The 60,292-nt window shown below is 39.8% G+C and overlaps 2 protein-coding genes and 1 long non-coding RNA gene across 8 annotated transcripts; 2 read left to right on the plus strand and 1 right to left on the minus strand.

Annotated features, from left to right (window-relative positions):
* Positions 1-12,246: 12,246 nt before the first annotated feature.
* PTTG1 (PTTG1 regulator of sister chromatid separation, securin) lies at positions 12,247-19,664 on the minus strand. Of its 4 annotated transcripts, none has more exons than XM_081308196.1 (6): positions 19,566-19,664; positions 19,117-19,218; positions 18,545-18,723; positions 17,103-17,196; positions 13,090-13,248; positions 12,247-12,380 (listed from the first exon to the last, which is right to left on the minus strand). In XM_081308196.1, exons 2-6 carry the CDS (start codon positions 19,205-19,207, stop codon positions 12,301-12,303), a joined length of 603 nt encoding a protein of 200 aa, XP_081164322.1. In that variant the 5' UTR covers positions 19,208-19,218; positions 19,566-19,664; the 3' UTR covers positions 12,247-12,300. The 4 variants fall into 4 exon arrangements, with proteins under 4 accessions (XP_081164322.1, XP_081164325.1, XP_081164323.1 ...); XM_081308199.1 differs by having other exon boundaries at positions 19,117-19,252; positions 19,566-19,651; XM_081308197.1 differs by lacking the exon at positions 19,566-19,664 and adding an exon at positions 19,454-19,551.
* A 1,300-nt stretch (positions 19,665-20,964) lies between these two features.
* SLU7 (SLU7 homolog, splicing factor) lies at positions 20,965-37,574 on the plus strand. Of its 2 annotated transcripts, none has more exons than XM_081307842.1 (16): positions 20,965-21,080; positions 23,581-23,756; positions 24,208-24,361; positions 24,952-25,032; positions 25,293-25,457; positions 26,640-26,708; positions 29,411-29,458; positions 29,860-29,991; positions 30,262-30,359; positions 30,516-30,583; positions 30,818-30,957; positions 31,561-31,722; positions 33,928-34,032; positions 34,293-34,364; positions 34,477-34,593; positions 35,240-37,574. In XM_081307842.1, exons 2-16 carry the CDS (start codon positions 23,587-23,589, stop codon positions 35,417-35,419), a joined length of 1,761 nt encoding a protein of 586 aa, XP_081163968.1. In that variant the 5' UTR covers positions 20,965-21,080; positions 23,581-23,586; the 3' UTR covers positions 35,420-37,574. The 2 variants fall into 2 exon arrangements, with proteins under 2 accessions (XP_081163968.1, XP_081163969.1); XM_081307843.1 differs by having other exon boundaries at positions 21,002-21,080; positions 23,576-23,756.
* Positions 37,575-37,725: 151 nt separating this feature from the next.
* Positions 37,726-47,856, plus strand: LOC308650131. Of its 2 annotated transcripts, XR_014022260.1 has the most exons (4): positions 37,726-38,129; positions 38,991-39,068; positions 41,117-42,572; positions 46,523-47,856. It is a non-coding gene; the product is annotated as an uncharacterized lncRNA (long non-coding RNA). The 2 variants fall into 2 exon arrangements; XR_014022259.1 differs by having other exon boundaries at positions 41,117-47,856.
* Positions 47,857-60,292: the final 12,436 nt, after the last annotated feature.

Below are 60,292 nucleotides of genomic sequence, written 5' to 3' on the forward strand. Positions count from 1 at the left end.
TTTCAATGTCACCCTCTTATTATGTCAAGTGACAAGTTTTCCATTTATACATTAAAGTTTCCATTTAAATATATGCATTTAGGTTAAAGAAAAATCGAGTCAATTTAAAGAAAACTATTAAATGCATTACCACTGACTCTAATGCAAAGTAACCTTAAGAACAATTTCAATTAAAATAAACGACTGACTTTCATAATCACTTTGAAAGTAAAGGACTCAAAACTAAAACTTTAAAAGCACATGACTGTACTCATGGTGGGTACATGTGACTAGAAATCCATCACACTAACTGGGGTCAGCTCTACGCTCTGCGACTTCCTCTCTTCATTGCCTTCCCCATTCCTCCACCACACAGGGGACCTCAACAGTGGCCTAAGGGAGACCCATGCAAGGAAGGGGAACAGCCTCTCCTCACAGGATTGTCGCTGTGAGCAGTTGCAGGCGAGGAAGAGGTGTGCCGCCCCCTGGTGGACAGTCTGGAAAACCAGCGCCAACGCGTGAGGCTCACTCCTTAGGGCGCACTTTTCTTCCAGCAAACGCATAAGCCTGAGTGTACGATGCCTGTGAATTTCACTTCAGGATAGTAAAGGGGATGTTGGAGGCGTTAAGAGGGATAATTCCTTAGGCCTACGGTGTCGAGTAGAGTTTCGTCGAGCAAAGAACAAAACCAAGCAAAACAGAACGTGACTCTCAAAATCAGGCAGCTCCCAGAAGCAGAGAAGTTTCCAAGAACTCGGACCCACACCTTGATCACACTAATCAGACAACATTTATTTAAAAAGGGGGGTGGGGGACACAGAAAGCAACTGATCGGCTACTGTCCGTCCATCAATCAGCCAATCAGTTACAACTTAGTTGATTGTAATTACTTATAGGGCCTCCGTGGCCAACCCGATCTGGCTATTGGGATTAAACTCGTTTGGTCTGTTGGGTTTACAACAAGTTCCCAGTCCAAATCCATGGTCTCCTTCAAATTTTTATTTAACACAGAATGAAAGCCGGATTGTATCTGATAAAGCTGAGGACAGCTGTCCTGGAGCAGTAATTACTGCTCTGATTTATTTACAGGCAGGGCAGGGCAGGGCAGGGCAGGGCATGCCCCTGAGGGGACCATTTCATCCTTCCAAGGGTACCATCTAGCTGGATGCTGTGGAAGTTATCCATCCAATTACAGCTGGAGTTTCCCATTGTTAAAATGAGTGTCCACGCATACCCACACCCCATGGTGTGACTCTGAGGTTCCACGAGATAATGCATGTGAAGTGCACTTAGCACAGATCTGGCAAGAAATAAAGCTCTATAAATGTCAAGCAGTGGTGGTGGCAGCAGCGATGATTTCCCTTCCACCAATCCCGCCACCCCAGTTTTAGGTAAAGAGGTCTCGGAAGTATGATTTGACTGATTAAAAAAAAAAAAAAAAACAGAGTTCGGATTGTAGGGCAAAACTTAGCTCACCCATCAAGCTGATAAAGTGCTACATACATAGATCTCACTCACCACCCATCTCAGCTAAGAGAACAGGTCCAGATTAGCCAAAGCAAGTTACTAGCAAGGCAGGAGGCGCCCTCTAGCGGCAAGGATGCATTATCTCAGGAAGAAAGGTAGGTGGTGTCAGGGAAAAGCAGAGGACGAATCAAGCATGGAACTGAGGCAGAAGGTAGTATTGCCTGAAAGATACAAGCAGTAATTTACTGTCTATTGGTGGACCTTCGAAGATTCCTTTAAAAAAAAAAAAAAAATATATATATATATATATATATATATATATATATATATATATATATTCTTTTTGTTGTTGATGGGCCTTTATTTTGTTTATTTATTTATATGCGGTGCTGAAAATGGAACCCAGTGCCTCACACATGCTAGGCAAGCTCTCTACCACTGAGCCACAACCCCAGCCCCTATAAATTCCTTTTTTATCTGACTCTTCTTGACAGGAAGTGACCTATTCCAGGTCAGGTCCTAAATCAGGGGTGAGGCTTGGAATTGAGCCTACAAAGGTGTTGACTGCAAAACTAGAGCTCTGCTGAGTGGCAACACCCCACCCAAAAAAATAGGAGCTGTGACATGCCATTTTATATCCTTCATAGCACTTAGCACAGACTGCATATAACATATAATAGATATCCAATAATTTGATGGAATAATAACATTTATGAAATGATCACTGTTTCTAGCACTATGAATATCTCATTTCATTGGTTGCTCACAATAACTGTAAACAGAAATAATCTTATTGGTAATCTAGTTTACCAATAAGGAAATTCAGTGTCAGAGAGGGTAAGTAACTTGCCTAAGATCACAGAGCCAGGATTTGAATCCAAACATACTAACCCCAGAGCCTGGGCTCTCATTTTACCAGACTAGTAGTTCCCAAATGGCTTGGTTTCAGGATTCCATAACATACTTAAAAAGTAAAAGATGACAAAAAGCTTTTGTTTCTAAGGATACTATCTATCAATATTTACAGTCATTGGTAGAAATTACAACTGAGGACATTTTTAAATATTTACCAATTAATTTAAACATTACCATAATAAGCCTATTAATGTTAATTGTTAACACAATTAAATATTTTATGAAAGATAACAATTTTCTCAAATAAAACCGAGAAAACTGACATTGCCTTGCATTTTTGCAAAACTTTAATATCTGGCTGACAAGAAGACAGCTGGATTCACATAGCTGCTTCTGCATTCCATCTGCTGCGATATTACACTTCCAATAGCTTCTGGAAAATACCACAGTACACTTTGAAAGAATGAGAGTTAAATGGGCAAATCACATCTTAGTACTATTACTGAAATGAATTTGACCTCCATGACATTCTGTCAAAGGGACAAATGGACAAAGAGCTCGGTCCTCCAGGGAGTTCATGCCACCTCATTGACTCCACCAACTCCAGTCCATACTCTGCTTTCCCCCTGGGTTCTTTCTATTTTCCTGGCCACTCCCTGTCTCCTAAGGCAACCCTCTTCTCTGTGCTATGGATAGAGCCACCAGGGGGCGATGATGGACCTCGAAGTGGACTCCTTCCAGCATAATGAGGGGCTCTGTCTTGATCCTAGATGCCTCTTGCTCCTTATGACCAAGGAGCCAAATACTCATTGCTGTTAATTCACATGGAGGGAAAAGAACTTGTGAAAAATCTTCACCCAATTGCCTGTAGACTAAGAATCTCAATTATCAGAGAAAGTACTCTCATATAGATTTTTTTAATATTTATTTTTTAGTTGTAGTAGGACACAATACTATTTATTTATTTATTTTTATGGTGCTGAGGATCGAACCCCCGGCCTCGCACATGCTAGGCAAGCACCCTACTGCTGAGCCACAACTCTGCCCTCATATAGATTTAATTAAAACATATAAATGAGTCATTAATAGCAGTATCCTAAAAGACATCCTGTTGCTGGGAGTAGAGGTGGATGCCTGTAATCCCAGCAACTCAGGAGTTTAGGTGGGAGGATCGCAAGCTTGAGGCCAGCCTCAGCAACTTAGTAAACCACTGTGTCAAAATTAAAAAGGGTTTGGTATCTAGCTCAGTGGTTAAGCAGGGTTTGATTCTGGTACCAAAAAGTAAAAGTGAAAGACAGCATATTTCATACCTAGAGGAAGCAAGCATGGCTACCCTGGCTGCCATCTCTCCCCTGGTCACCAACCCTTACCTCCCCATGAGCAGCCATGAAGGGAAGCCCTGCTCACTCCCCACCCCCAGGGAGAGGGTAGGGTAGAAACTCCCTGCATCCTCCTTGCTGCTTCCAGACCACACCCCCAGGTTCAGAATCTTAGGTCCTCAGACAGTCATTGCTTTGCTGCATACACCTGTGTCAATGTCTTCTGTCCTTGAACATTTTAGCCTAGGACTCCACCATCCTAACAAAACTCCTGTGTGTGCAAGCCAAGGAAAGAGGCCTCAGAAGGAATCAACCCTACTGACACCTTGGTGTTCAAGTCTAGCCTCCAGACACGTGAGAAAATAAATATCAGTTGTTTCAACAACCTCTGGTTTTTGGTTGGTTTGAAACTGGCCTTGAACTCCTAATCTTCCCTTCTCCTTCACACAGGAGTACCTGGGATTACAGTAAGGCAACACTGTACCCAGACACTTTAGGTAGCTCACTATGGCAGCCCTAGTGCAATCATACACCATCATGTCTGGATTAGTCTTTAATTTCAGGAATACATCCCTCCCATCAAATTCAGCATCCCTGGGTTTGAGTACATGTGTGATTTTATGTTCCCTTTTTCCAGGTATATCTTTTCCTGTCCCTCTTTTCATGACCATCCCTTCTTCATCTCACCAACCACACTCATCCCTCTACCCTAACGACGAGGCAGGGCTGAAACACAAGCTGTTGTATGGCTGGTGTTACATGCCAAGTTCTCAACTAGGAATACAGAACAGTGTACTCAATTTAGTCTCTCTGGGAAGATGAAGATGCTTCTTAATCAAATGCTCTGCCCCTGCCTTCCACCTCTGAGTTGGTCTCCTACAGTGTTCCTAATGCAAGAAGCTAGGAGTCAGTGGTGGCCTGGGCTCCAAGCAGCAGGCCAATGGCCACCAGCTTCCACCTCTAGGGGCTGCAACCGGAGGTGAAAGGTGCTACGTGCGATTGCCATGGAAACCCCTCCCACTCCTCAGGCACCAGACGAAGGTGGGGCCTGCTGTCTGTTCCACTGGGGGCTCGGAAAGTGGTTCATCAGTCCTGGCTCCTCCTGTAGGAAAAAAGCCTCTTCACAAGGGACTATAGGCACATATCCTCCTGAGAGCCCTGCACACAAGGACAAAGGCAGGACACTCTGCTCTCTTCTTCCTGCTATGATTCAATCCCACAAACTGATCATTTGTCTATTCTAGGTAAGACTCTGGACTTGGGAACTACAAAAATACACAGGACCTTGGCAAGTGCTCACTGTAGCTGGAAAGGAGAAACAGATCTGCCGTCTGATTTTTCCTATCATTGGAGCACACGTGACCATGTCCCCAAAGCCACTGGGCACAGCATATTCAAAAGTTAGTTCTGGGCTCACAGAGATGCTGGCTCTGTGAGCATCAACCAGGAAAGAGGCCTGAGAGGAGGTAGTCAACTTTGGCGGTGTCTGCGGAGAAAAGCTGTGTCTACAGTGGGACACACCAAAAAGCCACAAGAAGCTCTCAATGAACAAATGAAGGATGGGATCTTCAAGAAGGGGGAATGGCACCTCACCTCAGATGGGCATCTGCTTAGCTGCAGGCCCACCAATGGAGCTAAGCAAGGTGAGGCAGAAGACTTCTGGAGGAACACCCTGGGAGCCTGAGAATATGGCATGTGTCCTTTTGAGTCTTCTTACCACACTACTGGAAGAGAGGAGGATCACTGTTAGATAGGGACTTACCTACCCTGGTATCCACTCCCAGCCCAGAGATTTCTCAAATTGGACACCTGCTAGTGTAGCCCAGGCACCCCATCTGAAGATCTCCATGTGGTGTTCCTGAGAAACCTTCATCTATTAGGGTTCTCCAGGCCCTCAGAGGATAAAAGAACCCCAGGGGTTAGTAATGGAAGAGCGCAGGCCATGGACAACATCTAGGCAATAACAGAGGACCCATCTGGGAAAGACTAGAGAATAGAGACAAGGCTGCCCTTCTCAGGAGGGGTGGGGGTATTCAACCTAGGCCACACGGAGACCTCCCTGTGGGTGGAGGCCACCAGCATGGTACAGAGCTAACAACTAGTACCCTGTCACAAGTGGCTGTCCTCCTGGACATGGAACTTATTAAGGACCCATGAAGATCCCCACACCCAAAGGGGAGCAGGGAGGCCAGAGACCAGAATATGTGCGTGTGCTCTGGCCCAGCTTTCGCTTGTGCTGAGCAAGAGGGAGGAGCAGGAAGTGAGTCTGAGCCTCAGGGCTGAAAAGTAGGACAAAGGCCTACATTTAAAACCAAATTTACTTTCAATAGAAAGTAACCTGAAGGCTACAAAATCTGTTGGGATGCTGTTAAGCATCACCCACCGCCCAGCAGTCAGCTCAACAAAGTGCATTGAAAAAAGAAAACCAGGTTGTGTTTCCATCACGAGCTGAGCCTTCCCAGGAGACGGGTTATATGTGGGCTGAGCTGGGCTCAGAGGAAATGGGAAGCAGCCTCCTGTGCTTGCGCTCTGACCCCCTCTCCATGGAAGCCTCGAAGAAGGAAGACACCCTGGTACTGCGTGATGTGAACAGTGGGCACACTGCTGTCTTTGGAGCTCTAGGAAAATGGGTTCCCAGAGACCAATGCCATATCCACTCATTTCAGCAAATCCCTGAGCACCTGCCATGTGTCAGGCGTGAGACTACAACAATGAACAGTGACCTTACCAGTTTCCAGTGTGGCAGAAAAGAAAGCCAAACGGGCAGACAACTCATCATGGTGAGTATAGCCTGCCCTCCAGACCCTCGGGCTCATCTGATTGAAAATATTCAGAGGCTAAAAATTACATCCATACTGAACATATTCAGGCATTTCTCCTTGAAATTATTTCCTAAATATAGCACAACTACTTACATAACATTGACACTGTATTATGTATTGTTAAGTAATGTAGAGATGACTTGAAATACGCAGGAGGATGGCACAGGTTAGATACTATGCCATTTTGCATAAGGGATTGAGTGAGCATTCTCAGATTTTGGTACCAATGGGGCATTCTGGAATTAATTCCCTACAGATACCAAAGGACAACTGTATTAGAAAAATATGTGTCTGGATAGTGTAGTCTAATTGGCTAATAGAACAAATGAGGGGGGCACCTAACCCAATCTTGGCAGTCGGGAAAGACTTCCATTAGAACCACTTCAGTGGAGAGTTAATGGACAAGTGTGAGCCAGTCAAATGGGAGAGAGCACATCATCTTCAGAGGGGCTGCCAGGAGGCATGGAGCACTGCACTGAACAGCTGAGACTTCATCCCAACACAAAGGGGCATCATTCAAAAGTGAATGAAGTGGAGGCTGACTATTTAATGGACATGGGTTTCTTTAGGGGGGAATTAGAGTGGTGACGTTTGCATGCACTAAAGGTACTAAAAGCCACTGAACTGCATACTTCAAAATGGCAAATTCTATACTATGTGAATTTTTACTGAACTTTAAAAAAAAAATGACAACTAGAAAGAACTTTTCATTCCAACCAAGATGGAGTAAGGGACCAGATTTATCCTCCTGCCTGAAACAACCCAAAAACAGGACAAAGTATTTGAAACCAAGCTTCTAAGAGAGTGGATATCAGGAGGAATAAAAGAGGTGAACCCAAAGACTGTCCCAGTTTGCTTTGAGGGTTTCCAGGCTGCAGAGCGTGGGAGCAGAACCCAGGCAGAGCCCAGCGGACTTTCCCAAGTTGAAGAGAAAAAAACAGAGGAGACCAAGGGGAGCCAGAGGCAGCTGGAGTTTACAGAGCAGAGCACTGGGGAAAAGACTGGAAAATTTGCAGAGTGTGTCCATCTAGTCTTCAGAAGAACACTGATCAACATTTGGCATGTGAGAAAATGAGCCAAAAGGATCGGGGAGAACACCTGGAGCTCTCATAAGGCCACAGACAGTGTCTGTTCCACCAGCCAGATTGTATAAAGCCTCATAATTCACGGAGCAGTGCTTAGAGTCCCAAGAGTCTTATACCCAAGTAGTAGGGACAAATTAGCCACAGGCTAAAAGCTCCATTGGTGTGGCTAACAAGCCTTACAGGCAAGACTCAAATCAAATTGCTTCCAAGTAACTTAACCATACTCCAGGACAAAGTTTAGACATATTTGCAGAAATGTGAATATATCCAGCACAGAAAAAAAAAAACAGTAAAATTCATGCAAGTACGAAAACCACCTATGATAAAAAAAGAAAACCCAATCCAGAACTGAGCCAGATGTTAAGCTGAGCAGACAAGGACATTAAAAGATTTTGAAAACATGTGTTAAATATTAAGTAGAGACATGGAAAATATAAGACAGACCCAAGCCAAAATTCTACAGTTGAAAACAACCTCTGAAATTTAAGTGACACCATCACATTTGCTCAATTGGAAAGCTCATTGGGCTGCCATCTGGAGGGTGGGTTGGGGGGTATCTATTAAAGTATGTTAATATTCTGACAGCACAGGTAAGAAATGATAGTCTGAAACAGTCACAGTAGAGCTGGGCAGAATCAGGCCTTTTTGAAACATTTGAGAAGTGGCAGTGCAGGTCAGGTGTGCGGTGAGCCAAAGACGACCAGAAGGTGAGACCCAGGTGAGGAAAGCAAGCTTGCCCTCTACTCGAGATGCAGAGGGCACCAACTGCCTCACATGGAATCAGAGATGGGCAAGACAGCCCGAGCAATAAATGCAACTGGGGAGGCCACCCTGTGAAGCCACCCATGTATCCCATGGGGTGCCAGACACAGGGAGGGGCCACGCACTCAAGTACTGGAGGCTGTTGCAGCTGACTTCTGCAGAGAATAAGCATGGAAGAGGTGACAGTTGAGTGCCAGACAGGGCCAGAAGAGTTCAGAGTTTACCCAGGGCACAATGTGAATGGACTAGCAGGCTTTGAAGAGGGGACCAACAATTGTTTTTACATATAAAAAAAAATTGGGGGTGGGTGGGTACTAGGGATTAAACTCGGGGCACTCAACCACTGAGCCACATCCCCAGCCCTATTTTGTATTTTATTTAGAGACAGGGCCTCACTGAGTTGCTTAGCACCTCACCATTGCTGAAGCTGGCTTTGAACTTGTGATCCTCCTGCCTCAGCCTCCCGAGCTGCTGGGACTACATGCCTGTGCCTGGCTTAAAATATCATTCTTGTTAATGGAGAAAGCATGGGCAGGAAGGGGAATGGCAGAAGCAAATGACCAGCTAGAAGGTTTTGGTCATTCAAGATGACAGTTTGCATGTGACAAATGGACAGAAGCAGACCCATCAGACCAGGTTTTTATTCATTTTGCCAAAGTGGACACTGAACTCAGGAACTCTCTACCACTAATCTACATTCCCACTCTTTATTGAGACAGGGTCTAAGTTGCCCAGGCTGGCCTTGAACTCGTGATCCTTCTCCCTCAGCATCCCAAGAAGCTGGGATTATAGGCATGAACTACCACACCAGCCCCAGTCCTGGTTTTAGAATGGATGTGAAAAAAGATGGACAAGGATAGGAAGAAGTGACAAGGATACTCCCATGTTTGTGACAGGAGTAAATGCCATTTATTGAAGTACAGAAAGCTCACACAGGGCAGATATGGGAGGGAAGAATGAAGAATTCCAGTTTAGATATAATTGATGAGATCACAAGTAAGCAACTACAGAGGAGGACATGGTGTCAGGGGAGAGACCTGGGTTAGATACAGGAATGTGATGTCATCAGCACATAGGTGGTATTTTGAGCCACAATAGACATGATCACACAGGGAGTTTGCAGAGTCAAGATGACAAGACTGAGCTCCTATAATTTGACATTTGAGTGAGGTGGGAATGTCCATAGCTAGAGAAGTATGTGGAGGCAAGGAAGAATTTTTAGTGAAGGAGATAAAGCAAGGAGGTGGCAACCCAGAGTACCTGTGAAGGGACTGACCTGTGAGAGGAGGGACGCTCTGATGCAAGGTGCAGATCTGCAGGATAAATAGTAGTGAGACATTCCTCTTAACAACGATACCCTCTATTAGGGAGGATAGCAAGGAGGCAGCGGTGGTGGGCAGAAGTTTAAACAATAAGAGTAGGAAAAAGTTTTCTTATTGCTAACAGATGCCAGAATTTAAGACAGCAAAAATCCCAAGATAAAAATTACCAGTATTCATGGAGCATCTGCTTAAAGTTCTCAAAGTCTCAACACACAGTAAATGTATTGTAGTCTGACTAGCAGAGGAAAAGATCAAATCGCCCCATGCTCAGTGTTGACCCAGAGGACAGCAATTTATCATTTCAGGACTAACTAGTTCTCTTGCTCCCAGCCTTTGGTTCCTTCCATTCCCAAGAGATAATTTTCAGAAGGTTCTGTTTGAACATGAAAGCCATTCAAAATTACTTTGCTTTTCACAGTGACTCTGATACCTGAGGATATTAGATCTAATAATTCCCACTGAAACCCAGTGTCCTAGGAGTCTTACTATATTCTCTTCTCTTAGTTCTCCTTTCTACTAATTCCAGAAATGTAGACTGGTTCAGTTGTGTTTAGAGGGTAGACAGTTTTAAAGTCAGGATCAGTGGCTGCAGGTGTTCCTAGCATTTCATGCCTAATACCTTTCAGCTTCTTCCAATAACAATGGCAATGAAAGGCTTGGAAAGTTTCCCATTCTAACCTGACTGTTGCTGCTACAAAGGTTCCAGGGGAAAGGCTCCCCACATGGCTAAGCATCAAGCAGATTCAAGTAATTCCATGATGGAAGCAAGGGAAGCTAGCTGAGGCTAGGTCCAAAAAGAGAACAGAAAGATTGCTTCAGTTCCCCTTCAGGGCCCTTTGAAGTAGGGTCTGTAGGATAGAAGGCCCATACCCCACCTCAGAGACGCCAGCATTCTGCCACCAGCTCTGCCAGGGTTGAAAACCAACTACTATTGCCAGATCTGCTTTGCCAAGACCTTCCACAATCACAGGTAAGAGAAACAACTGGAAGTTTAAATGGTGGAAATGATACATTTCAAAACTATCAAGTACCTCCTACCCAAAAAGCAAATAAAAATCCACAGACAACCATTTACAACCTCTATTTTGATTCCATAACCAGAGTGAGAATCAAAATGAAACAGGGAAAATCTGGGCAAACCCCTAGCTGCACTTTCATCAACTTCACAGGTCAAGTCACTGAGCAGTACACCCCATTAGATTTACCGTAGATAATACCTCTGGGGTATCGTAACCTTGGCAATGATGGTTTAAGCCGTTTCAGAATCTTGGGAGGCCTCTTGTGTCTCAAACCCACTGGAACCACAGACCTTCTCTTGGGCCTGCACAGGTGTCCAGCAGGCAACCTTGGACATGAAAGGACTTAAAGTTCCACCTGGATCATACTCATGCTGCCATTTTTGAATATTGGTCTTATGAAGAGCAATCAGGTTGGACTGCTGGTGCACAGGTCAATTCCTTCACTTTCCCCATCTCCAGTCACCTTCTCCCCCACCACAGGCCACCCTGTGACACTGCTGGTTATGATACTGCTAGTGGCAAGTTCTGCTCCTTCACTAACATTGAAGTATAACATTAGAGAAGCACGTAATAGGAAGGACTCTGAAGGAAATAACATTTCAATCTCTCCATTGGCCACATCCCATAAAGACCCGTAATTCCTATCTTCCAGGAGGCAGATTTGAGACTTGGGGTTCCCACCTCATGAAAAACATTTGTAGTTCCATGTGGTGGCACACACTAGTAATCCCAGTGACTCAGGAGGCTGAGGCAGAAGGATCGTAAGTTTGAGACTGACCTGAACAGCTTAGTGATACCGTGTATGGAAGCAGAAAAATTAAATGGGCTAGGGATATAGCTCAGAAGTAAGCATCCCTGGGTTCAATCCCTAGTACCAAAAAACAAAACAAACTCTTTGGCAAAACTGATTCAGTGTTTAGCATACCATGTGGAAGAGCAGCAAAACAGGGCTCATTCGTTAACAAAAATATCAGCTCTATCATGTTCTAGCTCTTCTCACCTTTGGCAAATCAGTGATCTAAGCCTCACTATCCTCATCTGAAAAAAATATCAAACATTAAACAATACTTATCAAATACTTAATTTCCAAAGAAGATAAACAGCTGAATACAGTTTCTTACAGGTACAGAGCAGATTTACTATGGGTAACTTATCTGTAGTGATCTTTAAAGAATCCAAGATCCCAAGGAGGTTGAAGTGTATAAAGGTTTTCAAAGTCTGATTACTGAATACTGGGTATTAAAGTCATTAGAAACTAAATAGAAAAAAAAAAAAGAAAGAAAGAAACTAAATAGAACCAGCAATAAAGAATGCCTAGCAATAAATACCTAATGAGCTGGAAGTGGCTCTTCTAATTAAGAGATCTAATAACGTCACTAGTTAATGGCCACAAAAAAAGCAATAAAGTACACATTGAAGGGTATATTCGTCAGGGAAAATAGTGGCAGCTTCTAAAATAAGCTGTTAAAACAAACCATAGGGTTTTAAGGTAAGATTTTACAAATCAGACAAATCTTCCTTGTCAGATTATAGACTCTGGTCTGTTAAACACTTCAGCCTAGTTCTTAGTTCTTGTATTGCTTTAAGTAAATTCCAATACCAATCACAAAATTAGAGCCTGTTAAACAAATGCTTTATTAACACAAACAAACTACAAAGCACTAAGAAATTTAAATATCCATGTCATAACAAACGGGTGGCAATTCCACATCCAGGGTTGACAGAATGCTTGAAGGGGACTGCAGCGGATCTACAAAAGAGGAAGTTCTCATTAAATTTCTGTAAACCTTGAGTTGTCCAAATCAACAGACTAGCTGTCACTTTTAGTCATGAACTCATGTTTTTTGTCTAATGAATCCCTACCCGCAACCCCACCTCACACACACTTCTTAATATGCAGCTATGGTCCCAGAATTGACCTTTATCAGGATATGTCTTAGAAGTACCTGAATCTCAATTCTTCTTAGAGTAAGAGCTAGCAGCCTAACAAATGATAAAACAGGACAAGCTATCTCATAGGGACAAATAGGAAGCACAGTGAGGATGGCTTCTGACCACACAAACTAAGACCTCAAACCTTGGGCAGTAACAAAATAGTGTCATTCTACGCTAGAGCACAGTGGGTCTCAATCCTCTATTAGTGTGGATGTCACTGGAGTTCTCTCCATACAAGTTTTGTATACACTTCGACTTACGGCCCAAGAAGCTACACGTTAAATTGAATACTTTTGCAATATCTAAGACTGATTATATTTCAGAATCACTTCACTTGGCCAAGGCATTGGGGACTAAAATACAAAATATCAACTGAGAAGAGTTTTCAGGTTTCTGCAATTTTCACCTTAAAGCATAGAAATTACCCATAGGCTGCCCTTCTGCATAACTCTTGTCCCCACAGTAATGGATGTTGTTATGAAACAGGCCGTTTTCAGCCTTCAAGAGGGCACCTTTTCACTTACCAGATGCCCATGGTGACGACGGCATCTTCACAGGCGAAGGGGGGCCCAGCTGCAACAGCTTTTCAAGTCCTCTCTCCTCGTCAAGGATCATGAGAGGCACTCCACTCAAGGGGAGGTGAGCAATCTGATGCTCCTCAGGCAGGTCAAAACTCTCAAAATCTGTCAGAGGGAAAGCATCTTCTCATCAGGACAGCAGATCTCAGTGGTCAGCAAAATGCTGGAGGTCAGAGAACCTTTCAGAGGATCCACGAGGTCGAAACTACCTAACAAGGTTAATCACCTTTTCCACTGTTGACATCTGCATGGTCGGTATTAAAGCAATGGTGGATAGACCTGCTGGTGCCTTAGCACATATCAAGGCATTGGCAATGAACTACATTAGTAGTCACTACACTCTTCACCATTATTCAGTTGTAATTAAAAAAAAAAGTCACTTCACCATAGAGATTAACAAGTATAATCTTATTCACTCTCAACTCTTAAAAAGAGATCTTAAGATTCCGTGTGACAGAATGAAAAATGTGTCATGAAATATTTGTCATACACCAAGGAATGATTTCCTCCCCTGCCTGGTACTGGGGATTGAACTCGGGGATACTCTACCCCTAAGCTACATCCCTAGGCCTTTTCATCTTAAGACATTATCTCACCAAATTGCCCAGGCTGGCCCCAAACTTTTGATCCTCCTTCCTCAGCCTCCCCATCGCTGCAATTACAGGTGTGTGCCACCACACCCAGCTGAGGATTATCTCCAATAAAGGAATTTGTGTGATTATTTGAGTTGCAAGATAAACTAGAAGACCTTCTCTGGAAATATTTTCACTTCAAAGAACAAAGGAACAACTATGGTCATTCAAACTTGGGTATCTGTCACACACTTTCTCAAAGGAATGAAGAATATCTATCACACTTCAAAGAAAATAGTCTGTGCCAATAACAAAATTCAAGAGCATCAAGAAAAAATTGACAACTGTGGAAAACTTATTTGCAATAGTTTGCAAAATAAGTTTTTCACACTGTCATGCTATCATTAGCTAAACTTTTCTGATGAGAGCAACAGTGATTATTAATGGGTTTTTGATGTTAAATGATGAAACATTTAACATTAGATAAACATTAGATATTTACCTCTCAATGAACCAATATTTCTAAGTGATCAATGCATAATAAATGCAAAGACAGAAAATATAGGGCTACACCAAAGTAATGTATTATCAGAATACACAATGTTTACTGGTAATGGTCTCAGTTGTAATTAAAAATTAAAATGTAAGACTCTACATTGCAATTATATGTTCAGATACAGCCACTTGTTTTAGAGAGGAACATAAGAAAACCATTGACATTCATCTGATAAGACTTATACTCCCCCTTTCCTAACTCTACATCTGCATGAGGCCTGATGTTCTTAATTTGCCTTAGCTAAAACAGATGTAACAGATTAAAGAATTTGACAAGAATTCAATTGTCTTATTAAGTCCAATTAAGCAAATTTTCAAAAATATAAACCATACTATTCTTATCACTAGATCTGTTTGGAAACTTGTCTTATGTTAATTTATGAGTTTATTATTTAATAAATTAATATTCTTAGAATGTCTTAGTTTTAATTTCTAATATAAGAAATATAAACAGGATACATAAGCAGAAAATTTTGGGGATTTTCAATTTCTAAAACCTTAAAAGTGTCCTGAGACCAAAAAAGAACCACATATTAGGTAACTTTCTGTCCTATAACCCAAGTGCCTTACTTCTTAAGAATTATCTAAAACAATCAATTTCTCTTGACAGCAAGAGAAGTTTGATTGAAATAGTGTTTTGAGTTTTCCTTTTCATAGAGGTTAAGTGTTCTCCCAAAAGATCAGAAAGTGGTTGTTCTCGGGCTGGGGATGTGGCTCAAGCGGTAGCGCGCTCGCCTGGCATGCGTGCGGCCCGGGTTCGATCCTCAGCACCACATACCAACAAAGATGTTGTGTCCGCCGATAACTAAAAAATAAATATTAAAAATTCTCTCTCTCTCTCTCTCTCCCCCCCCCACTAAAAAAAAAAAAAAAAAAAGGAAAGAAAGTGGTTGTTCTCATCTTTGTACTTCGCTGTGAAAGGGCTCTGAAAACCTAGGTCCTTGGGAATTCATCTGCTCTTTTTCAAGGCTGATAAAACCCAGATGTCAAAAAGATATTGAGTGATACAACTACAATTTAAAACCACAGAATTATAAAGAAAACCATAAATAGACAAAAGACTCCAGAGGAAAACCAGGTACAGTGGCGCATGCCTGTAATTCCAGCAGCCCGGGAGGCTGAGGCAGGAGGACTGAGTTCAAAGCCAGCCTCAGCAAAAGTGAGGCACTAAGCAAATCAGTGAGACCCCGTCTCTAAATAAAATACTAAATAGGGGACTGGGGTTATAGCCCAGTGGTAGAGCATTTGCCTAGCATGTGGGAGGCACTAGGTTTGATCCTCAGCACATTAATAAAAGCTTTAAAAGACATTAAAAAAAAAAATAGGGCTGAGGATGTGGCTGAGTGTCCAATTCAATTCCAGGTAGCCCTCCCCCCTTTCCCCCAAAAAAAAGACTACAGAGGAAATAAGTCTGCAGTATTACAGGGTTAATTTTATCCCCAAAGAGCTCTTTTTAAAATAAGTAAATCAGTAAGAAAGTCACATAACCAAAGGATAATGAATGCAAACAGAAAATTCCAAAAACTGTCAAAAATATGCAGGACTACTTGGCAATATCTTTCCTCAAATACAGCTTGCTATGGTCCTCCTTCCTGGTCTATACATATAAAATCTACCTCATTTTCCTTAATGGCTAAATGGCAATCATTAGCATGAATATACTACATTTTATCAAAACTTAATCCCCCCTGCCCAACTCAGCAAACATTCTCAAAGTTAACCCTCGAGATGGGCAAAAATCACAACATAATTCCAAGAATACTAACTGCACAATTGTCTCTTATATAAAAAGCCGTAACAATCTGAATGTGTTAGTAAAATATTACTAAAAGCCATTTGGTTAAAGGGGCTAGAAATCTGGATCAGAAATCTCTGTGGCCTTCACCAGGTACAATAGGGAACACCTGAAATACCAAAGACTTGTGTGGTCTGAGGCAGAAGAATAACAAGGCTAGCCTCAGCAAATTATTAGACTGTCTCAAAGTAAAAATAATTTGAAAAAGGACTGGAGAGGTAGCTCAGTGGTAAAGCACCCATAGGCTCAATGCCCAGTTTAAAAAAAAAAAAAAAAAATTCTATAAGACCCTGCCAGACCTGCCCCCATGCTTCACTTACCTTTCATTCCCCAGAAGACATCAGTCCTTTTCCCTACCTTGGCTCTTTGCACACTTGATCTACAACACTTTCTTGTTCACTCAGTGAGATTATCTGGTCAACGACTGCCTTTCCCGCTGAACTATGGGTTCCCTCGTGGCAGGGCCCCATGTACCAAGCTAACCACTGCATCCAAACCCTAATAATGTTTGACACATAGAAACCTCTCCTCAACTGCTGGAGTAAATGAAAGCCTGAAAAGCTGGTCCTATGATGGAAGATATTTCAGATATATACAGCTGATTGAAGGAATTTTTTTAAAATGTTTTCACTAGCTGAAGAGTTTTTTTTTTTTTTAAACCAAGAAATAATTAACCAACCAAGGTACTCTCAGGCATTGCTTAGTTTGATACAAGGGCTCTTTGCACACCCTGAAAAAGCTTTCTAGTCAGACAGTCCACACTGGCACTTGCTCAATATCGGACACACCTCCCCTAGGTACTATACTTTTGAGAACAGGAACAACATCCTATACCTTTGCTCCCATTCCCCTCCTGACAAACGTGATACCTCGCGAATGATTCCACCTAAACAAGTATATTTATTCTAAGCAACCCAGGTTTGGTCAGTCTCATTACAGTCTAGGGTTATATACTGTAGTCACAAGTTACAGTTGAGTTGAATTTACAAGAGAAACCAGAGATCAAAAGCAATTTTTGCCATACCAAAAGATACTACCTAAAGGATTGAAGGGAAAGAAGTTTTCTATTTCTGGATAGGTATCATCGGAGGCAGGAACAGAGCTTTTTGCTTTAGCAGTCTTCTCGGTCATCTAAAATAACCCAAGAAAATGTGTTAGCAAGAATGGAAGTCTTGTCAAACAAGCAGCACAAAAGATGGTAAGGCCTCTTCAAACATATTACTTCACCACACTTTCAAATTTGCCAATTTCATACTGTCATCTATGAAGCTATAATCCTTAGTTTTCATGATTATACCCCCAAACAATCTAAATATATATAATTTAAACAGTTCTAGTAACCTGGCTCAAAAGTTAAAGACTTATTATTAGCACCTGTTAACATAACTTAATTTAGAGCTAATCTACTCAATTATCCAAACCTAACCGAGGAAAAAATGAGTATTAGTGCTGAGAATAGTAGCTAATCCTCAAAGTCATTTTTGATTTATAGAAGTGTGATTTTTTTTTCACACCACTGTTACGTTAATTATTTGCTGGGTTAATATTAACAAGTGTGTCTTCCTCAAATACAGTTAAGAGGTAGCAAGTGATAGTCTACGACTTTTGAATAACAAGTAGACATTGACTTAGTAGAACAAATGGAAGCTTCAGTATTCTTGATTTACCTTACTTCATATGTGCACACCTAGAGGAAATCTCTCACAGGTTTCCCACATTTCAGTTCTGGGTAACAGTCTCATTCTTCCCATATCACTGCAATATCTGCATTTAACATTTTCTTTTTTCTTTTTTTTTTAAACAGACACCCCTGTCCTAAGCTGCACTACATGTATGTCACAGGTTTGATGTAACCGTCTTCTAATACACATTAAATAAGTATTCAAGGTGTTAATCCATATACTAAACTCATCTTTCACAACAAAGTCCTCTCAGTCTGGGATACAATGTCCTGTACCTTGTGACCACATAAAAAGATCAACATGCTAGCAAATAAATGGTCCCCTAACAAGCTGGTGCTTTCTCTGGGAGGTAGGGAAAATGTTGGTAGCACCTGAATAAGATCATCAGGCATCCTCTCAGTATTTTATGTACTTTTTAATTAGATAATACAAACCAACCTACTGCCATATACCAGGTTAGGTCAGGTGAGGTGAAATTCCACATTAGCTACTTCTAGTTAAAGATACAGAGAAGTGGGCTGGGGCTGTAGCTCAGTGGTAAAGCGCTTGCCTCACATGTGGGAGGCACTGGGTTCGATCCTCAGCACCACATAAAAATAAAGGTACTGTGTGCTCATCTACAACTAAAAAATATATTTAAAAAAAAAGATACAGAGAAGTAAAATGTGATTCTACTCTGCTCGTTTACTAATCTGCATTTCCCTTCTACTTAGGGGGAAAACAGCCAAGTAGGATGCAACAGTCATTTTCAGAGCCAAAAGTGCTGAAATTTAAACAATACCTTAGCCAATACTTACCTTTTTGGCAGGGAAGGTTGGTTGTTTTTGTTTGAGGGGTGCATTGGTCTTTACTCTCTTTTCTGTAGCTCTGTTGACAGTTCCCAAAGCCTTTCTGACAGTTCTAGGGGCTGGTGGAGCATCAAACGTTTTGCCAACAAGTGGTGTTGAAACCTGAGACCTCCCATCTAAGGCTTTAACTAGCAAAGAAAAAGTATCACCATAAGATTAGACCAGTGAATTCCTTTGTAACTCCAATGCTCTTTATATAAACTTGCCCTAATTCTTACCCCTAAAGCTGACCCTCATTTTTGGTAGTAACCAAGAGCATATCACAAGTATTGAGGTTCAATACTCTTCAAGTCATCTCCTTAACATCCTGAGAACAAGGGCTGAAGTGTGATTTTGGTAGTGAGCTTACTTAGTATGTGGAGGCCCTGGGTTGTATCCCTAACACCGAAAAAAAGAAAAAAAAAAAAAAAACATACTGAGTATTTAAATGACTAGTTGCCTACGAACTACACTAAATGCTCAACTGGGTCCAGGCCACATCCATAAAACCTTAGCGTCCAACTGCAGCCTTATATACTCACCAGGCCCAGGCCCCCGCTTCAGCACCTCCTTAGGAGCCACACGGGTACAAGGTTCTCCATTTTCCTTATCAACAAAGATCAGAGTAGCCATTCTGGATTGCTCTAGGGATGAAATGTACGTATGAGAAACCGGGAACTGGGTAAGAAGAGAAAAGCAAAGGTAAGCACAGATCTAACTTTCTGCCCAGGGGACGTCCGGACAAAAACAAGCGCCTTGAGCCACCAGGAACTTAAGACCGAGTCAGAGGCTCTGAGGTCTAAACAGGCTGTTTGGGACAGGCTCTCATTAGAAGAGAATCCCGTGCTCCCAGGACTCAGCCCAAGGTCCCTACTGCACCGGCATCGGAGTCACCGGAGTCACGGGCACACGGCCCCAGCTCCGAGCCCGACAACACTCCGCCTTCACACCGCTGAACCCGGGTCCTTCACGCCGTTCCCAACAAACTCACCCAAAACCGCGCGGCCAGAGACGCCTCACGCCCGCGGTTTAAAACACAACTCGCGATTCAATTGGTTTCTCCGCGAGGAGGCGGGGCCTGAGGCGGAGTCTGTAAAAAAGAACCAATGAGAGGAAATCACACTGCCAGGACCCGCCCAAAAGCTCTTTCTCCGGAAGTCTGTGATTCCTTTCCTACCAAGAAAAAAAAAAAAAAAAAAAACCCTGGGAGGCTTTTTGCTCTCCATAACGTTGAGCTGTGTGGACTAACGTACTGACCCAATGTCACTGTTTTATTGTTTTGAGGTCTTTTTTATTCAGTTGACACTGTAGAAAGGGTTGAAAATAAAATATATATTTCCATTTCTATTTATTGCTACTTATTTTCAAATACTGTAAAAATTTGGTAGGCTTGGAAAAAAAGAATGGAGATCATCTGAAAGCCTAGCCCCACTGGAATAAGCAGTCTTCCTTTATATGCAGCATTATAAAATAAAAGTTAATGTTTACATTCCTTAATACAAATTATTTTTTTAAAGGGGGTTGGGTAGGAGGGGATTCTATCGAGGCAGAGAATTTAACTCTCACATTTGAAAACGCATACATGCATGGGATCAGGGGATAAACTTTCAGAAGAGGCAGCACACTCAAATGACAGGAAATTCTGTAACCAAAATTATTGCTTATTTCTCAGTTTTTTATTTTATATGTATACTTTCTATTTGGGGCTGCATCTCAGTGGTACAGAGAGGACTTACCTACCAGGCTTTATGCCCTGGGTTTGATCCCCAATACCGAAAAAAAAAAATTTAAAGACAAAAACCACACATGTATACTTCCCAAGGAGGATAGGAATATTATAAATGCTATTAGTTTCCAAAGCAAAAAAAAAATATTTTATAGTATTTTTTTGTTTTCTCATAATAAAATGCAAGTTCACTTCAGGGCGACGTGACATAATTACCAAAACATTCCATCTCGCAGCTCCTGATATTTTTCTAGCGGCTTCTTCCAACTGAGAATTATTTGAATGATTAGGGTCTTTCTCACTCTGTATGGTGCAAACTCGAGGAAAGACACTTTGTGTTCACACACATCCCTAGCGTGCTACATTGGCTGGCTACTAATTACTAGTAATTTAATTGCTTCATTTAGTTCATACGTCACAAACTTCCCTATTCATTAAATAGCCCTCTAGCGAGTTTTAAGCTGTTGCTTGTTTTAGGTACTAAATTTCGGGAGGTTTTTGCATCCTACAATACTGCAATTCTAATAGGAACAAGGATTTCCAGAAAGAGTGGAAAAGCTGCACAGCCAGAAGTTATCAAACTGCCCAGGATAACCAGTTGAAAAAGGCATAGCTCAAGTCTCGCGACACCCATGGCAAGTACTTGTCAGTGAGCATGTGTCGGTTGTCCGGAAATTACCGCAGTGACTGCCGGGAGGAGGCAGGAAGCCCGGAAGTAAACATTGCCGGACTAGTTTCGTTTCTATCGGATGGTTGTTGGGTAGGCTGCGGCCAGACAGGGTAAGGAAATATTCTGAAGCTTTGAGGGAGGTGAGGTAGGAGTGGCAAAGAGCTGGAAACCTCAGAAAATGGGTGGGCGGGGCTCCTGATCATTAGATGTATTTTCACGGGGGTGATGGGGGAGCCGGGACGGGAAACCCACTGTTAGGCTGGGACGCAGGCCTGACATCAGTGTCCAGCCACACCAAGCAGAGAGTCGGGGTAACGGCGAGTGCCTCTTTGTTTCGGGTATCTTGAGTGGTCCTTCCCCAAGTTGACTGTTTACTCCAGAAGAATTTCTTTGAGCTTCAATTTTCTCATTAGGTAGGGAGGATCTTACTTTCTTGTGCTATTATGAGGCTTAATGCGATGGTCTATGTAAAGTTCTAAGCACTCTTACACTGTAGGAGTAAGACTACTCTGTCAGTCGGAGCTCTTGTTTTTAACTGGAGAAAGTGGGCCCCTCCCCAGCGAGGGCATCTGATAAATACAACTTTATTCATTCAGTTATAGCTTTCAACGTTGCAGGCCCAGAAGCCCCTGCCCTGTGGAGAGGTTAGAACTGACATTGGAATCAGACAGGCCTGGGTTTGAGATCTTTGTCTCTTCCTAGCATGTGTCCTTGGTGGAGAGTCTTAGTCTTTCAGAATTTGTTTCTTCACTATAAAGTGGGGTTGAAAAGATTAGTTGAGATCATGCCTGGTAAGCTCAAGAAATGGTAGCTGTTAAAGTGAAGATAATCAAATCTACCACTGTTTTTCATCTCAGTGTACACTTAGACTGTCATCAATTTATATATTACACAAGCATCTGTGGAGGTTTTCTTTGGACTAGATACAGGAGAGGATCACACCTTTCAGCAGCATCATAGACTCCTAGCCACAGAGCACTTCTTATTAAGAAAGAGCATGTGTAAAAGCGCAGTGTTTTCTCCTCTTAAGTTGTTCTTGTCAGGTATTTTGGTAACTGGGATGAAAAGCTAATACAGGCTGGAAGGTAGACAGGTACTAAACCATATGTGCTAAAAAGAAGTTGATTTTTAGAATAGATGATAAGAACCTTTTAAGCTGTGTTGTTCAATATGACAGTTACTGGCTACTTGTGCGACATTGAGACTGGAAATATGACTAGTCCCAATAAAAGTAAAGTCCATATCAGCTTTGCAAACTGAGTTTATTTTTTAATGTTGATTGGCATATGAAATTATAATGGTTGGATACATTGAGTTCAATAAAATCATATAAAAGTAATTTTACTCTCTAATTTTTAATACAATTAGTGGAAAAGAAAATTATGTATGAGATTGTTATTAAATTTCTTTTGGATAATGATGCATTGGAGGGTTACATTTGGATAAAAGGACATGATATTATCAAATTTTTGTTCTGAAAAATTAAACTGTCTCCATCATGGGGAATTAGTTGGAAGGAATCAGCAGACCAACAAGTCAAAAAAGTAATAATATATAATAAGGTGGTAGTATTGAGAATGGAGAGAAGTAGATGCATTTCAGTGATATTCAGAAAGTGAAAGTAATCTTAGTAATGAAATAGATATGTAGATAAGCTGGAACACTTATATAAAGAAATGGTTGGTGCCATCATGTACAACCACAAGAATGGGAAGTTAGACTCCATGGATGTATAATATGTCAATATACATTTTACTGTCATGTATGTCTAAAAAGAACAAATAAAAATTTTCTTTAAAATTAAGGAAAGAAAAGAAATGAATGTTATTGTCTTTCACTGAAATAGTACACAGTGAGAGGAGACTGTATTTTAGAGGGAAGATCAGGAGTTTGAATTAAGGTATATTGAGTTTAGGTGCCTCTGCTTTTGTGTAGAGTAATGAAGGAGGCTGTGACTGAGACTTGAGGAAACTAACATTAAATAACTGGGCAGTAAAGAATGAGCCTTTAAGGGAACAAAGGAAGCAATGAGAGAAGTACAGGAAAAAAACATAGAATGTAGTATAGAAGCCAAGGAATAAGAATATATAAAAAAGGAAAGGAACAGAACTGAAAAATGTCTAGTTAATTTAGTACATTGAACATCAATAACTAACTCTTTCATTGGAGTGGTTGGGGACAGAGGCTAAGTGAGAGTGAGAAGGGAAGCAGAAGGTGAGGAAATAGAGACATGAAGAGGCATTTTTTTCTTGAAAGAGGGATGGAACCCTGTATACTTTAGGAGTTACTGTGGTTACCAAGTTTGGGACACATGCTGGAAAGGGCAATTCAGGAATGTACACAAGAGAAAAGAGTCCCATGAAATTTTAAATATGTGTCTCCCTCCATTTGTAAATTAGAGTTGGGGAAAAAACAGTGCTAAGAGTTTGTAGAGACTTTTGAGGCAGAGAAAGAGACCTTTCACAGACACTATGAAAGAATAGGAATATGAAACATATATAATCAATGGTATGTGTTGTTACGATGTGTTTTTACTGGTTTCGGTGATGAATTTATGAAGGCCTACTTCCTTCTGTAAAGGACTCTCCTTTCTTCCTTTGGGGAAGCCAGGTCATCATGTCAGCCGCAGCTGTGGACACGGTTAATGCTGCACCCCTATCGGGGTCCAAAGAAATGAATTTGGAAGAACCAAAGAAGATGACTCGAGAGGACTGGAGAAAGAAGAAGGAGCTAGAAGAACAGCGAAAACTGGGTAATGCTCCAGCAGAAGTTGATGAAGAGGGAAAGTGAGTAATTTTTTTCATGATCTATTCATTGAAAATTCAAATTTTTATCTAATCTTTTGACAGGAAATCATTTATAGCATTTATGACATAAATGCTAAGCATCTCTAAATAATAATACTTATGATTATTTTAATCAGTTAACTAGACATTTTCTTTTAACTTCTTTCTCTGATGGAACATTTAAGTCACATTTCTACCTTCCTCCCTTTCTCCTCCTCTTCAGCTATATCACTATCCTTAGTATCTTGATTGGAAATTTTTTCAATGTAACATAAATTACTTTCTTCTTTTTTTTTTTTTTGTTCTCTGTGCTTCACTATAGAGACAGCACCATATTCTCTTCCCCCTTCCACTGCAATATTTCTATTCATAGATTCTGTGTAAGTTACCTTTGTAATTGTAATACTATTTTCAAACTTTATTCTTAAATTTTTAAAAAATTTTATTACAGAGACATCAACCCTCATATTCCTCAGTATATTTCTTCAGTGCCATGGTATATTGATCCATCAAAAAGACCTACTTTAAAGCATCAGAGACCACAACCAGAGAAACAAAAGCAATTCAGCTCATCTGGGGAATGGTACAAGAGGGGAGTAAAAGAGGTATGTAGGCAACCTGTGTGTGTCCTCATGGATATGGAGATTTTATTTTAAGAACTTAATATAAACGGGGAGGCTGAGGCAGGAGGATCGCAAGTTCAAAGCCAGCCACAAAAGTGGGATGCTAAGCAACTCAGTGAGACCCTGTCTCTAAATAAAATACAAAATAAGGCTGGGGATGTGGCTCAGTGGTCAAGTACCCCTGAGTTCAATACTAAATAAAGTGGAAAGATTATGTAACTCTTTATCTGGTATGAAATTCACAATGTGTACTACTTTAGCTGCTGTATTTTCTTATTGCTGAAATCCTTAGACTTTTTCATTTATAAATGTGTGAAGACTTAACAGATTTTTCTTCTTAACATATTATTTCGGGCTGGGGTCATAACTCAGTGATGGAGCACTTACCTAGCATGTGTGAGGCACTGGCTTGATTCTTAGCACCACATATAAATAAACAAAATAAAGGTCAATCAACAACTAAAAAAGTTTTTCAGAAATGTCTCTTGACAAGATAGTCATGATAACCAAGTTATTTTTAAACTTATGCATATAAATAAAACACATGCTTTGTTTTCTTTACATTTGTATAGAATTCCATAACTACTAAGTACCGCAAAGGAGCATGTGAAAATTGTGGGGCCATGACACACAAAAAGAAAGACTGCTTTGAGGTAAGTTCATCTTTAAGAATTTTGGAAAACTGATGTCAGAGTCTTTTTTAGCTTGTTAGAACTTATATTCTAAGTTTTCCTATATTTTGGTGCAAGTTAAAATTATTTTGAGCAAAATTAGTCCAGCACCATCAAGATTTTCTGTTAGAAAACTATTCAATTAGAATAGACTATTCATATCTACTCTGTACAGGTTATATGAACTTTTCCTCTGGGCTACAAATATTTACAAAAAAATAAATAAATCTTCTACTTTCCAGAGACCTAGGCGAGTTGGAGCCAAATTTACAGGTACTAATATAGCTCCAGATGAACATGTCCAGCCTCAACTGATGTTTGACTATGATGGAAAAAGAGATCGGTGGAATGGCTATAATCCAGAAGAACACATGAAAATTGTGGAAGAATATGCCAAAGTTGATCTGGTGAGCAACATTCCCTGCTTGTCTACTGTCCTTAAATAATGTACATTTTGTCATGTCTCTGACTTAAAAACTCTATTTTTCAAATCTTAAAGCGCTATAAAAAATGGTGCCTTATTGAATAGTGAAAATAAATGAATGGTAGCTGTATTTGGCAGCAGTTTCTTCTTATTTGATTCTTTTATTGTCCTTCACTCACAACTTATATAGCAAAAGATACTGGAAACATGAGAACAATATGACATCCAAAGTTTTTGGTTTTTTCAGGTTTAAGCATTCTGAACTCTGGGCCCCTAGGCTGTAGCTGGCCCATACGTCTATTATATTATAATTCTATCACATAACATTTAGGGATGGTTGTAGAATAGAAAAATTTTATTTTATTCTTTTATAATTTTCAATTCAAATTTGGTTTTTTATTGTGATTTTTTTTACCTACTTACCCCCATTCCTTCAAACGATAGGCAACACTGCCTTTTTTTTAAATTAAAGGTAATTAATTTTTTTAATTAAAGGTATTTAAGTATCATATGAGATTTCACATAAAAATATGGACTTTTTTTTTTGTATTGGAGATTGAACTTGGAGGTGCTTTACCATGGAGCTACATCCCCAGTCCTTTTTATATTTTATGTTGAGACAGGATCTAAATCACTGAGACCACCTTTGATCTTGAGATCCTCCTGCCTCAGTCTCCTGAATCTCTGGTATTACTAGTGTGCTCCACCACAACCAGCTTATCTTTTTTTTTTTTTTTTAAATATCCCAAAGGTTTTGAAATCTTATTTTTTTAAATTTTTTTTAAAGAGAGAGTGAGAGAGAGAGAGAATTTTTAATATTTATTTTTTAGTTCTCAGCGGACACAACATCTTCGTTGGTATGTGGTGCTGAGGATCGAACCCAGGCCGCGCGCATGCCAGGCGAGCGTGCTACCGCTTGAGCCACATCCCCAGCCCACAACCAGCTTATCTTTTTGTGAACACTTGAAACATGATAATTCGGGAACTGTCTGACAAGAGTCATTCAGTTGTCTGGAGTTGCCTACAATATGCCTGTTTTGGTCAGAACTTTCAGTTTACCACTAGTGCCATCTGCTCTGCTGACTCCTGGTTCAAATAGGAGTTTGTAATTTGTCCCCTTTAGAGAGTCAGGCCTAGTTTAAAATGTTTCTTTCTTTTTTTTAAGGCCAAACGAACTTTGAAAGCCCAGAAACTGCAAGAAGAATTAGCCTCAGGAAAACTAGTAGAACAAGCTGTAAGTAAAAAAATTTAAAAAAAATATTCAAACTCTTTTAAACAATGAAATGGAATTTGACTTAAGAATTGTATATATCTCTTGTTTAAAAAGACATTTGGGAGAGAGAAATACAGTATAGTTTAAGCATCACTAATCCAAAAATCCAGAATCTAAAATCTAAAACTTTGAACTCCAGTATCATGCCATAAGTGGGAAATGCCACAAATAATAAACATTTAGAGTTGTTGACTAAGTTTCTAAAAGGGACTCTTAGCATGTATGAGTTGCAAAGCAAACACAACTCAGGAAGTAATTACTAGGTAGACAATTATTAAGGCAAAATAACTTATCAGATAGGTATTTAAAATCTACCTCTGTGCCTGGCTAGCAACCTGCTCTTAGAAAAAGTAATTTGCTTCTCTGAACCTCAGTAGAATACTAAAATAGAGATAATGATAACACATACACCCCACCTGCCTGCCCCATACTTAACCTACATATCACAAAAAACCCTTTGTAATTGTTGACTATTATGAAGTATTATAATTGTTGTATTGTTATGATTATTGTTCATTATTACCAACTCTGGGGAAAGGAAAAGGGTCTGTTTCGCTTGTTATGGAAACATATTCTCTGTAATTGTAAGCATATAATTCAGTAAAGGTACTGAAAAGTATGAAGGGGTCTGATAATTTTTTTCCCCATTTGGGTGTCTGCATATTAAGATGAACTGCATATAGTAGTGTAAATGTCTAATTTAAATAACTAGTGGGAACTCCAAAAAAATTATCTTTTAAAAACATTCACATATCTGGTTTTGAAAATATAACATATTAAGTGAGAAAAATTAGAAGATTATAAAGAAGAAAGTAAATAACCCCTGTGTTAATAACTTTTGGGGTTTGGGTTTTTGCAGTGCTGGGGCTCAAACTCAGAGCTTTGCCCACGCCAAGCATGCTGTGTTCTACCACTGAGCTATATTTGCTCTCCTCCCAAATATATCTCTGTAATGTATATAATTATGTTTTTTAATGAATTCACCTTTACATATTTATTTATTAAAAGTATATAGTATAATGAAGGCTTTGTTTTCTGTGTCATTAAATCTAGACATATGACACTATTTATTTTTACATAAATTCATATGATTCAAAAATAAAAACAATTTAAAAAGATATGCAATGAAAAAATTGCCACCCTGCACCCATCCTATCTCTAAACCCTCCCCGAGAACTTTTTTTTTTTTTTGGTTTCTCAGAGTTTCTTGTATAAATATAAATAGATAATTTTTTTCAAATATATAATTTATTTTCCTCTTTTTTCCCTTCTTTTTTCCATGAGAAAACTAGCAAATTATTTATGGTTTTCTTCACCTTACATAGACTCTCTTAGTAGTTGTTCAATGTTCCATTGAGCACGGTAAATTTATATTACCAATCATCTATTGTTAATTTACTTTTTCCTAATTTCTTAATAAGTATACTCCACACAAAAATCACATTCTTTTTTTTTTAATCACATGCTTATACACAACATTTTTACACAATTTAACACATTATTTCCTTAGGATAAATTCCTAGAATTGTAATTATCAGTGCAGTGAATGCTTGCATTTTAAAATTTTAATGACATATGACTCATCTTCCATTCAGAAAGGCTATGCAGATTTATACTCCCATCAGTATGTGTGTGTACATGCATATTCATGCACATGTGTGCACATCTATTTCCACATTCCCTCACTAATGCTATCTTCTTTTTTAATCTTTAAAGCCTCATTAGAGAAACATGATGATATACTGACCATGCTATAGGCATTTTGTAGAGTTAGCACACTGAGCAGTTGCTAATCCTTCCTGACAAGAATTTTGGACTGTCCCTAAATCACAGTATTGTTTCACCTGAGTAGATTGCTTTGCCAAAATTTTACAAAAGTTGGTTTTGGCTCTGAGGATTCTTATTACAAGAGTCTGGTCACATTTTCTTTCTGGGCTTGATAGAAAACAAGTGAGGTTTATGAACATTTTATGTCTGAAGACTAACACATATTGAAATTATACTTATTGGCTTTGTGAGATTTTATGAGCATTTAAAAGTACATTCATCTGTGTTTTACAAATTTCCAGGAAGAATCTATTTCAGGATATTATATCAGTTATCTCTTGGATGTTTTTGTTTATTTCTATGTCACTTTTCCCTGTTATGTATATGTGTTGCTTTGGTTTGCATTTTATTTTTAATAAAAATAATACATGTGAGAACAAAAAGAAAAGAAATTGTACTTATTGGGTAATTTAGTCATCTGATCTACCTTTGTGTGATTATAATCCTATATAGATAAAAATTCTATAGAAATCTGGTTTTGTAGACAAACTAGTAAAAGTAACTATTCACAATGGCATACTTGTATTCAGGATATCTGAGCTCATTACAAGTAAGAAATGTGAAAATCTGTTCAGTTAGGGGTTTTTGTGGCGAATTTTTGTTTTTTAGCAGTACTAGGGATTAAACCCAGGGCCCTGTGAATGCTCCGCAAGCACTGTACCATGGAATGACACTCCTAGCTCCAAACTATTGTAATTATGTTTTTGAAGTGTTAAATAAGGCAAGAGGCCCTGGGTTCAATCCCCAGTACCAAAAAAAAGACCTATTTAGAGGGTTTAAATAATCAACAGATTGTGGAATAAAATTACAATGCTTTTCCTTTTTTCACAATGCAGAATTCTCCAAAACACCAGTGGGGAGAAGAGGAACCAAATTCTCAAACGGTAATAAATTATTGGCCTTTCTAAGTATACATTAACTTTCTTTGTTTTCAATGACTAGTATTAATATCATAATAACTATTAATAGTTTGCCTTTTTTTTTTTTAAGCAGGGATTGAACTCAGAGGCATTTAACCACTGACCCACATTCCAAGCCCTTTTTATATATTATTTAGAGACAGGGTCTCTCCAAGTTGCTTAAGGCCTTGCTAAATTGCTAAGTCTAGCTTTGAACTCATGACCGTCCTGCCTCAGCCTCCCTAGTCCCTAGAATTACAGGCTTATGCCACTGCACCCTGCTCACTAATAGCTTCTAAATAACAAAAGAATAAAGATTTGACTAAAAGAAAAGAAAGAAACTAAATGCCACTCTTTTTTAACTGAATTTTCTTGTTCCCTCTCAGGAAAAAGATCACAACAGTGAAGATGAGGATGAAGACAAATATGCAGATGATATTGACATGCCAGGACAGAATTTTGACTCTAAGAGACGAATTACTGTCCGGAATCTCAGGATTCGAGAAGATATTGCAAAAGTAAGTCTTGCCAACCTAATATACGTGTTTGAAAAATACTGTTTTCCCAGCTGAAACTGTATCTGTTCATATTGGTCATACTGTTCATATCTGGGTGTTAATTGGGTAATGTAGAATTTTGCCAAGATGGGATATCAGTCTGTTTTTTTTTCTCTTCACCTATACCCTGGAAGTATACACACACATTTAAATGATCTTGATCAACTCTTCCTACCTGCTGAAATCTTGTTTGCTCTAAATAATTCATTATTTAAATACTTTTTCTCCTAGTACTTGAGAAATTTAGATCCAAATTCTGCCTACTATGATCCAAAAACTAGAGCAATGAGAGAGAATCCTTATGCCAACGCTGGAAAGAATCCAGATGAGTAAGTATCAAATTAATTTACAGATTTCAAGATAATGGAAAATTAATTATTTTCTGACACAACTATAGATGGTGCTCATTTTAATTTAGAATCAATTTTATGAATTAACATTCCTTAAAACAATCCCTGAAACGGGTTTTTTGTTTGTATTTACAGAGTGAGTTATGCAGGAGATAACTTTGTTAGATACACAGGAGATACCATCTCAATGGCTCAGACACAGTGTAAGTGTTTGCTGTATGCCAAGGCATTTTATATGAGCTCCTAAGAAATTGAGGGTGGTGTTTTAAAGCTTGCTTTAAAGAAACATACAATAAGGGGCTTGGGATATTACTCACTGGTAAAGTGCTTACCTAGCATGTGCAAGGCCCTGGGTTCATTCCCCAGCACCAGAAAAGAAAATAAATATGCAATAAATGTAGCTGGCAACTCATTTATGGTGCTTTGAATTATTCTAGTGTTTGCTTGGGAAGCCTATGACAAAGGATCTGAAGTGCATCTACAGGCAGATCCTACAAAACTAGAGCTGTTGTATAAGTCCTTCAAAGTCAAAAAGGAAGACTTCAAAGAACAGCAAAAAGAAAGCATCCTAGAAAAGGTAATTTTGACCAAAATGATAAAGAGCTTAAGCATCCTTAAAGAGATGTTACTAATTAATAAGTATTCATTTTTATATTTGGAATATGATACAAAGTGAGCATTCAAGAAGTTCCTTTCAATCCATGAAAAATAGAGTCCTTTCCTTACATTCACTTGGAACAGACTTTCTGTTTCAGTAAACTTTTGCAGCAAAACATGCCATCCAAAACTTAGTAGCTTAAAATAAACTTGCTCCAGTGCACAAGAGCCTTTGCTTCACACTTGCCAACTTCCCATCACCAAGAGTAACATGGCCAAGCCCAAATTTAAGGAATAGAGAAACAGATTTCATCTCTTGATGAAAGGACCAGCAAAGTCATGAGGCCAGGAGCATGCCTATACCGATAAGAGGGACTTATGGCCATCTTGTGATCTACCAGCGTTAACAGATGAATAAGAACCGAAATGCCTTTTATTTGCTTGTGAAAACTTGGAGGCTTTTTTTTTCACTGTTCTCTATAACAAACCTAGGAAAGGATGCTCATTTAATCTTTCTGGTTGAAAAATAAACCCTTCCAGAGTATTGTGTACATGTATTTAATAATGTCCAATGTTCTTTTAGTATGGTGGCCAAGAACACTTGGATGCTCCTCCAGCTGAATTGCTTTTAGCCCAGACCGAAGACTATGTAGAATACTCAAGACATGGTACAGTCATCAAAGGACAAGAGCGAGCTGTTGCCTGCTCCAAATATGAGGAGGATGTAAAGATCCACAACCATACAGTATGTATTAAACTAAACCATTTACCATAGTAGTTTTGCTATGGATTGCATTTTTCTATTATAACTTTATTTACTATCCATCACAATGCTCTTTGTCCTTTAATACTTACAGTGAGTTTTATGAAGTTTTTCCAAAAAATAGGGAATAATATGAAAGAATACTACAATATTCACCTATATACTCATCTAGATTCAAATTTTTTAACATGTTGTCAAATACTTTTGACTAGGTGTGTGTATATACTGATCACACACACACACACACACACACACACTGTATATTTGTAAATTTTTGAAACATTTGGAAATTGCAGCTATGACATTTCACACATTATTTTATTAGTTTATTTTCATATTGCATGTTCAAAGAAAATGACAAGTACTAAAGATAATATTGACATTTATTTACTACATATGGAGGTTAGTGATCCAATAAAGGCTATTAGTTGTATTCTGTTTTGCCACCTTTATTATGAAAAATTTGAGACATACATAAAATCTGAAAGAATCTTATAAGCATTCCTACAGGCTACAAAAGCTCATCTTCTTTTTTTAAAACACATTTCACAATATGCTAAAGATATTAGTAGACTTTGTTTGAGTCTCTCCTGTTTATTGATTATTTCCCTTATCATATTTAGTTCTTAAATCACTTCTTAAAAGATATACACAGAAGTGCTTTTTTTTTTTTTTTTAAGAGAGAGAGAGGGAATTTTTACATTTATTTTTTAGTTTTTGGCAGACATAACATCTTTGTTTGTATGTGGTGTTGAGGATCGAACCCGGGCCGCACACATGCCAGGCAAGCGTGCTACCGCTTGAGCCACATCCCCAGCCCCACAGAAGTGCTTTTAATAGCTATTTTAGTCAGAATCTAGTTGAAGTTTGTTTTATTATTTTGACTATTATGTCTTATTCTAGAGTCTTTCTGTCTGTTTTCTTGACAATGACCAGATCAAGTCAACTTACCAGATCTAGCCAATTATCATGTAAACTGACTCATATTCTATATTTTGACTGTTTGTTAGTAGTATTATATAACTTATTCCTTGCCGCAGTCTTGGCTGGGCACAGAATCACGAGCCACCACACAGCTTTGTAGATTCAAACAGCAAATCTTTATTCCCGAACTCACACCGGCCTCCACACACGCTCTGGGGTAATCCCAGTTCTGCTGCCACCCAATTCACCTACTCCACGAGGCTTTTTTCCCAAAATGCTCTCTGAATCTCACGAGAACTCCAAGGGAGCTCAGGTAGCAGGAACGCCCTATTTCCAGCAGCAATAATCCAACATCGAACTTCCCTAAAACCCAAAGTCTTAAACTGGGAACGCCCTAAACCCAAGGACCGGGATACTTCCTCAAACCTGATCAGCTCTAAACCCGGATCCACCTTCCTTGAGCAAGGTCACCTTACATGCAATGTCAACAGCGAAATTCCAAGGCAAGTCATTTAACATGGGGTACGCTGGCAAGGAAATTTCGATGCGTCATTCCTACTTGGTAATGGCCCTCAGCAATTCCTCAATTCTCTGTATATCCTGTAAATAAGAACTCAGGTCCAAAAGCTTGATTTATATATGTTAAATGTTTTGACAAGAATATGTAATAGATTATACAGTATATTTCATACTGCATTGCATAAAACATACATTGTCATTTGCTATACTTTTTTTTTTTTTTTTTTTTTTTGGTACTGAGGATTGAACCTAGGGCATACTAAGCACATGCGTTACCACTAACCTACACCCTTCAGACCTATTTGTTGTACTCTTGAAATAACCAGACTATAATTTTGTCTCTAAGTCAGGGATCAAAAACCTAAATACCTGTAGCAGCTCAGGCCACTGAAGTGAGCTAGGCAAATTGTACAAACTGGACAACACATTCACTGTTGGCAATAGTAGCTTATTGCCAAGTGGGAATATAGGCCCGGAATTTCCCAGGCCTTAATTTTTACAGAAATTGTATATCCTAAATTTTTCATAGACTTTTGAAAATTGAATTAAAGACCACTGTAACTGTAATGCTAGCTTCTCAGCACTTGAGATTGGCCTGCCCTCTGTTAGCCAGAAATCCCCCAAAATTTTTCCCAAATTACCTTTAAAAGGGCTGTCTTATCTTATCAACAGTATATGAAAATCCCTGAAGTAATATCTCTCTCCCTCCCCCTTCCCCCTTTCTCTCTCTCTCTCTCTGCACAGCATATCTGGGGATCTTACTGGAAGGATGGCCGATGGGGATACAAATGCTGTCACTCTTTTTTCAAGTATTCCTATTGTACTGGAGAAGCTGGAAAGGATATTGTTGTAAGTAATTTTCTTCTTGTTTTTAAATGTTTAAGACAGCCAAAGCTCTTAATTCAAACCCTACATAAAACATGTCCTCTCATGTTTCAGATTTTTTAACGTGTGTGTATGTGTATGTATTGCTGGAGATTGAACCCAGGGCCTTGTTTATACAAGGCAAGCACTCTATCTACCAACGGAGCTATATCCCCAGCCTTTAACTTGTTCTTAAGTGATTGCTAATTATAACATTCAATCACATTACATTTGTTTTCCCACAGAATTCAGAAGAATGTATTATAAATGATGTAAGTGGAGAAGAATCTGTGAAAAAACCTCAAACCCTCATGGAAGTAAGTCTGTAATCATTTGTTCTAAATTTTTAAGTCCTGAAAGGAGGACTTGAAACTTGTACTACAGCTTTGTTTTCACCCTAATAGCACTAATTTTAATCTTCCCTTTCAGATGCATCAGGAAAAACTAAAAGAAGAGAAAAAGAAGAAGAAAAAGAAAAAGAAGAAGCACCGAAAGAGCAGCTCAGATAGTGAGGATGAAGAAAAGAAACATGAAAAATTGAAAAAGGTACTCCATTAAGTCCAAGTACAAAGTGACAAATAAGAGTATTCTTTATCTGAGGGACTTAGGAAATGGTCTAGTCCTGTTTGCAAGTTCATTTTAAAAATGAGGAAATGAGCCAAAGTCTGAGTTACATGCCCAGGTCATATTAATGGTGATTCTGTGGCTCTAGGTATTGCCACCTTCTTGGAATATTTGGTAAATATTACTTATTCACCAAAGAAATGTTCTTGGCAAAGTTGTTATTTTAGAGTTATTGGCATATTGCCCAGAATGAATTGCCTTCTGGTTCCATCATGTGTAAATTTCAGCAAGTCCTGGAGAAAAATTGGACTTACACTCTCTGCCAGAAGCATCAGCTGTGGGCTTTTGAGAAAAATGAGCCCTGTTCAATTTTTATTATAAATATAATTTCTTCAACATTGATTTAAAATGTCATAGAATGTTTTGTGCTCTATGAAAATGTCATATGAGTCAAATACTGATTAGTTGTAGCTTCACAGTGGAAGAGTTGACTCCTAAGCCCTTTTTAGGTAATCTATGTTTTTTATATAGCTCTTCAGATTCAGTGGGGTCTTGGGTACTTTGCCACTTTTGAACAAAAGAGATCTGACATAGCACTGTGGTAGTAATTTTTTCCCTCTCACCACAGGCACTGAATGCAGAGGAGGCCCGCCTTCTTCATGTTAAGGAGATCATGCAGGTTGATGAGAGGAAACGGCCTTATAATAGCATATATGAAACTCGGGAACCCACCGAAGAGGAAATGGAGGCCTACAGAATGAAACGGCAGAGGCCAGACGACCCCATGGCCTCTTTCCTTGGACAGTAACTAGTCGTAGAAATTCATCCAGGATAGATTCAGCTGACATGGTCTTTTCAACTTCTTGCTCATGATTGTAGACTGGAAAAATCCTTGTCTACTCTTCTTTGCTGACTAACTTTAATAAAGCTTTCAGAAGTCCCAAAGTAAATTCATTCTTTTCCACACTGAAGAAGTGAAGAACTCAAACAGAAAGTACATTAAGTGTGGAGTAAGATTGGAAATAGTCTAATTTTTATATTAGTGATATGGAAAAACCTTCACTCTCTACTCACCAAGAATGTTTTGTACTTAACAGTTAAGTCTCAAACTATTTCCTGTTTGCAAGTTCATTTTAAAAATGAGGAAATGAGCCAAAGTCTGAGTTACATGCCCAGGTCATATTAATGGCGATTCTTTGGCTCTAGGTATTGCCACCTTCTTGGAATATTTGGTAAATTTTTTTTGGCCTTCTGTCTAGTATTAGCACACACATTGAAAGTAGATTAGTTACTCTTTCTCAAAACTAGGGCTTCATTTTTTTTTAATGACTAGCAATTACAGTTGTAATTTAACTCTGTTATTAGTTATTTTGTAATCACTTGTTTTTACCTTATCAGGTTTTCCTGGTCTGAAATGAAAAAAGTTATTTTTACCTTGGTCTTTGGGTCTATTTTCTCATTCTTGAGTCAATATAATAGTACTTTTACTACTATTGGAAAAATACTAGAAAAACATAGAAATTCTTTCATTTATCATAGTAGATATGGTTTGTAATATTTTGTTATTTATTATGCCTTTATGTAATGATCATGATATTAAGTTAGATTGTAAGAGAGTGCAGAATATCTGAGAGAGACCTAATCTTCATAGCTAGCAGGTGTCACTTTGTAAAATTTACAGGGATCAAAACCTGAAGTTGGAGGCTTCTTCAGAGAATTGTAATGATAGCTTGTATGGATCTTAGTAACTGAGATCACTATGATCCCCAGGACACTTTATAAAAATAATGCTGATAGAGCAGAATCAGTGAAAACAGACTAAAATCCCCGACATAAATGCATCTACTTAACACCTTTCTAAACTACCAAAAAAGTGTGTAGTATACTGTGTTAAGTTGAAATCTCTTCTTAGTTCTAGAAGAACAGCTGAGTCAAATTAGCAAATACTAGGAATATACATGGTGTCTAGATTCCAACTAATTGAAATTAAAATAGCAAGGCAGATCTTATTCTTAAGATAGTCAAAATTTTGTTTTGCTACTCTTACGTTATTAGGGTGGTTCAACATCAAGTCTGACACTGGTGTCTGTCTTGTATTTTTTGTTAATAAAGGTATGTAATTAAGAACACTAAACTGAGTGGTTTGTAGTGTTATCTCAAATACTTGGTCGAGAAATGGGTTGTACTATTGGCAGGGAGTCTGAGCTAGTTTTATGAGTTCGTATTAAGAAATTCCAGCATTCTAACATCCCACATTCTTTAATAGCCTCCCCTAACTCTTCCCCTCAAATGAACCAGCCATGTGGAATGCTTCAAAGACTGACTAAACAAAAATAAACATTTCACTAAGTTTAAAAGAATTTTGGAAGCAAATTGCCTAAAAATAAGAAAGAGGGCTATATTTGGGTTTATCTTTTTCAATAATGTTTTCTCGTTTGTACACCGGGGTTTTTCTTTAAAATCATCTTAATATGGGTTTATTACTTTTAAATCATGTTGTTAAAAGGAATTTTAAATAAAATAATCTTATCTGTAAAATGGATTAAGGACTTATGAGACATTCATCCACATTCACTGATGGAAAGGTGACCAACATGGGCAGCAAGCACCACTTGTGGAAGCTCCTCCTCCACTGCATCTTAATGGAACTTCAGGTCTGCCCAGTTTGCGTGATGCGGAAATGCAAGGAACTGTTCTTTTTCCTCACTAACACCAAAAAGTGATAAATATTGGAGCATTATCACTTCAAATTCAAAACATTGCAGCTCTCTGAATGTAAAAATGAGGAACTATGTGGATAAAGCCAAGTGCCCTCCATTCCTAAGATTCTACAATTCATCCCCAGAACAACACAATTAAAATTCTCCAGCTCCAGGGGCTGGGGATGTGGCTCAAGCGTAGCGCGCTCGCCTGGCATGCGTGCAGCCCGGGATCGATCCTCAGCACCACATACAAAGATGTTGTGTCCACCAAATACTAAAAAAAAAAAAAAAAAAAAAATTCTCCAGCTCCATTCACACACTAACAAAATTGCGGCGGGCCAGCGCGCATGCACGCTCCGCAGAGACTCCGGTCCTCGGCCGCGCTACTGCGCCTGCGTGCGGGAGGCGCCGCGCCCAGTCTGCGGGCGGGAAGGGCGCGGGACCCGGATGGAACGGAGCCCGGCCGGGCAGAAACCGCATCTCTGCGGCAGCTTCCGGCTGCGGCGCTCTTCAAGTTCCCGTTCTAGGAGCCGCCGCCTGGACCGGCTCTGACGTCCTGGCCCCAGGCTGAACAGTGAGCGGCTCTGGAGCCTAAAACGGCGCCAAAACGGAAGCCCGAGCATCCTCCCGGGCCTGCGCCTCGGGCTCGGAGACCGGCGGGCGGAGACCGAGCCGAGCCCGCCTTCCTCGATGGCGACCGTAGCCCTCGGCCTGCGCCAAACTCCGCTCCTAATAACACCATCAGGCCCTGTCAGTTAGGAGCAGCGTGTTCTTTGCATGCATTCTCATAATTAAACCTCCCAACAGCCCTATAAGGTAGGTACTGTTCAACCCACTTGAGGAGTGGAAAGGTCCCAGCCTGTAAGTGACAAAGCCAAGATCCCAGGCGTCTGCCTCTGGAACTGCGCAATCACCACATCCTGCCCCTGCTGTGGCTGTTGCTTTTAACTGTAAAATATGGTTACACCCTCTGCCTCCCCAACGCTGCTCCTACCATGGACTTGCACAGGCAGTGGCTGGATACCAGCTGAATTGTGTGTGGTTCAGGCTTACAACTCTACTTCAAGGTTTTCACGCCTGAAATATTTTATATATATATATATATATATATATATATATAAAACATCTTAGCATTTCCTAAATAGTTCCGTTACATGGACATTCCCTTTTAGCAGATTATTTTTTGTGTTAACTATGGTACTTTTATGGTGCCTAAATTTGCAAAAAAAAAAAAAAAATTTACTTTGTTATATCAGATTCATTCAGCATCTTAAGATAGCGCCCAAAAGATTTTCAGACCTATTTTGAAAATGATATCTTCCTTAAAATAATGTGGGTTTTTCTTTTTTGTCTATTTTACTTTTTTAAAATTTTTTTGTTACTTTTTATTACAGAAAACTTCCAACGTACATAAAAGTGGGAGTGGGAGTGGTATGATGTGTACACATCATCTGCTCCAGGCCAGTCTTACTTCTTTTTATCTCTACCCCCTTTATGTCTATATTTATGTGCTCAAGCACAGTACTTCAGAGGCAATCCCACATATCATTTCACTTGTTAATAATTCTGTATCTCTAACAAATGAAAAATTTTTTTAACACAACCACAGTAACATCACATCTGTTTAAATGAATAATTCCTCATGATGATGGTTTTCTTAATGTTTACATTTTTTAGGGTATTGTTATTCCTAAATACCACAAAGGAGCAAGTGAAAATTGGGAGGTTCTAAAAGGCAAGAAAGCCACTTGGGCGGTAAGTTCATCTTTGAGGATCTTAAAAATTCTTGCTACCTATTTTCCCATTTGAGGAGAACAGAAAAGACTATAAGTGAATTTTTCTAAAAACTCTTTTGTTCAAAACAGGTATATCTTAAATTAAAATGTGCTTGAGTAGCATGGTCAGGGTAGATAAGATGGACTCTTAACAGGTTCAGTAATGATTTCTAAGACTAAAACAAAGCTTTTTCCTTATTCCCTCCACCTCTCCAAATATATACATAGTAAATATATATTACAGATATACAGGAACTTGGGCATTTTCATGCTGATATCATCATTACTTGCAAGTATTTCTAAACACAAGTGGTCATATATATCATTACTTGATAAAGTTCAGGGTCAGTAGATTTCCCCCAGTTCATAACAATTCATAACAACCATATAACAGGTCAACCTATTAGTAACAGAAGTACATTTTACAGCCAATTAATCGTGGCATATCCACTAGAGAGCTAGTATTTTAAGTAGTTGTTCTTATTGTGATGTTTTCTGTGGCCACAGTGATCATTTCTATTTAAATGTGTCCCCATTAAGTTATTTCAGCCACATTCTGGGACCTAGAACTTTGAAAACTTCAGGGATCATTTATTTATTGTGGAGATAGAATTGTTTTCCAAGGTCTTTTTGAGCCTACCTACAGAGACCTTTGTTCATTTGCTAAAGAGTAGGAAATGGAAAAAGGCTTGACTTCCTTTTTTAGGTTTCTCCACTTTCATAGGTGGTGGTTCTCAACTCAGACAACTTAAATGCCTATTAAAGCAGTTAGACTATTCACTTGGCAACCTAGAATATATGTGAGCCAGGGATTGTCTTGAAGGAAATGTTTTCTTTCTTCTAAACCTGCGTACTTGCTCCAGTGTGCATCAGGATCACCCAGACAACTTTATTTAATTTTCTTTTGTTCTCCTTGTGCAGGGGATCAGTTATTATTCTAATAATAATTAGGGACATGTATACTTTCAGAAGGATTCCCTGTGATTGATGGGCAGCTCTCATTACAATCACTGTTCTTTGTTATCTGCAGTGCTTATTTAGAATATAAATTCTAGACCCCTACTCTAGAGCTAGAGAATCAGTATCTCTAGGGTTAGGGTCTAGGAATATTCATTTTAGCCATGAACCAGATGATTTCTCCATTTACTACAATAGAGAACCACTGGCCTTCTACACCCTGTCTTTGGTTTAAGACAAATCTTCAGAATGCTGCTTATTTACACCCTGTTGTTTTGACTGCTTCTACTAAAGGGGTAGCTATATGGAAAAGCACCATGAAATTCCTTGCAATGACCTCACATGAGAGGGATTTTCCTAAAGTCTCATTAACTAGAATAGTTGTGTTTCTCCTGAGAATGTTGCTTTGCTTTTATATATGGATAATATGAATCAACGATGAATATTTTGAACACTTCACTTAACATCAGGGAAGCCTATCTTCATAGCCCACCTTTGTGTCAAGGTAGATTTCATCAGGCTTAAAAACCTATTTGAAATTCCTGCTTAAGTTGATGTCAAAGCTGCCCAAGGATCAAATAGTTTTACAAACTTGTTTAATCTATTAAGAAACATTAGCCACCATGTCAAAATCTGCCCTTGCTTTGAACACTTGGTGAATTACTCCTTTTCTCTGTTCTTAACTGAAGGTGTGCAAACATCTTTGGGTCAGGATGGAAGGAGCAAGCATCTTCATGAGGTGCCTTTTCTAGGTGATAAAAATTAACCCCACCTTTTTGTCATAAACCTCACTGAAAACAAATTAAGCCATAACCACAATTTGTCAGTAAAGGATTCCTCATAACTTGCCTAAGCCCAGATCTCCCTGCATGACTTGCTGTCAGGTCATTTGTTCCAGAGCAGTTAACTCTGAGTTGCTGCCTTAAGTGGATTGTCCTGTTTTCAGGGCTTTCCTTCAGCTGACACATTATAGGATATTTCTTGACACATACAGGATAGCATGTGATGCAGCTTTGTTTTCAGTTAACCACTGATGTTTTTTAATGTATGGGTTATATTTTACTCCTAAAGCAATTTTCTGTGGCATCTCTGGAATACTACCTGAGAATTCTTGTGTACCATGTCAAAGAAACGCAAGTGGGATAATGACTATGTCCGTTACTGGTTCACCTGTGCAACAGAGGCTGATGGAACTCAACGCCCACAGTGTGTGTTGTGTAACTCAGTGTTTTCAAATACTGACCTTAGGCCATCAAAACTGTCAGACCATTTTAACAGACAGCATGGTGGAATAGCTGGACATGATCTCAGTGGCCTGAAGCCTGTGCCAACACCATCTGATAAGAGAGAAACCTTGAAGGCACTCGGAGTTGCGTCTCATGAGGATGCCTTATTACAAGCATCGTATCAGTTTGCATATTTATGTGCCAAAGAGAAGAATCCTCATACAATAGCTGAAAAATTGGTCAAACCTTGTGCACTGGAAATAGCCCAAATAGTTTTGGGACCAGATGCACAAAAGAAGCTTCAGCAAGTACCTTTATCAGATGATGTGATCCATTCTAGAATTGATGAAATGAGCCAGGATATCTTACAGCAAGTTCTAGAAGATATCAAAGCCAGTCCTCTTAAGGTGGGTATTCAGCTTGCTGAGACAACTGACATGGGTGACTGCAGTCAGCTAATGGCATTTGTACGATATATAAAAGAAAAAGAGATCATAGAAGAATTCCTGTTCTGTGAACCACTGCAGTTAACCATGAAAGGAAAAGATGTGTTCAGCCTCTTCAGGGGCTTCTTTCTGAAGCACAAAATAGCACTTGATGTATGTGGCTCTGTTTGTACTGATGGTGCCTCCTCTGTGCTAGGAGAAGGTTCAGAATTTGTTGCCTGTGTGAAAAAAGAGGTACCTCATATTGTGGTCACACACTGTCTGTTAAACCCTCATGCACTTGTCACAAAGACGTTGCCTACAAAACTGAGGGATGCCCTGTTTATTGTGGTGAGGGTAGTAAATTTCATCAAAGGTCGAGCTCCAAACCATCGCCTGTTTCAAGCCTTCTTCGAAGAAATTGGCATAGAATATAGCGTCCTCCTTTTCCATACTGAAATGAGGTGGCTTTCCCGAGGTCAAATGCTTACTCATATCTTTGAAATGTATGAAGAAATAAATCAGTTTCTTCACCACCAAAGCAGTAATTTAATTGATGGGTTTGAAGATAAAGAGTTTAAAGTTCACTTGGCATACCTTGCAGACTTATTCAAACACCTAAATGAACTTAGTGCCTCTCTGCAAAGGACTGGGATGAACACAGTATCAGCTAGAGAAAAGTTATCTGCTTTGGTTAGAAAGTTTCCATTTTGGCAAAAAAGAATTGAGAAAAGAAACTTTACAAACTTTCCTTTCCTTGAAGAAATCACTGTTTCAGATAATGAAGGAGTATGCATTGCCCCCGATGTCTCGTGGCATCTCCAGGAGTTGAGCAGCTTCTTCCATGGATATTTTTCGGTTGGAGCTCTTGATGAGGCAAGTAAATGGATACTGGATCCATTTCTTTTTAATCTCGATTTTGTAGATGATGGTTATTTAATGAAAAATGATCTTGCCAAACTACGAGCTAGTGGCCAAATCCTCATGGAATTTGAGACGATGAAGCTTGAGGATTTCTGGTGTGCTCAATTCACGGTGTTTCCAAACCTGGCAAAGGCAGCTCTAGAAATCCTCATGCCATTTGCAACTACATACCTTTGTGAGATGGGCTTTTCATCACTTTTACATTTCAAAACAAAGTCTAGAAGTGGCTTTAGTGTGAGTGATGACATCCGTGTGGCTATTTCAAAAAAAGTTCCTCGTTTCTCAGACATCATCGAACAAAAGCTGCAGTTGCAGCAAAAGGCACTGTAAGCTTAACACTTTTTTAATGTGTAAATTTTAATATATTCTTAATAACTATTGTAAAATTAAGCTGTAATTGTTTTCCTTCCTTTTATATTTATGGTACACTGAATTCTGTGCTTTAAAAATTAGCTACTTCAGCTTTCAATAAGGCATGTGAAAATGTGTTGTGGTTTTTGTTTTTTGTTTCTGTGTGTATATAAGTGTGTTTTGAGAGGAACAGCAGAAAAGATTACCAGTACCTGATTGATACGTAAGGATTTTTCCAATACTGAGTATCTATGTAACCTGTTGATACAATACATAAAAAGGACCCAAGCTCTAGAAAATCCAGCTAACTAATGGGCTAGGAATTGAGCCGTGAGTAAAGAGAAGATCTCCTAGAAATTGACAACACAGTGACAGCTAACTCCTGCCCTTTTAAATGTACTCTTTGGAGCTAGTCTCAATGCCCATTCCCCCAGCTCCAATGTTCTCAATACCAGGATATTAATAAATACCATAACGTATTACTCACTTCATCTTTTAAATTACTTCAGCATTCCAGGTCATCAAAACTGCTGAAAAGGAAATTCCTGAGCCTTACCCTAAAGATTATCTTTTATTAGTCCTGCATAAGATCAAGGAGCCACTTTCCTCTTTTTTGTTTGTTTGTTTGTTTTGTTTTTTTGCAGTATTGAAGATCAGGGCCAGTGCTCTACTGTGGAGCTATATTCTCAGCCCCTACATCATCCTTATTATTTCTGAGACAGGATCTCATTGAGTTACCCAGGCTGGCCTTGAACTTGTGATACTCCTACCTCAGTTTCCAGAATACCTGGGGTCACAGGCGTGCACCACCACACCCAGCTGAGGATCCTCATTCTTCACTGGTTCTCCTGATGGTTCCCATGGATTATTTGGTCATCTGACTGCAGCTTATTTTCCCTAGATCTATTTTTCCTTTCCCCTAATTCCTCAGTTACATTACATCTTTAACCTATATATTTTTTTCTAAGATTGCTTAAAATTTTTGAGTAGGCCAGAGTATGGATTATAAATAAATTGACATAAAATCACTAACATAATTCAGGGTCACATCAAAAAATTCCCCCATGAGAATCTAAGTTAGTATAATTTTTCTGAACGACAGTTTGGCAAAATATATAATTTTAAATTTAAACGTTTACATTTTCATTCTAAAACTATAAAAGCACTACATATCAAAGACCAGGGGAAAACTAATAGTAGAGAGCACTCTATGAAAAGCCACAATCCCTTCCTGCCAATTACCTTATTTTTTTCTGTTTTAACTTCTTTTGTTCCACCTATCTCTAATATGTTTATACTAAGTACATATGGAAGTTTTTATTTATCAGCTTTAGAAGTTATATATTGACTCGAGATAACAGGTAAGGATTGAATTTGTAAAACATCCATCTCCCTCTGCCTATTCATCCCAATTTTTTTATTATTGTACTACTTTTAGTTCCTTTAATAGTTGTGTACGGCAATTTGATAACAAATTTTTCCCTCTACAATTTTATTGCATGGAAAGAATCAGAGATGTCCCAATCAGAGCTAGTCCCAACTTTTTTGTAATTGAAGGGGAAAAAAAAAAAGGAAAGCTAAAGGGGAGTGGACTTGACTACCAAATTTAGATGCCACTTGAATACTGCAAATTAAAAAGTTTATATTTTCTACACAAAACTCAGTGTTATCATCATGTACAAAAATTCTTTTATCAATATATTAATTAGCAGGCCTTCATTTAAAAACATAAATATAAAATATAGGTCTGTCTTTTTCCTATTATAGTCTTAACATCAAAAGCAGTGGGAAAAATTTCCAGAGCTAATATAGGAATAATCTAGATGCAAATAAATATATAGAGTTTAATTTGTATGTGGTTCTGAAGACAGGTGGGGGTGTGGAAAAAAGACTGCAAAGCCTGCAGCTTCATAGTTCAATAGTGGGATCCAGGTAACACGGCCTTTGGCAGCCATCTTCCATCAAGTCTACTAGACTCTCTCTCAGATTAATTAAGTTATTGTTGCTCCAAAGCAAAAACCCAAAGGGCAGTTTTAAGGGGGCTTTTAGGTCATTTTCAAATTATTTTAACAGTTTATTTTTCCCTGACCAAATGAAAGAGACGATGTTGGCTAAAATGAAGAAGAAACTTAGATTAAAGCATATATTGGCACATATAAGTCATATGTGATCATTTGTTTCCAAGGAAGAGGCCTGGGTTTACTTGTTTTTGCTGTGTAATTAAAGTTATGGATAATTTTCAAAAGGGAATTCTGATAGAATAGAGATGAAATCTTTATGACCAGCAGATGTCACTCTCTCTGCAAGTTTGGTTGAAAGCCGACCTACCTTCATAACAGATTTTGCCAAAATTCTGATTTTAAACATCTCTAGAGGAGATATTAGTGACTCAAATTAAAAGTGCCCAACCTGAGCCTCTGCTAGCTTGGAATTAGAAGACAGAACTCTGGTGGAACCAGGAAGCTCCAGACTGTAAGAAATCACTGGGAAATGCGGTGGAGAAAAAAAAAAAAAAAAGGAGATATAAATGGCTTTTCTCTTAAAACTGGTGTGAATGTGGATTTTTGACATTTTGGCTGCTTTTTTAAGCCACTAAAATCTGCTTTATGTGGGTGAGTGGGTCAGCATTTCAGACATAACCCATTGGGAATCAAAACCAAATAGACATACGCTTTTAAAGCATAAACTTTATGGTACTTGAATTATATTTCAATTTAAATGTAGGCTCTGTTTATAGTATAGAGTCTTTTTAGCACTGAGTTATATTAAATATTGTAAACTTGGCTTTAATATCTGCAGGATTTGGAAATCTAGAGAGGGCTTTTGTTAGAAGGAAATGATAAACGAAATTGTGATTGCTCCATAAGTCAACTTGATGCCACTTCCAAAAACCTCCCAATATTCCAAACCTTAATACCACCCACCCCCACCTGCAAAAATATGCCTAGTTTTTCTGTTTGAAAACCTAAAAGTCCAATTTTAGGTTTTCAAAATCCAGCTTAATTAAAAGGGCAGTATAAAACTACTATTTAATATATTGTACTTTGTACTTTATCTTCTGAAAATAAAGAGAGACCTACGGTTATTTGCCTTCTCTTTTACAAATTTGCCACAAATCTTTCTTAATTCAGAAATGAATTTAAGTCCTGGCTTGCTCACTTGGCATCTAAAAAAACCCTAGGTCTCAGCCTGTAGGAATTGAGAAGTCTAGCTGCTGATCATCTCATTTTGACCTGTTCAACATTTGTTTATTCTTTCACTGGCTTCTTTTAGTAATAGCACCCTACTTTTTCTAAAGAACTAGCTTCCCCCATTGTCAATCCATATGGCACCATCTTGACTCAAGTCAGCTCTAACACTTTTGTTGGAGTTAATGGGGAAGATGCTACATATGCTAACTTACCAGGAGGTACCTGGATCTTCTAGTGGTCAATTTTGCTACAGCATACAGAGAGGCTACCAAGTGGAGCCAACAGAAAAGAGGAAAAAGATTCTTCGTGCCATTGCTCCAAGTACTAAATACAGACATACTTTTTTTCCCTGTTTTTCAGTTAAAAGAGGTAACTGTAAGGGTCCGGCGAAAAGTCAGAGGAAGAGACCACCAAGAGACTGACTCATGCAATTGCAGAAGGGGATTTATTGGGGATCCATTCCAGCGCGCTGGGGCTCCGTGCTCACTCAAGAAGGGAGAGCAGCCCAGAGCCCCGAGCAGAGGTTAAGCAGTGCTTAAGTACACTTTTTGGGGAGGGCGGAGGCTTTGCATACATCAGGACAAATCATCATAAGGCAGGAAAATCAAACAACAATTCTTAAACTTGATTAGTACATTCATTGGCAGGAACAGGTCGGGCGGGGGTGATTGGTCACTCCTAAGTGGGGTGCACATTCAAACTGATTGGTTTGGGCCCTGTATGCCTACAGGACAAGCTGCACAGGGCCCTAGGCTATTAATCAATTAAATGGCCAGTAGGGCGTTGTCTTAACTGCCTCAGGAATTTCAGGTTCTGGGTGTAGCAGAGGAGCTTAACAATTCCTGGTCCTTCACTTTTTAACTCAGGCCTTGCAGCTTAGAAACTTTACCCTTCCAATCACAGGAAAACATTACAATATAGTAGCAGCATTTTTTAAAAGTATATGCTTCATTGCCAAAGACTGCCCACACCAGGAGGTCTGCAGAGAACACTTGTAGCACTTACTGTCCCCCCACGCCCCACCCTGCCATGTCAAGGCCTATGGTGGGCAGAAGAATGGTCCACCAGAGGGGTCTACATCTTAATACCCAAAACCTGTGAATATGTTACTTTAGATGACCAAAAGGGACTTTGCAGCTGGGCCAAGGTGAGGATCTTGAGATAGAATGATCAGCCACTGGGCCACTGTAGTCACAAAGATTCTTAGGAGGGTGAGGAGATGTGAGAATGAGTGTCAAGGCCAGGGAGTCAGAGATTTAGAGGTACCATTCTACTAGACGTGAGCTTGGAAGAAAGGGCTCAAGCCAAGGCATACAGGCAGCCTCCGGACATTGAAAAAGGCAAGAGCACAGATATTCACATGAACTTCTAGAGCAGCCATCCCTGCAGACACGTTGACTTCAGCCCATAAGACTGATTTTGGACTTTTAACATCAGAATTGTAAGATAATAAATATATGTTGTTCTAAGCTACTAATTTTGTGGTAAAATGTTAACCACAGCAATAGGAAACTAAAACAGGTCCATAGGGACATTCTGTCTTGGATCAGGAATACCTCAGAACCAAGAAACCCCAAATAGAATCTCAGCTGGTATTTTTTATACTTTGCTGCTCACATAGGCATATTCTTGCCACATAACCAGCCCCAACAACCAAGTTTTGGGGATTCTTGGAGGACAGAAAACGAATAGGTAAAGATCTCCAGGTATGACGATTCCATCTGACTATTACAATAAATAATGTTGACAAATTGGTACTAACCACCTTGAATTCCTCATACACACGACTGCAAAGCAAGGTGATTAATCAGGACATAGTATGCTTTCACCAGGAGTTCATGCTGTACAAACAGCTCAGGCCAATTTCAGGTTCATAACACAAGCCCAACATGATCAGTGGCAGTCACAGTTTCCAAGTTCAGTAGAAATGCTGAATTCTCCTGATGAAAGCATTCCTTCCTTGGGAAGCAGCACTTACAGCTATAGCAATGAGAAGCAAAGATTCTGTTACAGTTACTAGATGCTGTGGTAAGATAAGCCACTCCCATTTTCACCCCTGGGTCCCTGGACCTTCTGGCCTTGGGCTGGGAATGGATCCATATTTGTCGCTTACCAATTCAAAGCACATGCTGCATCCTGTAAGATAGAATGCCATCATTTAGATTATTTTCTCTAAGTTGCAAAGTAGCTGAGTCTTAAGTAGATCATTTCACCATTCTTGTGGCCCAGCTGTTTCTGGGTAATAAAGTATATGACAAAACCAATAAATTTCTATAGAAATCAATGTAGTGCCACAAACATATGGAATGAATATTTGTGTCCCCCACCCCAGATTCATATGTTGAAATTCTAACCCCCAACCAATGTGATAGTATTTGGAGATGGCACCTTTGAAAGATAATTAGGGTTACAGTTACATGAGGTCATAGGGTGGGACTTTGGTCCAATGGGATTAATGTCCTTATAAGAAGATTCCCTGGATAGTTTGCCCTGCCATGCTCAGTATATACACAAAGAGGTTTGACCAAGATGGTGATATGAGAGCCACCTACAAGCCAAGAGAAAAGCCTTAGAATGAAATCTATCTTGCCCAGTACCTTGATCTTAGACTTTCCATTCTCCAAACTCTAAGGAATAAATTGTGCCACTTGGTCTAAGGCATTTTGTTATGGCAGCCAGACTAATACACCTTCGTTTGCTAATTTGGATGAGAAGCAATGTGGTACAGGATACTCATAATAGTTAATGAGGCTCACAGAAGTACCAAAGGCAAAGCCAAATCCAGAATGTATATATTTTCCAGTGAGAGTAACTAGTTGCCCCTTCTTGGTAGAAAATGTCAGTGTAATCAACCTGCCACCAGCTGCCCATATCAGTCATGGTGAGAAGAAGCTGATGTGTAAGTCTCTGTTTGCCAACCTGGCCACCCTTGTACATGGGCTCACTGCTTGGTCATTAGAATAGCTAGGGAAAGAGGCTAACTGATATCCACCAAGTGCCTCATTTTGTCCTGGTTACTGAAAGCCCCCTCCACAGTGGATGGCTCTCCGAGTTAGCTTAGGCTCAGTGCCACCATCAGGAAGTCCACAAATCCTCAGCTATCACAGGAGGCCGATATATGCCAGGAATAGGCATACCTTAGTATTCCTGCCATGCTTAGGCATTTTCTGGGAGTAGCCCTGGGAAGCATGTGTCAGAGAGGCAGTGATGAATTTCCAAGTATAGCAGCTGGGCCCATGGTTAATACATTCCCTGTAGTTGTATGTCTGCAAAATGCACTCTCATGGCCACACAGTGCTTTGGTGAGCACTTACCTGGAGCATAATTATCTTTAACTTTCTGTTTATTCTGAAAGACTCATTTACTTACTTCTTTTCCAGACCTTCTTGTCACTTGACTTCTAAGTCTGTTCCTTCCAAGTCCCTGACCATTGGATAAACTATTAGTAACTGCCCTTGGCTACTGCAGTTTAGATCTGTACTTCTGGATACTGCTCAGATCAGATGGAGTAGACAACCAAATGTACCACTCAGAATTCTCCCTAAGAACATTTCCCTTCATTAGAATTCTTCAGTGACATATCCAACTAGAGTTGTAATACTGCATCAGTTTTTGCAGCAACCAGCTGGTACTATCATATTGATCAGAATAAACTGTAAACCAGGTCTAAATTTCTTCTTCCTGGTCAGCTGGTCATAAGAAACTACCTACCCCCCTGCGGCCAAAGTTATGGATTGGGGAGCAGCGGGTGGGAGCCTTATAGCAGGAGGAGGTGTCAAAGGAGTCCAGCTACCTAATCAGGCATCTTGCTGTGCCTTCCAAATCTGCCTAATCCCTGTCTCTTTTATAAAACTTTTCCACTTGCTGAGGTATTGCTGCTGTGCATAGTCCTATGGCTTATTGGATCAAATAGCACTCAGACCCAGGTTGACTGTTACAGGACTTGTAGCAAACGAGGAGCTATTTCTCAAGAGAAGATTAGTTGCTACTTAGAGAAGAGGTCATGGATTTCCTCCCAAACCCTAGAGGTCTATGCTTCAGTTCCTCTATTGGCATTGGTAAAAGGTTCCATACAGAATTCCATTCAAGTGTAGTTGGGTCTGCTGGGTCTTAAACCCCAGGTGGCAGAGTAGCTAACACTATAGGCTGGACTCACTCAGCCTTTTGGGCTCTGGTCTCTGCTTAAGACTGGCAGTCTATAGGTTATTTGGTAAATGGGTCAATAAAACATCACTCCAAAAGAGAAAAAGGACTATGAAACATTGCCTGTTAATAGTGGTTGACAATGCAAGGAACAGCAGCTTGCCTTTCACCTTGAAGGGGATATTGCAATGTGCTGCAGGCTATTGGTACATAAGAAACTTCACCAAGGTTGTAAATTACCGAATTTTTGTGTCCCACCCTCTTACACATGAAATTTACTAAGACATCTAGAATACTTCATGCTCCAACCTTCATGTCAGATCCAACCTGCAAATGTCATGAGTGGACTGGACCATATGACATTTTGTGGGATGACAGGGTGATGAAAACTATATTAGGAAGAGAGAGAGCTATTGGAGCCTTAAGGCCAGTCTGTGACAGGAGTTTTTGGCTCCACCAGGTGAAACAAACTGCTTCCGTGGTTATTGCATAATTGGTCTACAGGGGAAGGTATGTGCCTGGTCACCAGGACTCTCAAATATTTGGATTTCTTTCACTACATTGTGCAAGGAGGTTCGGGGGTCTCAAACTCCTTATATGTAGGTCACTATTTAGTCCATGTTTCTGTCAGCTAGGTAAGTAAATTCTTTATACAAGGTACACAGTAAATTCAGAATCCCTAATTGTGGGAAGCCATTCTAACACGTGATTGGGTGACTCCCGTTAAGGGCCTGAGGCGCTTTGGCTCTGTCGAAGCTTTCCCGACCCTTTCCTGATGAGAGAGCCCATCCGTGTGGGGGTGTGCCTGACCACTGACCCCGGGGACCCAATCACTGACCCTGACCTTGGAGTGCAGCCCCCCCTCAACCTTCATTGGATGGAATTCTCCCCTGAATCTCTTGTTCCCCAATAAAAGGCTACTCCCCGGCGTGTTCACTCTCTCTCCTGCTAGCCCTGAGTAATCCTCACTGCCCTGCTGGGCGGCTAGAGGTGGGAACCAGAGAGGTGAGCCGTCTCGGACCTAGCAATAGAAATAAGGTAACTGTCTGTGTGTTTTATTTCGATCTCTTCTAACTAACTTTATGCCTAGAACCTCATTAATGAAACCACTGGGCAGGCTGCGTGGTAGACCTAATAAGTATGCTCATGTCAGTAAATGTGGCCTGTTATATTTGGCCTTCTTAGAGCTAATGCTCTTAGAATCTCACTCTAATATATATTCACCAGGTTACCCATGAGAAAAAAACCTTGAAGTTATCTTAGATTATAAAATCTCACCTTCAGATTCAGACTTTGTACTTATTGCCTTGGAATATGCTGATCTGCATCACCCAAGCTACAGGTGTAGTAGCAACAAGGAGTCATTGGGGCAAGCCTTGAAGAGTACAGGCAGCTAATTGAAAAGGCACCTCCCTCAGATACAGTCACTACTGGGTATGCAACCAAAGGAAGGACAGTCTCAGATGGGAAAGGAGAAGGCAAGAAGACTGCGACTCAGGAGCTGAGATTGCCAGCTTAATCCAAGTCTGTACAGATGTCCTCTTGCCAAGTCTAGGGAGTCCTTCCCAAACCTCACCTCATCAGGAGAGATGTAGGCGTCAATTTCAGCTTACATTTAAATCTGCAATCTTCACAATGAACATTTGTGTGTGAATTTCAGCAAGGGATTTGAGACAATCTTTAGTTGTGTCACCAGGACTTGAACTGGGATTCTAAAGAGCTGTGTGTAACATTTTCTGGAAACACTCCAGTGCACTCGCAGCAGGCATCACACCTCACGGCCTTAAATCCTTCTTATTCCCTACAGCCACTTGAATCCCCAAGGCACCTGCTTTGGGGGTTCTTTATCACAATAATTTCAGTTGATAATTTGCAAATGCAATAGATTATCAGCATCCTGTTTCTCTGTCAAGAGACTCGATATTGCAGTCAAGTCTAAAACCCAAACACCTCAAAACTTTCATCTTTGAGGGTCTGTTTCCTGGGTTCAGTTAGAGGTTCACTCAGGAGACAAACTATACTAGTTCCTTTCACAGAAGAATTTGATAAAAAGAAGTGCTAACCAGGTATTGGAGAACTGCAAGGGCAAATGGAATTTTACAGAAAATGCACAAAGCAGCTGCCATCCCTACATCTGAGAGATATGGAAAATCATTTGAGATTATTAAGATGTAGACATTTGGATGAAGGCCCCAGGGAGTGGGGACACAAAGAGCATCTGCCTGCTGATGTTGGTTGTCTGAAAAGCCTAATGAGGTTGGTTCTGGGATTAAAGGGGAAAAAATGTAAACTTGAACCAGCTGCTCCTGAGGGAAATAATTCTGTCATTACCAGGGTGAGGAACTGTTGCTTGGTGACCCCAACAGTAACAGGAGCAAAACAGAAAGGACCAAGTTCCTTGCCACTCCTCTAGACTTCCAGTCTCCTTCTAGTGCTTCCCATTTACAGACTAACAGAGGCCAACTGGCAAAGGAGAAATGGGATTTGCAAAGTCCCAGCCCTGGCCTCACAAAGTTGAGATTAAAACTGAGGATTTATGGCTTAAAAACCAACAGTGTGGGGGCTGAGGTTGTAGCTCAGTGGTAGAGCTTGCCTGGCACACATGAGGCCCTGGGTTCAACCCTCAGAACCACATAAAAATAATTTAAACACAAATAAAGATATTGTGTCCATCTACAACTAAAAAAAAATATTTAAAAATAAAAACAATGTGAATGCATGTGTGCACACATGGGTTCCTGTGTGTTTTCTGAGCTACTTTATTTTAATTTTTTATTTTTGTTACTGGAAACTTATCCCAGGGGTACTTTAGCACTGAGTTAAATACTCAGTCCTTTCTATTTTTTTTTTTAAATTAGGATCTCATTAAGTTGTTGAGGCTGTTCTTGAACTTGCAGTCCTCCTGCCTTGGCCTCCAGAGTCACTGGGATTATAGGCCTGCAGTACCTCACTCAGCTTCTGAGGTATTTTAAACTGAGTTCCCAACATCATGTCTCTTCACCCACCCCGATATACTTCAGCATACATATCCTTAAAATAAGAACATTATTTTATAAACTACAAACCATTGTTTATACCTAAGAAAATGAAAAATTCCTTAATATTCACTAATATTCAAAAATTCTTCCAGCTGCCCCCAAAATATCTTTTATCCTTGATTTTTTAAACCACTTTTCAATTTTTTTCATGACATTAACATTTTGAAAAATAATCCCACTCTCTTGAGTTGATATTCTCATACACCATTTAACTAGTTCCTCTTTCTGTCTTCTTCTAATCAGAGGGTGTGTCTAAAGGCTTGATTGGATTCGGGTTAGTGTCATATTAGGAGTTATGGGCCAGGTTGTTACATCTTACTGATGCTAAATTTGCTTACATGGTTGGTAGAGTAGTTGCCAAATCTCTCCATTGTGAAGGTATGTCTTTCCCTTTGAGCTTTTTTTAGAGTGTGTTTTGATTTCAAGGTGTGATATGTGCATGTGGCACACTGCAACAGTACAGTGAAAGCTGTGACTCTGAGATCCCATCTTCCACCTGCATGATTCTTCCCAGAGACTGCCATGGTTACCAGGTTATGTATCTTTAAAGAGATTGTGATGCAAAATGTGTAATTTACTATGGATAAAATAAGTTTTCTGGGTATAAATTAAGTGAAGAAGATGTATAGAACTAGGTGTCTTCTGAGGGTTATTCAAGAGAATTCTGTAGAAGTTCTCTTCTCTTTTTTTTTTTTTTCCCTGTGGTACTGAGGATTGAACCCAGGGCTCTGGCATGCAAGCAAGTTCTCAACCATTGAGCTATGCCCCCAGCCCTTTCTGATGTTTTTATTTTGAGATGGGTCTCACTAAGTGACCAAGGATAGCCTTAAATTCAGGAGTCTCCTGTCTCAGCCTCCCAAGTATCTGGGATTACAAGCGTGTGCCACCATGCCCAACTTTTGTAGAAGTCTTTTGAAATACAAGATTTAGGCAAATCTACTTCACAAAAGATTCAGACAAAAAGTCTCTTTCCAGCCACTAGCTGACTTCATTTATGCAGTTGAATCATGCCTCATTTCTTTGATTCAAAATTTCTAGTTTTATTCCCACCAAAAAGGATGGATCATTTTATTTCTCATACTCTCTCCTAAAATTATGCTGGCCAGACGTGGCAAAGTCTGTTTCTAGGCCCGTTCACAGGCTGCTTTCTCAATGTTTCATTCTCAAGACCCTCTCAGTATGGCATCTCCTCACGTAATATGTCTGTTTATTTCAGATTTACACATTGAGTTGAGAAACCTTGCAAGCTTTCTGCATCAAATTCCAAAATGAAATCTTTCCAGCCCAGACCCTTCAAGTCACATCTGGAAACCAGTTGGAGCTTTTCTGGGTCACTTTCCACTGAGTAGAAGTGGCGCCTATTTTAGTTTAATTGCATTTGTGCTGGGACTCTAGCTGTCTCAGGGTTTCCACTGCCCTGAAACCTTAGGCCAGAAAAGCTTCCAGAACACTGGTACTTCTTTTCCTTCCATGAAAACTCTCTGTTTGTTGAAGACCTCTGTCTGGCCAGACGTGGTCTAGTAGAGGGATCTGGTGATGAGGTGCCCCACTCATGGATGACCTTGGGAAGATGGCCCACCACTGCATCTAGTGTCCTTCTGCAGTTGTACATATTCATCCTAAGGTTGAAAGATGAGACAAAACTTCTATTTTATTTTTCTTCCTGATACTGGGGATTAAATTCAGGCATGCTCTACCACTGAAATACATCCCAGCCCTTTTTATTTTTTATTTTGAGACAGGATCTAGTTAAGGTTCTGAGGCTATCCTCAAACTTATGATCCTCTTGTCCAGAGTTATATTTCTGTTGGCAGGCTGAGACAGAAGACTCTGAAGTTTGAGGTCAGCATGGACAACTTTAAGATGTTGTCTTAAAATATAAAATAAAAAAGACTGGGGAGGTAGCTCAGTGGTGTACGCCCCTGGGTCCAATCCCTAGTACCAAAAACAAACAAATGAATAAATAAGACCAAAAAAAATCAAATTATTCCCAGACATACCCTGAAAATTAAGAGTGCCTCTTGCCACTGTTTTCTGATTCCTCTCTCCAGAGACAACTTCAGTGTTACAGTTTCTTACATATCCTTCTGAATTATGCTTTTATAATTATGTGTGTGTTTTCCTCTCTTTTTCTTTTTCTTTTTTACTGAATGATAGCAAACGTTACATACTGTTCTGTTTCTTATTTTTCTCACTAAACAATATATTTTGGAGATGACTGCATAAAGCAGAATCCCTCCTCTGTCTCTGAATCCCTGCGTATGTGTATATACATGTATAGGTATGAATAACCATCTATTGGACCAGTTCCCTAATGCTGTGCATGAAGATGGTCTCCAATCTTTTATTAGTTCAAATAAGGTTGCAATAAATATCCACATGTGCATTTCCAGAATAAGCTCCCAGAAACAGAACTGCTGCATAAAAAAAAAAAGTGTATTTTAATGTTCATAATCTGCAAGCTTTCCTCGGGGCTGAATGACCATCTTGTTTCATTACAAGTGACATACTACACAGAGCAACTAACAACCACTTCAACATCATGTTCTTTTAACCTGAGGCTATTTTGACCTTTTCCCTCAAATGACTTTACAACAGTGAACGCAGTTCCCCAGGCTTGCTGGCTCAGAAGTCTATGAAGTGGCAGCATGTCTTTCTGTGAACAGCTGTCTCCCCAGCATTGCCACATTAGTGAGACCCCATCTGGAATGATCTCATTCTGGAAACTTCACAACCCCAAAGCCTCCTGTTGAAAATAAGCATCTGATTAGTTGGGTCTTGGCCATCAGCTGTTTGGAATGATTCAAAAAAAATTTTTTTTGACACATTTGTGCCAAGATTAGGGAATGGAAAAGGCTGAAAAAAGGCAAAAGGAGAGTAGCCACATTTTAACAATGGGTGTAAGTCAAAAAAACATGAACTCTCTTCCTCTGGGCTCTGTGACTAATGTCACTGAAGGTCTCTAGACCCTTTCTTTACCTGTGAAAACAGGACGTGGGCCAAATCATTTCTCAGGATCTTTCTTCCTCTGAGGTTCTAAAGATTCAGATGCAGCCTAGGCCAGCAGTGCTTGTCCTCCCAAAGTCACCAATTTCAAAAGTCAAGAGGTGTCACAAATCTCAGTGCATTCAGATGGCTATCCAAAAGATGGTACAACCAAGAGGGAACTTAGACAGTGATATGCTGGCAGACAGGCTGGGGCCAGGGTACAGGGTAGGAAGCTCTGACTTGTAATGTTTGCTAATTTCTGTGATGCAATTGCCCTCACTGTGATGATTTCTAAATACCAATGTGACATGACTAAACTCAGAGATGGGAAGAGATGTGCAGAATTGTGTGGGGATCCGGCAAACAACCAGTGAAGAATTCAAAAAAAGCATTCTCTTCTCCTGTGTTGAGAGGATTTCATGAAAGAGGAGAGATTTGAATGAGGAAAAATACTGTGCAGGGTCTCTTTCTACCACAACCAACAGAAACAACTCAAACTAGCTTAAAGAAAGGGGAAACTATGAGAATGTGGTTTTCAGCACAAGGAACTGAATAAAGGACTTTAACAACGTAGTCATAGCACTCTCTCCATTTCTTGTGTTTGCATATCACTGTCACCGTCTCTTGCCATATGCAGGCTCTCCCCAAGTGGTGGGAAAATAAGACTAATGGCAGCTCCCAACTATCTCTCTGCAATTAACAGTTGAGAAGAAAAGCAGTGCCCTTTCATGGAGATCACATGGAGACTGGATCACTTGGTTCTCATGCCCATCATTTACACCCTTAACTGAGCACAAAAAGAAAGGGCACCTCATCCACATGCTTGTTCCCCTGTAGCTAGAGGGGGTGCAAAGCACTGGGATGGACCATTCTTTTCCCCAGGGACTAGTTTGCTGGGCAAATACAAGCCATGAATATCTAGTAGATCATGACTGAAGCTTCGGGGAGGCAGAAAAGCAGATACTAATCAGAGGGAACCACATGTGAGGAGGGGCAGAAACACACATGATGAAGAGATACTTGGGGTCAGCAAGAAGGCTATCTGGACCAGAGCAGGGCTACCCATTGGGCAGCGGTCCTAAGTGGAGGGCAAGTTGAACCCTCTGGAAACATTGACAACAAACATTTTTAGTTGTCATACTGGGGTTAGGATCCTAGCTAAAAGCAGGTAGTTCTAGTGAGAAATGGCCTGAGATGCTGCTAAAATTCCTCCAGTTCACAGAACAGGCCACATCAACAAAGGCTAGAGATTTTAGGTTTTATCCTTTGTTACACAGGAGCATGACAAAGATGTTTAGAAATGCTAAGGCTGCTTTTCCATGCCCTGCTCCTGCCTGGCCCCTCTCCCCACTCCTTTGCTACCTTTGCATAGTGAGAGCATTTTTACCTTTTGGGATTCAGCTTAAATGTTACCTACTGAAGAGATTCTCCCAGAATTCTCACGCAAATAAGTTATCTCAGAGACACCATACCATCATCTTCCCATGCTTCCCTCTGCTTTTCCTTCCTCTTACCACAGCTTTGAATTGCACATTTATTCAAGTGCTAGCTTAACATCTGTCTTCTCACAAGCTCTGTGGAAGCAGAGGCCTTGTTTATTTGTTCACCACTGTGGCTCCAACATCAAGCAGAATGTTTATACATTGTAGTCATTTGATATTTAATCAATTAATTAATTTGAAGGTTGATGTTAGGGTTGAAGTGGGGCAGAGGGTAGGTGAACAGAAAGAGGACAAAAAGGAGCCTCTGGATTATGCCCCTGCTTGTTCAGATCCACAATCATGTCCCCTCCCTGGTTTTCATGGCATGTCTAGTTGATAACATATCAGTTTGGGTTCAAGCGAATGTGCAGGAACGCTTTCACCTATTTTAAGCAGACGTGGATTTAATATAAATAATCAAGCAGGGCATGATGGCACACACCTGTAATCCCAATGGCTTGGGAGGGTGAGACAGGAGGATTATGAATTCAAAACCAGCCTCAGTAATTTAGCGAGGCCCTAAGCAACTCAGTGAGACCCTGTGTCTAAATAAAATATAAAAAACAAAAAACAAACAAAAATATATATATAAGGGCTGGGGATGTGGCTTAGTTGTTAAAGCACTCCTGGGTTCAATCCCTGGTACCAAAAAAAAAAAAAAAAAAAAAGAATCAAATGAGTTTAGAATCACTGCAGAGCATGTTCTGGGCTAGACCTCCAGGAATGATCCCCCAAACCCACAGTACTGACACCCTCACCATTACATACGCCACATTCAGGAAGGAAGCCACTGATCCAATCTCCAACTACAGGAGCATACTATCTAGGTGTAACCTGGGTCCAGAGCCACACCACACTTTCCAAGGCAGCACTGCAAAAGAGATTCCTCCCAGCTAGCTCCCTCCTCCCTCACCACACAGGTTTGTTTTGTTTTCCTTAAGGCTTAATTTTCATGTCAGATCTTGCACAGGAGCACAGGCCTTCCCAAAACTACAATATAATGTAGCAAAGAATTGAGGAAACGGTTTGTGAGGGGGTTTTTTGTTTTGCTTTGTTTTTTGCTTTTCAACTTCTACAGTATAGGAAGGCACACAGAGAGACATTTGTCCCATTGTGGAACAAGCCAAGTGGCCACACCTGACACAACTGCCCCTGGCTGGATTGTAAACTGTAGATATGACATGAATTGAAATGCATCAAACGAAGGGGGGCATTCTCATTTCTCATAACATTTTATGCCTTTCCAATGGACTTAGCACATTTGTATTCTCAATTAGAAGTTCATCTCCTTGTCCCCAAACTTTTTTATTTTTCATTTGTTCTTTTTAGATGTACATGACAGCATAGTGTATTCTGACATATTATACAGACATGAAGTATAACATTCTAATTAAGATCCCATTCTTGTGGTTGTACATGATGAACATAGGAAGGTTATGTCTGATTCATTCTACTGTTTTTTTTATTCCCATCCCCCCAAAAAATCTTAATAGATTAAAAATATTTGAAGACTGAATTAAAGACAGAAATAACCTATAGAGAAGAAGTTCTTAGCCTCACTCTACCTTGAGGCAGCTCAGCTCCTGGAACTGACATTTAACAAGATTTCCATTGCCTGCTACTGGAAGCCATGATCACTGCAAGGATCCAGAGGACAAGGCCCCAAGGACTCTGCTGGGCCTCAAGAGACCTAGATTCCAGGTCTCCTCAGAGAGTTAGAAGGACATCTGTGCCCATTCTCTCAGTCAAGAAATACATTTCCTAATCTTTTCTTAACCAATAAAAGCATGCCAAAAATTTCAACTTCTGTCCCAGTGAAGTGCTGTGAGTAACACACACAGTCCCACTCCACCCACAGAGGGGCTTTCCTGAGCACTTTAGATTCCGCATGGCCTTTAGGCATTCCAAGCAGGGCTTCCTCACCTTTTCCATTCCTGACACATTCCTGCTACCTCAGATACCCAGCCCAGGATACCCAGCAGGTGCACTGGATGGAGTATCCTTTCCAGTCATCTATGTAGGGACACCCTAAACTCTACTTCACAGGCTCACATCTCCCCGGCACCCAGACCAGAGTCAATCATCCCTGTTTTCCAGGCCTCTCCCTGACCACCCAGGTTCACACTCAGAGTTTTTCTTTCTTTCTTTCTTTCTTTTTAATAGCATATAACTTAATTTAAATTCTATTAGGCAACACATTTAAAAAAAAAAAAGAGGATTTTTTTTTAATATTTATTTTTTTAGTTTTCGGCGGACACAACATCTTTGTATGTGGTGCTGAGGATCGAACCTGGGCTACACGCATGCCAGTCGAGCGCGCTACCACTTGAGCCACATCTCCAGCCCAGAAATTTTCTTTCTATGAGCTCATTTCACTTGCAACTACTTGCATCATCCCCAAAAGACCCTAAGTTCCATGAAGGCAGGTACCAAGCCTTTCTATGCCCAGCACCTAGCTTGGGACTGTAATATAATTGATG

The sequence above is a fragment of the Spermophilus citellus genome (assembly GCF_964194105.1).
Source record: "Spermophilus citellus genome assembly, chromosome: 1".
Classification (NCBI taxonomy): Eukaryota; Metazoa; Chordata; class Mammalia; order Rodentia; family Sciuridae; genus Spermophilus; species Spermophilus citellus.

What these genes read in the sequence shown, in the direction of transcription:
- PTTG1 (XM_081308196.1), bottom strand. Translation starts at nt 19,207, where the DNA reads ATGGCTACTCTGATCTTTGTTGATAAGGAAAATGGAGAACCTTGTACC. An exon ending in CAACCTTCCCTGCCAAAAAG is followed by an intron (nt 17,197 to 18,544) that starts GTAAGTATTGGC and finishes GGGTTATTTTAG; the next exon opens with ATGACCGAGAAGACTGCTAA. An exon ending in GTCGTCACCATGGGCATCTG is followed by an intron (nt 12,381 to 13,089) that starts GTAAGTGAAAAG and finishes CCTCTTTTGTAG; the next exon opens with ATCCGCTGCAGTCCCCTTCA.
- SLU7 (XM_081307842.1), top strand. Translation starts at nt 23,587, where the DNA reads ATGTCAGCCGCAGCTGTGGACACGGTTAATGCTGCACCCCTATCGGGG. An exon ending in TTCGAGAAGATATTGCAAAA is followed by an intron (nt 29,992 to 30,261) that starts GTAAGTCTTGCC and finishes TTTTTCTCCTAG; the next exon opens with TACTTGAGAAATTTAGATCC. An exon ending in GCTGGAAAGAATCCAGATGA is followed by an intron (nt 30,360 to 30,515) that starts GTAAGTATCAAA and finishes TTGTATTTACAG; the next exon opens with AGTGAGTTATGCAGGAGATA.